The 72,089-nt window shown below is 49.1% G+C and overlaps 2 protein-coding genes and 2 long non-coding RNA genes across 4 annotated transcripts; all 4 read left to right on the top strand.

The window, feature by feature from the left end:
* Nucleotides 1–13,859: 13,859 nt before the first annotated feature.
* On the top strand, nucleotides 13,860–18,894 carry LOC142913289 (uncharacterized). Its single transcript, XR_012934599.1, has 3 exons — nucleotides 13,860–14,132; nucleotides 17,378–17,483; nucleotides 17,624–18,894. It is a non-coding gene; the product is annotated as an uncharacterized LOC142913289 (long non-coding RNA).
* A 14,235-nt stretch (nucleotides 18,895–33,129) lies between these two features.
* On the top strand, nucleotides 33,130–35,142 carry LOC142913305 (uncharacterized). Its single transcript, XM_076060838.1, has 2 exons — nucleotides 33,130–33,217; nucleotides 34,274–35,142. The coding sequence occupies exons 1-2, from the start codon at nucleotides 33,140–33,142 to the stop codon at nucleotides 35,138–35,140; spliced, it is 945 nt and encodes a 314-aa protein (XP_075916953.1). The 5' UTR covers nucleotides 33,130–33,139; the 3' UTR covers nucleotides 35,141–35,142.
* Nucleotides 35,143–40,508: 5,366 nt separating this feature from the next.
* Nucleotides 40,509–60,568, top strand: LOC142913319 (uncharacterized). The gene is made up of 6 exons (XM_076060852.1): nucleotides 40,509–41,166; nucleotides 50,237–50,364; nucleotides 55,118–55,342; nucleotides 57,190–57,215; nucleotides 58,557–59,153; nucleotides 60,239–60,568. Exons 1-6 carry the CDS (start codon nucleotides 40,925–40,927, stop codon nucleotides 60,311–60,313), a joined length of 1,293 nt encoding a protein of 430 aa, XP_075916967.1. The 5' UTR covers nucleotides 40,509–40,924; the 3' UTR covers nucleotides 60,314–60,568.
* A 10,824-nt stretch (nucleotides 60,569–71,392) lies between these two features.
* LOC142913320 (uncharacterized) lies at nucleotides 71,393–71,686 on the top strand. Its single transcript, XR_012934611.1, has 2 exons — nucleotides 71,393–71,447; nucleotides 71,618–71,686. It is a non-coding gene; the product is annotated as an uncharacterized LOC142913320 (long non-coding RNA).
* The last annotated feature ends 403 nt before the right edge of the window (nucleotides 71,687–72,089 follow it).

Raw genomic sequence — 72,089 nt, 5'->3', positions numbered from 1 at the left:
AATCATTGCTAGTCACGAAAGCTTTAAATCGAAATTTAACCGCCTCTACGGGGAGGGATTGCACACATCCTTAAGATCATTCAACAGACTTCGGGATAAGAAGGCTCGACTAATCGAGTCTCTCACCTTTCTGAAGAGATTGCCCGCGACTCTAAGGCTCTTTGTTCCTCTCACACAGCTTAAAAGCCGTGATCTGAACGTGGCTCTCTCACTCCAGCGCTGTCCTAACCAGACAAAGTCTCGCTCCCTTCACCTGATGAAGGCCGCTTGTGTTGTGGCCGAAACGTCGTTGTTAGAATATTATTATTGTGTTATTTTATTTTATCAATTTATTATTTTATTCTCATTCTACGTGCTGGTGACTTTACCGAAAGAACCAAAGAAGATGAATCATTGCAGTCACGAAAGCTTTAAATCGAAATTTAACCGCCTCTACGGGGAGGGATTCCACACATCCTTAAGATCATTCAACAGACTTCGGGATAAGAAGGCTCGACTAATCGAGTGACTTTACCGAAAGAACCAAAGAAGATGAATCATTGCTAGTCACGAAAGCTTTAAATCGAAATTTAACCGCCTCTACGGGGAGGGATTCCACACATCCTTAAGATCATTCAACAGACTTCGGGATAAGAAGGCTCAACTAATCGAGTCTCTCACCTTTCTGAAGAGATGCCGCGACTCTAAGGCTCTTTGTTCCTCTCACACAGCTTAAAAGCCGTGATCTGAACGTGGCTCTTTCACACTCCAGCGCTGTCCTAACCAGACAAGTCTCGCTCCCTTCACCTGATGAAGGCCGCTTGTGTTGTGGCTTGAAACGTCGTGTGAGAATATTATTATCGTGTTATTTTATTTTATCAATTTATTATTTTATTAATCTCATTCTACGTGGTGGTGGTGACTTTACCGAAAGAACCAAAGAAGATGAAAAGGGCCTCACAATAATGCACGTGCATAATGTACGTGGCCTCAGTAATCCCCCCCTCCTCCCTCTTCCCTCAATTGTGCAAGAGCCCAGCTGCGTGGTCAACACATCGACGCCTCTATATAAGGAACGGGACAACGGTTAAGACTTGTCCACGAATCTCTGGCTATTGCCTGATGGAGCTGGTTGTAATTACCGGCGAAACGTCACGGTACTCAGGACTGTGAATGTCGTGGCTTGGCTCTACCAAACGCACAACCGGCGTGCTGTACTGGTACACTAACACACTATACACTACATTATACACTACACTACACTATACACTACACTATACACTACACTATACACTACACTATACACTACTATACACTACTATACACTACACTATACACTACATTATACACTACACTACAATACATGACACTACTACACACTAGTGCTGTACTAGTGATGAATTGGCCACGTTCTGTTTACACTACACTATACACTACACTATACACTACTATATACACTACACTACTATACACTACACTATACACTACTATATACACTACTACACTATACACTACTATACACTACACTACTATACACTACACTATACACTACACTATACACTACACTATACACTACACTATACACTACACTATACACTACATTATACACTACACTACTATACATGACACTACACACTAGTGCTGTACTAGTGATGAATTGGCCACGTTCTGTTTACGTGACAATCCTTACTAGTTGGCCGGGTTTTGACGACACATTTATACATTCAAGCGATTTAACCCAAACACCTCTATCACGGATAAATATTGGCTCGCGAAAGCCTACGTTGACGTGTTAAAATGCATCGCGCACGTGTGGATTCTTGCATTCCACCACGGTGACCCCACAGAGCATTAAACCGTGTCCATAACTAAATAGCAAGGTTAGTGGAGGTGGTGTAACAACAGCACGCCCATTGGTGAAAATAACCAGGGAGCGACGGGCCAAAGTTGTGAAGCAACACACTTGGGAAGAATCAAAAAGAGCGGAACAAAACGTCTCCCACTACACTATACACTACTATATACACTACACTATACACTACTATATACACTACACTACTATGCACTACACTATACACTACATTATACACTACACCACTATACACTACACTATACACTACATTATACACTACACTACTATACACTACACTATACACTACATTATACACTACACTACTATACACTACACTATACACTACATTATACACTACACTATACACTACATTATACACTACACTACTATACACTACACTATACACTACATTATACACTACACCACTATACACTACACTATACACTACATTATACACTACTATACACTACACTATACACTACACTATACACTACACTATACACTACACTATACACTACATTATACACTACACTACTATACACTACACTATACACTACATTATACACTACACCACTATACACTACACTATACACTACACTATACACTACACTATACACTACACTACTATACACTACACTACTATACACTACACTACTATACACTACACTATACACTACTATATACACTACACTACTATACACTACACTACTATACACTACACTACTATACACTACACTACTATACACTACACTATACACACTACACTATACACTACATTATACACTACACTACTATGCACTACACTATACACTACATTATACACTACACCACTATACACTACACTATCCACTAAACTATACACTACACTATAAACTACATTATACACTACACTACTATACACTACACTATACACTACACTATACACTACACTACTATACACTACACTATACACTACATTATACACTACACTACTATACATGACACTACTATACACTACACTATACACTACACTACTATACATGACACTACTATACACTACATTATACACTACACTACTATACATGACACTACACACTACACTATACACTACATTATACACTACACTACTATACACTACACTACTATACACTACACTACTATACACTACTACACACTACACTATACACTACACTATACACTACATTATACACTACACTATACACTACACTATACACTACACTACTATACACTACACTATACACTACACTATACACTACACTACTATACACTACACTACTATACACTACACTACTATACACTACTATACACTACACTACACACTACATTATACACTACACTACTATACACTACACTATACACTACATTATACACTACACCACTATACACTACACTATACACTACACTATACACTACACTATACACTACACTACTATACACTACACTACTATACACTACACTACTATACACTACACTATACACTACTATATACACTACACTACTATACACTACACTACTATACACTACACTACTATACACTACACTACTATACACTACACTACTATACACTACTATACACTACACTATACACTACACTATACACTACACTATACACTACACTATACACTACACTATACACTACACTATACACTACATTATACACTACACTACTATACATGACACTACACACTACACTACTATACACTACACTACTATACACTACACTACTATACACTACACTACTATACACTACACTACTATATACTACACTATACACTACGGGCGAGACTTTAACCGGCGTAGTCGAGGGGTTTCCCCCCCCCCCACAAGGAAGAAGGAGACAAAGGGGGGCGGATGCAGACGGACCCACGGCGATCCGGAGGAAAGCGACGGGAGGACTCGGGGTGAGCCAGCGGTAGCTCCGCCGGAGCTACCGCGGACGCTCGCACTCGGGGTGAGCCAGCGGTAGCTCCGCCGGAGCTACCGCGGACGCTCGCACTCGGGGTGAGCCAGCGGTAGCTCCGCCGGAGCTACCGCGGACGCTCGCACTCAGGGTGAGCCAGCGGTAGCTCCGCCGGAGCTACCGCGGACGCTCGCACTCGGGGTGAGCCAGCGGTAGCTCCGCCGGAGCTACCGCGGACGCTCGCACTGGGAGTGAGCCAGCGGTAGCTCCGCCGGAGCTACTGCGGACGCTCGCACTCGGGGTGAGCCAGTGGTAGCTCCGCCGGAGCTACCGCGGACGCTCGCACTCAGGGTGAGCCAGCGGTAGCTCCGCCGGAGCTACCGCTCGCTCGCACTCGGGGTGAGCCAGCGGTAGCTCCGCCGGAGCTACCGCTCGCTCTCGCACTCGGGGTGAGCCAGCGGTAGCTCCGCCGGAGCTACCGCTCACTCGCACTCGGGGTGAGCCAGCGGTAGCTCCGCCGGAGCTACCGCTCGCTCTCGCACTCGGGGTGAGCCAGCGGTAGCTCCGCCGGAGCTACCGCTCGCTCTCGCACTCGGGGTGAGCCAGCGGTAGCTCCGCCGGAGCTACTGCGGACCCTCGCACTCGGGGTGAGCCAGCGGTAGCTCCGCCGGAGCTACCGCTCGCTCGCACTCGGGGTGAGCCAGCGGTAGCTCCGCCGGAGCTACCGCTCGCTCTCGCACTCGGGGTGAGCCAGCGGTAGCTCCGCCGGAGCTACCGCTCACTCTCACACTCGGAGTGAGCCAGCGGTAGCTCCGCCGGAGCTATTGCGGATGCTCGCACTCGGGGTGAGCCAGCGGTGGCTCCGCCGGAGCTACCGCGGACGCTCGCACTCAGGGTGAGCCAGCGGTAGCTCCGCCGGAGCTACCACGGACGCTCGCACTCGGGGTGAGCCAGCGGTAGCTCCGCCGGAGCTACCGCGGACGCTCTCGCACTCGGGGTGAGCCAGCGGTAGCTCCGCCGGAGCTACCGCGGACGCTCGCACTCAGGGTGAGCCAGCGGTAGCTCCGCCGGAGCTACCGCGGACGCTCGCACTCAGGGTGAGCCAGCGGTAGCTCCGCCGGAGCTACCGCGGACGCTCGCACTCGGGGTGAGCCAGCGGTAGCTCCGCCGGAGCTACCGCGGACGCTCGCACTCGGGGTGAGCCAGCGGTAGCTCCGCCGGAGCTACCGCGGACGCTCGCACTCGGGGTGAGCCAGCGGTAGCTCCGCCGGAGCTACCGCGGACGCTCGCACTCGGGGTGAGCCAGCGGTAGCTCCGCCGGAGCTACCGCGGACGCTCGCACTCGGGGTGAGCCAGCGGTAGCTCCGCCGGAGCTACCGCGGACGCTCGCACTCGGGGTGAGCCAGCGGTAGCTCCGCCGGAGCTACCGCGGACGCTCGCACTCGGGGTGAGCCAGCGGTAGCTCCGCCGGAGCTACCGCTCGCTCGCACTCGGGGTGAGCCAGCGGTAGATCCGCCGGAGCTACAGCGGACGCTCGCACTCGGGGTGAGCCAGCGGTAGCTCCGCCGGAGCTACCGCTCGCTCTCGCACTCGGGGTGAGCCAGCGGTAGCTCCGCCGGAGCTACCGCGGACGCTCGCACTCGGGGTGAGCCAGCGGTAGCTCCGCCGGAGCTACCGCGGACGCTCGCACTCGGGGTGAGCCAGCGATAGCTCCGCCGGAGCTACCGCGGACGCTCGCACTCAGGGTGAGCCAGCGGTAGCTCCGCCGGAGCTACCGCGGACGCTCGCACTCGGGGTGAGCCAGCGGTAGCTCCGCCGGAGCTACCGCGGACGCTCGCACTCAGGGTGAGCCAGCGGTAGCTCCGCCGCAGCTACCGCGGACGCTCGCACTCGGGGTGAGCCAGCGGTAGCTCCGCCGCAGCTACCGCGGACGCTCGCACTCGGGGTGAGCCAGCGGTAGCTCCGCCGGAGCTACCGCGGACGCTCGCACTCGGGGTGAGCCAGCGGTAGCTCCGCCGGAGCTACCGCGGACGCTCGCACTCGGGGTGAGCCAGCGGTAGCTCCGCCGGAGCTACCGCGGACGCTCGCACTCGGGGTGAGCCAGCGGTAGCTCCGCCGGAGCTACCGCTGGCTCACACTCGGGGTGAGCCAGCGGTAGCTCCGCCGGAGCTACCGCTGGCTCTCGCACTTGGGGTGAGCCAGCGGTAGCTCCGCCGGAGCTACCGCTCGCTCGCACTCGGGGTGAGCCAGCGGTAGCTCCGCCAGAGCTACCGCTCGCTCTCGCACTCGGGGTGAGCCAGCGGTAGCTCCGCCGGAGCTACCGCGGACGCTCGCACTCGGGGTGAGCCAGCGGTAGCTCCGCCGGAGCTAGCGGTAGCTCCGCCGGAGCTACCGCTCGCTCTCGCACTCGGGGTGAGCCAGCGGTAGCTCCGCCGGAGCTACCGCTCGCTCTCGCACTCGGGGTGAGCCAGCGGTAGCTCCGGCGGAGCTACCGCGGACGCTCGCACTCAGGGTGAGCCAGCGGTAGCTCCGCCGGACCTACCGCGGACGCTCGCACTCAGGGTGAGCCAGCGGTAGCTCCGCCGGAGCTACCGCGGACGCTCGCACTCGGGGTGAGCCAGCGGTAGCTCCGCCGGAGCTACCGCGGACGCTCGCACTCGGGGTGAGCCAGCGGTAGCTCCGCCGGAGCTACCGCGGACGCTCGCACTCGGGGTGAGCCAGCGGTAGCTCCGCCGGAGCTACCGCGGACGCTCGCACTCGGGGTGAGCCAGCGGTAGCTCCGCCGGAGCTACAGCGGACGCTCGCACTCGGGGTGAGCCAGCGGTAGTTCCGCCGGAGCTACCGCGGACGCTCGCACTCGGGGTGAGCCAGCGGTAGCTCCGCCGGAGCTACCGCGGACGCTCGCACTCGGGGTGAGCCAGCGGTAGCTCCGCCGGAGCTACCGCTCACTCGCACTCGGGGTGAGCCAGCGGTAGATCCGCCGGAGCTACCGCGGACGCTCGCACTCGGGGTGAGCCAGCGGTAGCTCCGCCGGAGCTACCGCTCGCTCTCGCACTCGGGGTGAGCCAGCGGTAGCTCCGCCGGAGCTACCGCGGACGCTCGCACTCGGGGTGAGCCAGCGGTAGCTCCGCCGGAGCTACCGCGGACGCTCGCACTCGGGGTGAGCCAGCGGTAGCTCCGCCGGAGCTACCGCGGACGCTCGCACTCAGGGTGATCCAGCGGTAGCTCCGCCGGAGCTACCGCGGACGCTCGCACTCGGGGTGAGCCAGCGGTAGCTCCGCCGGAGCTACCGCGGACGCTCGCACTCAGGGTGAGCCAGCGGTAGCTCCGCCGCAGCTACCGCGGACGCTCGCACTCGGGGTGAGCCAGCGGTAGCTCCACCGGAGCTACTGCGGACGCTCGCACTCGGGGTGAGCCAGCGGTAGCTCCGCCGGAGCTACCGCCGACGCTCGCACTCGGGGTGAGCCAGCGGTAGCTCCGCCGGAGCTACCGCGGACGCTCGCACTCGGGGTGAGCCAGCGGTAGCTCCGCCGGAGCTACCGCGGACGCTCGCACTCGGGGTGAGCCAGCGGTAGCTCCGCCGGAGCTACCGCGGACGCTCGCACTCGGGGTGAGCCAGCGGTAGCTCCGCCGGAGCTACCGCTCGCTCTCGCACTCGGGGTGAGCCAGCGGTAGCTCCGCCGGAGCTACCGCTCGTTCTCGCACTCGGGGTGAGCCAGCGGTAGCTCCGCCGGAGCTACCGCTCGCACTCGGGGTGAGCCAGCCGGAGCTACCGCTCGCACTCGGGGTGAGCCAGCGGTAGCTCCGCCGGAGCTACCGCGGACGCTCGCACTCGGGGTGAGCCAGCGGTAGCTCCGCCGGAGCTACCGCTCCGCCGGAGCTACCGCTGGCTCTCGCACTCGGGGTGAGCCAGCGGTAGCTCCGCCGGAGCTACCGCTGGCTCACGCACTCGGGGTGAGCCAGCGGTAGCTCCGCCGGAGCTACCGCTCGCTCTCGCACTCGGGGTGAGCCAGCGGTAGCTCCGCCGGAGCTACCGCTCGCTCGCACTCGGGGTGAGCCAGCGGTAGCTCCGCCGGAGCTACCGCGGACGCTCGCACTCGGGGTGAGCCAGCGGTAGCTCCGCCGGAGCTACCGCGGACGCTCGCACTCGGGGTGAGCCAGCGGTAGCTCCGCCGGAGCTACCGCTGGCTCTCGCACTCGGGGTGAGCCAGCGGTAGCTCCGCCGGAGCTACCGCGGACGCTCGCACTCGGGGTGAGCCAGCGGTAGCTCCGCGGGAGCTACCGCGGACGCTCGCACTCGGGGTGAGCCAGCGGTAGCTCCGCCGGAGCTACCGCTGGCTCTCGCACTCGGGGTGAGCCAGCGGTGGCTCCGCCGGAGCTACCGCTCGCTCGCACTCGGGGTGAGCCAGCGGTAGCTCCGCCGGAGCTACCGCTCGCTCGCACTCAGGGTGAGCCAGCCGCCCGCTGAACACGGCACCGAGGGGTCCCCGGGAGGGGGTTCTGCGGATGTCCCCCCCCCGGCAGCGAGGCGTTGGTGGGGGGAGGGGGGACGTCCGCCCCGCGGTTCGGCGACTCTCCTTGGCTTCCGGTTGGACTCGGGGCTCCGGTAACCGGCGTCTTTAATGAATCCGCCGTGGTTGATTTGGGGGGGGGGAAGGCCCCATTTTTTTTTGTTTTTGCCGTACACCGGTCGCCCCTTACCGGGAAACGCAGCCGGGGGAGCAAAAACTGGCCGGGCTCCTTGAACGGTGAAGCCTGCGGCAGATGGTTTCAACGTGGAGGCTTTTTCGCAACCGTTATTAGATTCGTCTTCTTTGGTTCTTTCGGTAAAGTCACCACCACCACGTAGAATGAGAATAAAATAATAAATTGATAAAATAAAATAACACCACAATAATATTCTCACAAGAGAATATGAGAATATTATTGTTGTGTTATTTTATTTTATCAATTTATTATTTTATTATCATTCTACGTGGTGGTGACTTTACCGAAAGAACCAAAGAAGATGAATCATTGCAGTCACGAAAGCTTTAAATAGAAATTTAATTTTATTGTTTTATATTTTTATTATTTTATTGTTTCCCTTCTACGTGGTGGTGGTGACTTTACCGAAAGAACCAAAGAAGATGAATCATCGCAGTCACGAAAGCTTTAAATCATTATTAGATTGCCGTCAATGTGAAAATGCGTCTTCTTTGGTTCTTTCGGTAAAGTCACCACCACGTAGAATGAGAATAAAATAATAAATTGATCAAATAAAATAACACAATAATAATATTCTAACACGATGTTTCGGCCACAACACAAGCGGCCTTCATCAGGTGAAGGGGACGAGACTTGTCTGGTTAGGACAGCGCTGGAGTGAAAAAGCCATGTTCCGATCACGACCTTTAAGCTGTGTGAGAGGAAAACAAAGAGCCTTGACATGAAAATGAAAATGCGTCATTAAACCCACCACCACCACCACCACCCAACGCAGCAAATTGGTAAGGTTTGTCACGTGATCAAAACGTGCCAATTAGTCGCTGCTGCTGCTGCTGCTGCTGCTGAGCATCGCCGGTTCTCCGTGACGCTGTTAAAAACGCGGACAACCTCGGCGCAAAGCCAAGCGGAGCCTTCTTCTCGGGCCCGGGTACCACGAGTTCAAACGCTCGGCCCGTTGACACGCGGCCCTGCACGCACGATTCCACCGCCTCATCCCCGCCACGTAACCACCGCCCGGTCCTTCCCTCTCCCACGTGGCCCCCTTCCGCGGGCCCAGGGCATCCCAGGCGTTCGCCTGCCAGCGTTCGTGGTCCTTGCCCCCCGGGCGCTTCTTCCCCGAGTCGCTGGACCGGCTGCCGCGGGGACCAGGGGGCTGTTGGAGGGGGAGGCCTCCGTTGCCCCGGGTCCCCGCTCCGACTCGTGCGGCTCCGAGGGGACCCGGCCATCCTGCTGCTGCGAGGCCACCAGCACCACCACCATCATCACCATCACCACCACCAGCACCACGTAGAAGGGAAACAATAAAATAATAAAAATATAAAACAATACAATTAAATTTCGATTTAAAGCTTTCGTGATTAGCAAGGATTCATCTTCTTTGGTTCTTTCGGTAAAGTCACCACCACCACCACGTAGAAGGGAAACAATAAAATAATAAATATATAAAACAATAAAATTAAATTTCTATTTAAAGCTTTCGTGACTAGCAAGGATTCATCTTCTTTGGTTCTTTCGGTAAAGTCACCACCACCACCACGTAGAATGAGAATAAAATAATAAATTGATAAAATAAAATAACACCACAATAATATTCTAACACGACGTTTCGACCACAACACAAGCGGCCTTCATCAGGTGAAGGGAGCGAGACTTTGTCTGGTAGGACAGCGCTAGCCGCAGTAACCTCGCTGATCTCGTCAAAGAGCAAAAAAACCACCGTCATCATCACTCAAACTCCGGTGGTCATCCTCACATCAGCGGCTTTTGGCAGGACCTTGCGGCCGTCTGGAACGCTCTGACTTCCGACATTAGCGAGCCACCGGAATCATCATGCACTTTTAAAAATAATCGCCCAACGTGCGTTACTTTTACACCTGGCGCACGTTATATAACATTGCAAATTACATCCATCGTGTAAAACACGATACCTAACAAACCTTTGCCTTCTTTGGTTCTTTCGGTAAAGTCACCACCACCACCACGTAGAATGAGAATAAAATAATAAATTGATAAAATAAAATAACACAGTAATATCAATTTATTTTTTACCAATTTATTATTTTATTCCCCTTCTACGTGGTGGTGGTGGTGACTTTACCGAAAGAACCAAAGAAGATGAATCCTTGCAGTCACGAAAGCTTTAAATAGAAATTTAATTTTATTGTTTCATATTTTTATTATTTTATTGTTTCCCTTCTACCTGGTGGTGGTGGTGGTGACTTTACCGAAAGAACCAAAGAAGATGAATCATCGCAGTCACGAAAGCTTTAAATCGAAATTTAATTTTATTGTTTTATATTTTTATTATTTTATTGTTTCCCTTCTACGTGGTGGTGGTGGTGGTGACTTTACCGAAAGAACCAAAGAAGATGAATCCTTGCTAGTCACGAAAGCTTTAAATAGAAATTTAATTTTATTGTTTTATATTTTTATTATTTTATTGTTTCCCTTCTACCTGGTGGTGGTGGTGACTTTATCGAAAGAACCAAAGAAGATGAATCATTGCTAGTCACGAAAGCTTTAAATAGAAATTTAATTGTATTGTTTTATATTTTTATTATTTTATTGTTTCCCTTCTATGTGGTGGTGGTGGTGGTGACTTTACCGAAAGAACCAAAGAAGATGAATCATTGCTAGTCACGAAAGCTCTAAATCAAAATTCAAACCTTTGCCTGTGCTCGCAGAAGGTATCCCACCGGTCTACTTTTTTTAAACAATTCTAGTTAAAGGTAAGGAGGGGGAGATTTTACAGGCAGGCGGTAGAGGCGGTCCAATTTGGCGTCGAGGTACCCCCAACAGTCGGTGTCCTGTGGACGGAACGGCTCTCATTGACACACACACACACACAAAAACCGATCGCCACAGCGTCGCTGCCGATGCCGTGAGCCCACCTCACGTGAAACAAGAAGCCGGATGGAAGACAACGACAACTTCGCTACGTGGGGGGCCCCCCGGAGCGATGGTGGAGCGTGAAGAAGGAGATAACGGTGGGCCACGCGAAGGTCAGGGTTCGACTCCCCGGTGACGGCGACCTCCCGGTGGATGGAGTCTCCGTTGGGCAGGACGGATGGGAGCTGAGAACCGTCGCTCGTGATCGCCCCGGTCAGCTTCTTAGCTCGGTCGGCTATTGCCGGGAAAAATTAAAGATTTGTTTCGTCTGGTGAACTGGGACAGGGACTTTGGCCACATTCTATGGATCATGGTTGGGAAGATGTTTTTTTTGTTTGTTATGGGGTTTGGGGGGGGAAGTTATTGATCGTGTAAATAAATATATATATACCCGGTGCGGTTTGTAAACATTGCCTCCTGGGGAGACAAAGGCGGTCAGCCGTATTGCTGGCCACCCACCCCCTCGAGTGTTACACAGTGTTACACAGTGTTACAGTGTTACACAGTGTTACACAGTGTGTCACACTGTGTAACACAGTGTTACAGTGTTAGAGTGTAACACAGTGTTACACTGTTACACAGTGTTAGTGTTACACAGTGTGACACACTGTGTTACATAGTGTTACATAGTGTGACACTGTGTTACATAGTGTGACACAGTGTTACACAGTGTGACACAGTGTTACACAGTGTTACAGTGTGTTACATAGTGTTACACAGTGTTACAGTGTGACACAGTGTTACAGTGTGACACAGTGTTACATAGTGTTACATAGTGTGACACAGTGTTAGTGTTACACAGTGTTACACAGTGTGACAGTGTTACACAGTGTTACAGTGTGACACAGTGTTACAGTGTTACACAGTGTTACACAGTGTTACAGTGTTACAGAGTGTTACACAGTGTGACACAGTGTGACACAGTGTTACAGTGTTACACAGTGTTACAGTGTTACACAGTGTTACACAGTGTGACACAGTGTTACAGTGTGACACAGTGTTACACAGTGTCACATTGTGTAACACAGTGTTATACAGTGTTACAGTGTTACACAGTGTGACACAGTGTGACACAGTATGACACAGTGTGACACAGTGTTACACAGTGTGACACAGTGTGACACAGTGTTACACAGTGTTACAGTGTGACACAGTGTTACAGTGTGACACAGTGTTACACAGTGTCACACAGTGTTACAGTGTGACACAGTGTTACACAGTGTAACACAGTGTTACAGTGTTACACAGTGTTACACAGTGTGACACAGTGTTACACAGTGTGACACAGTGTTACAGTGTGACACAGTGTTACAGTGTTACACAGTGTTACAGTGTGACACAATGTTACAGTGTGACACAGTGCTACAGTGTTACACAGTGTTACAGTGTGACACAGTGTTACAGTGTTACACAGTGTGACACAGTGTTACACAGTGTTACAGTGTGACAGTGTTACAGTGTGACACAGTGTTACAGAGTGTAACACAGTGTTACAGTGTTACAGAGTGTTACACAGTGTGACACAGTGTTACACAGTGTGACACATTGTTACAGTGTTACAGTGTTACACAGTGTTACACAGTGTGACAGTGTTACAGTGTGACACAGTGTTACACAGTGTTAGTGTTACACAGTGTGACACAGTGTGACACAATGTTACAGTGTTACACAGTGTGACACAGTGTTACACAGTGTTACACAGTGTTACAGTGTTACACAGTGTGACACAGTGTTACACAGTGTTACAGTGTGACACAGTGTTACAGTGTGTTACAGTGTGTCACACTGTGTAACACAGTGTTACAGTGTTAGAGTGTAACACAGTGTTACAGTGTTACACTGTGACACAGTGTTACACTGTGTGACACTAACACAGTGTTACAGTGTTACACAGTGTTACAGTGTTACACAGTGTGACACAGTGTTACACAATGTTACACAGTGTTACAGTGTGACACAGTGTGACACAGTGTTAGTGTTACACAGTGTGACACAGTGTTACACAGTGTTACACAGTGTGACACAGTGTTACACAGTGTTACACTGTGTTACACAGTGTTACATAGTGTTACAGTGTTAGTGTTACACAGTGTGACACAGTGTTACACAGTGTGACACAGTGTTACACAGTGTGACACAGTGTTACACAATGTTACACAGTGTTACAGTGCGTGACTTCCGACCACATTATTGACGGGCAGGTTGTCGTGTGAGTTGTGCAAATCGCGTCAACAAACAGAGATGACGCAATAAGCGAAGCGATTACGTCATCACCCCCCTCCCCCCCCCATTTCTCCTAATGGTATGACCCAACACGGACCGAGTTTCCCATCAGAAGCTCTTGCGTGGAAGAAACCAAAGTCAATTACAGGGGGGGTGGAGGTGGTAGGGGGTGGTGTTAAACGGGGCTCGCACTCTCCCACCACCACACGGAAGTGGGCTAAACCACTTCAGCCGTGTTGTGTGGAATCGGCGCTCCGGACTCACCACCCCCCCCCCATTTCTCCTAATGGTATGACCCAACACGGACCGAGTTCCCTATCAGAAGCTCTTGCGTGGAAGAAACCAAAGTCAATTACAGGGGGTGGAGATGGGGGGTGGTGTTAAACGGGGCTCTCCCACCACCACGGAAGCGGGAGAAACCATTTCAAGAGCTGTACAGTGATACATCGTTAACAGCTAAAACTCTCTGTTTAACGTCACGCTTTTTATATATATTATAAAAAGGTGATCAATCACACGCTGAAGGATTATTTTAATCGCTGGAGACGCCAACGTTTTGGTGATATGATGGACGATCTGCAGGTGAATGTAACCCCGTGAATTCGCCGTCAGTTTTGCATTCACCCATCGGCTATAATAATGATAATAATTATTATTATTGTGTTTACTCGCCCTTATCGCGGCCTCAAATGTCGAGTTACTTTTGTAAGTGAAGTGCACTGTGTGTGTGTGGGTGTGTGGGCAGTGTGCAATAAGTTCCCCTCATCACTTTGTAACATTTCTTAGAGTGTCGTTCCATGTCGATAATTCCCCTCATCATCACTTTGTAACATTTCTTAAAGTGTTGTTCCATGTCGATAATCCCCTCATCATCACTTTGTAACATTTCTTAAAGTGTCGTTCCACGTCGATAATCCCCTCATCATCACTTTGTAACATTTCTTAAAGTGTCGTTCCACGTCGATAATCCCCTCATCATCACTTTGTAACATTTCTTAAAGTGTCGTTCCACGTCGATAATCCCCTCATCACTTTGTAACATTTCTTAAAGTGTCGTTCCACGTCGATAATCCCCTCATCATCACTTTGTAACATTTCTTAAAGTGTCGTTCCACGTCGATAATCCCCTCATCACTTTGTAACATTTCTTAAAGTGTCGTTCCACGTCGATAATCCCCTCATCATCACTTTGTAACATTTCTTAAAATGTCGTTCCATGTCGATAATCCCCTCATCACTTTGTAACATTTCTTAAAGTGTCGTTCCATGTCGATAATCCCCTCATCACTTTGTAACATTTCTTAAAGTGTCGTTCCACGTCGATAATCCCCCCCTCATCACTTTGTAACATTTCTTAAAGTGTCGTTCCACGTCGATAATCCCCTCATCACTTTGTAACATTTCTTAAAGTGTCGTTCCATGTCGATAATCCCCTCATCATCACTTTGTAACATTTCTTAAAGTGTCGTTCCATGTCGATAATCCCCTCATCATCACTTTGTAACATTTCTTAAAGTGTCGTTCCATGTCGATAATCCCCTCATCATCACTTTGTAACATTTCTTAAAGTGTCATTCCATGTCGATAATCCCCCTCATCACTTTGTAACATTTCTTAAAGTGTTGTTCCATGTCGATAATCCCCTCATCACTTTGTAACATTTCTTAGAGTGTCGTTCCATGCCGATAAGTCCCCTCATCACTTTGTAACATTTCTTAAAGTGTCGTTCCACGTCGATAATCCCCTCATCACTTTGTAACATTTCTTAAAGTGTCGTTCCATGTCGATAATCCCCTCATCACTTTGTAACATTTCTTAAAGTGTCGTTCCACGTCGATAATCCCCTCATCACTTTGTAACATTTCTTAAAGTGTCGTTCCACGTCGATAATCCCCTCATCATCACTTTGTAACATTTCTTAAAGTGTCGTTCCATGTCGATAATCCCCCTCATCACTTTGTAACATTTCTTAAAGTGTCGTTCCACGTCGATAATCCCCTCATCACTTTGTAACATTTCTTAAAGTGTCGTTCCACGTCGATAATCCCCTCATCGCTTTGTAACATTTCTTAAAGTGTCGTTCCACGTCGATAATCCCCTCATCATCACTTTGTAACATTTCTTAAAGTGTCGTTCCATGTCGATAATCCCCTCATCATCACTTTGTAACATTTCTTAAAGTGTCGTTCCACGTCGATAATCCCCTCATCATCACTTTGTAACATTTCTTAAAGTGTCGTTCCATGTCGATAATCCCCTCATCATCGCTTTGTAACATTTCTTAAAGTGTCGTTCAATGTCAATAATCGCCCTCATCGCTTTGTAACATTTCTTAAAGTGTCGTTCAATGTCAATAATCGCCCTCATCGCTTTGTAACATTTCTTAAAGTGTCTTTCCATGTCGATAATCCCCTCATCACTTTGTAACATTTCTTAAAGTGTCGTTCCACGTCGATAATCCCCTCATCATCACTTTGTAACATTTCTTAAAGTGTCGTTCCATGTCGATAATCCCCTCATCATCACTTTGTAACATTTCTTAAAGTGTCGTTCCACGTCGATAATCCCCTCGTGCGTTTCTTAGACGATGGGCTGTATTGTTTCAAGTGTTTCCGGGACCTCACGAATCCCTTTGCAATCGTTGGAAAAGTCATAGAGTTCGATAAAGTAACGGAGTTAGAAACGTGTAAACTTATAAAACATTATCCTCTTTGGTTCTTTCTGTAAAGTCACGTTAGATAGAAGAACATTAATTGATCGCGACGTGCCCATCGCAACACAAAAGTGACCTTCGACTGATGTCGGCTGATTCATGGTGACGTTAAAACGTTAACAATTAAACCCAACGGCATCTCTTGTACGTGTTGTGTGTACGTCGCTTAGTGATTAGTGTAATTCACTTTTAAAAAAACACGTGCCACGTGGGATGTATGAACAAAAGGTAAATATTACCCACATAGATTAAAACCGGGGGTTTCTATACATCACTTGTACGCCTATGAGATTATATTAAATGCCATAAGGTACACACACGCTATATGCACGGCCAAAACGAGTGCCTTGATATATTTATCGAAACTGCATTATACTTCAACGCTTTGTCCTGCAAAAGTGACCTTCGACTAATGTCGGCTGATTCATGGTGACGTTAAAACGTTAACAATTAAACCAAACGGCATCGCTTGTACGTGTTGTGTGTACGTCGCTTAGTGATTACTGCAATTCACTTTAAAAAAAAACACGTGCCACGTGGGATGTATGAACAAAAGGTAAATATTACCCACATAGATTAAAACCGGGGGTTTCTATACATCACTTGTACGCCTATGAGATTATATTAAATGCCATAAGGTACACACACGCTATATGCATGGCCAAAACGAGTGCCTTGATATATTTCTCGAAACTGCATTATACTTCAACGCTTTGTCCTGCAAAAGTGACCTTCGACTGATGTCGGCTGATTCATGGTGACGTTAAAACGTTAACAATTAAACCCAACGGCATCTCTTGTACGTGTTGTGTGTACGTCGCTTAGTGATTAGTGTAATTCACTTTAAAAAAAAAAACACGTGCCACGTGGGATGTATGAACAAAAGGTAAATATTACCCACATAGATTAAAACCGGGGGTTTCTATACATCACTTGTACGCCTATGAGATTATATTAAATGCCATAAGGTACACACGCGCTATATGCACGGCCAAAACGAGTGCCTTGATATATTTCTCGAAACTGCATTATACTTCAACGCTTTGTCCTGCGAAAGTAACGCACTGAGGCGATGACATCTTGCGGCTTTTACATGATTCTGCTTGTTCTAAAGGAAAAGTATCTGCGGGCGATGGAGGAATTCAACCAGAGTCAGAAGGAATTGGAGGCTCTCAATCGGGAAATGGAGGAATTGAGTGACCAGCTCATCGCCTTCTCTGGTATGGCGCTGTTTTGATCGGCATCAACCGTACGTGGCTCACTAGCTCTGCTGTTTGAATAACAAGGTGGAATTGCTGATTTTTTTGTTTCGCAGACTGTTGTACTAATTATTATTTTTTTTCCCCCCCCCGCCAAACAGAGAAAGGCCACGTTCTATCATTACACGCAACGTTCAAGGATTGTGACCCAGCGGTTGGGAAGGACTTGGTCAACGAGGTTAGCAAATTGTGCAACGAGTGCGTGGAAAAGATGCGGCAGGGCTGGTTGGAGGTTATCCAAGCCTGCCATGCTGCCGAATCTATCATCCCACCACTGCCCGAGGAATGAATACAATTTTTCCCGTCGTACCCATTCGTGTGCTGTGTTTAAAACTTCTGGAGCTGTTTAAAACAAACAAAAAATGGTTGGAGGTTATCCAAGCCTGCCATGCTGCCGAATCTATCGTCCCACCACTGCCCGAGGAATGAATACAATTTTTCCCGTCGTACCCATTCGTGTGCTGTGTTTAAAACTTCTGGAGCTGTTTAAACAAACAAAAAATGGTTGGAGGTTATCCAAGCCTGCCATGCTGCCGAATCTATCATCCCACCACTGCCGGAGGAATGAATGAAATTTTTCCCGTCGTACCCATTCGTGTGCTGTGTTTAAAACTTCTGGAGCTGTTTAAACAAACAAAAAATGGTTGGAGGTTATCCAAGCCTGCCATGCTGCCGGAGCTATCATCCCACCACTGCCCGAGGAATGAATACAATTTTTCCCGTCGTACCCATTCGTGTGCTGTGTTTAAAACTTCTGTAGCTGTTTAAACAAACAAAAAATTGGTTGGAGGTTATCCAAGCCTGCCATGCTGCCGGAGCTATCATCCCACCACTGCCCGAGGAATGAATACAATTTTTCCCGTCGTACCCATTCGTGTGCTGTGTTTAAAACTTCTGGAGCTGTTTAAACAAAAAAAATGGTTGGTTGGTTGGTAACCAAAATGTTTATGGAAGAGATTATTCTGCACGTGGTATGGTGGAAGTGTTTCATTTTAATAAGCGCGGTATGTGATGTTTTTCCTTCTGACACCCCTAAAGCTCTGTTCACCCCTCATCAACTAATTTTTCTAGCAATTGACAAACACATTTCCAGTCATTTGGTGTCAACTAAAATATTTTTTCGTGGACATTTTATGTTAGATCAGTTTAAAAAATAACTTGGTTATTTTGGTCACCATAAAATATTTGCACTTAAAAATATCTTCAACCACAAACCAAAAAATATCCAAAGCCTCGAAATAATTTTTATTTACAGGTTTCACAAAAGGACATTGCTCTGGATTCAACCTATAACTCATAAAAAAACATTTACACTTAAAACTTTATATATGAAAGACAGAGACCAAAATACAAATAATTGATTTGAAACATCTGTTACAGCTTGTGCGCGTCAAACACTGCAACACTGTAAAATAAAATAAAAATGTAAATAGTTTTCGTTATATAATCTTAGTTCTTTCGGTAAAGTCACGTTGAAGGGAAGCAATAAAATAATAAAATATATATTTTGTCACGTTGAAGGGAAACAATAAAATTATAAAATATATATTTTATATATGTCACGTTGAAGGGAAACAATAAAATATAAATTTTATAAAAATTTTATTATAAATTTTTATTATTTTATTATTATTTTATTGTTTCCCTTTTATTATTTTATTGTTTCCCTTCAACGTGGTGACTTTACCGAAAGAACTAAGGATATGAATTACTGCAGTCACGAAAGCTTTAAATCAAAATGTAAATAGTTTTCGTGACTTTGTTGAAGACAAAGCCCCTTGTTCTTGCTTTCACAAATCATTTTTGTTCAAGTTATCACCCAGGCAAAGTTTCAACCACGTTTTGTTTCCTGGAGGATCCATCGCCTCACTCTTAGGCTTCGCTGTGCCATCTTCTTTGGTTCTTTCGGTAAAGTCACCACCACCACCACCACCACATAGAAGGGAAACAATAAAATAATAAAAATATAAAACAATAAAATTAAATTTCGATTTAAAGCTTTCGTGACTAGCAAGGATTCATCTTCTTTGGTTCTTTCGGTAAAGTCACCACCACCACCACGTAGAATGAGATTAATAAAAGAATAAATTTATAAAATAAAATAACACAATAATAATATTCTCACACGACGTTTCGGCCACAACACAAGCGGCCTTCATCAGGTGAAGGGAGCGAGACTGTCTGGTAGGACAGCGCTGGAGTGAAAGAGCCACGCTGAGATCACGACCTTTAAGCTGTGTGAGAGGAAACAAAGCGCCTTGACAAAGGAATTAGCATATAATTTAGCATTGAAATGGCTCATTGAAATAGCTAAGTTAAAGTATACACATCCGCAGAGGCACCCCTTGACAAAGGAATTAGCATAGAATTTAGCATTGAAATGGCTCATTGAAATAGCTAAGTTAAAGTATACACATCCGCAGAGGTACCCCTTGACAAAGGAATTAGCATAGAATTTAGCATTGAAATGGCTCATTGAAATAGCTAAGTTAAAGTATACACATCCGCAGAGGCACCCCTTGACAAAGGAATTAGCATAGAATTTAGCATTGAAATGGCTCATTGAAATAGCTAAGTTAAAGTATACACATCCGCAGAGGTACCCCTTGACAAAGGAATTAGCATAGAATTTAGCATTGAAATGGCTCATTGAAATAGCTAAGTTAAAGTATACACATCCGCAGAGGTACCCCTTGACAAAGGAATTAGCATAGAATTTAGCATTGAAATGGCTGAGTGATTAGCTTGTGACTGGTCACAGCTATTTCAATGCTAAATTCTATGCTAATTCCTTTGTCAAGGGGTGCCTCTGCAGATGTGTATACTTTAACTTAGCTATTTCAATGAGCCATTTCAATGCTAAATTCTATGCTAATTCCTTTGTCAAGGCGCTTTGTTTCCTCTCACACAGCTTAAAGGTCGTGATCTCAGGGTGGCTCTTTCACTCCAGCGCTGTCCTACCAGACAAAGTCTCGTCCCTTCACCTGATGAAGGCCGCTTGTGTTGTGGCCGAAACGTCGTGAGAATATTGTGTTATTTTATTTTATGAGAAAATAATAAATTGATAAATAATAAATTGATAAAATAAAATAACAATAATATTATTGTTATTTTATTAACAATAATAAATAACAATAATATTATTAACAATAATATTATTAAATAACAATAATATTATTAAAATAATATTATTAAAATAATATTATTGTTATTTTATTATTAAAATAACAATAATATTATTGTTATTTTATCAATTTATTATTTTATTCTCATTCTACGTGGTGGTGGTGACTTTACCGAAAGAACCAAAGAAGATGAATCCTTGCTAGTCACGAAAGCTTTAAATCGAAATGAGACCAACCTCGTCCACATTGCTCCTCACAAGAGGGTCAGGGACTTTAGGATTTACTGGTGGCAGAAATTGTCTGCAATGACAAGAAGGGACACGATTCAGTTCCCAACGTGCATACATATGGTTATTCAAAATTGACCGCATATGCACGTTGCAGTAGCCAGACTCCAGGACTCAGAGCAAGGACTGTGCATGCCCACTGCTCATTCTTGCGATCTCTGTGCGCCAAAAGGACACAGCAGCTCAAACAGAAATGAGGCCCACAGATAATACGTCCACCTTATGAGAAGATGATCTGCCCAGCAAGCTGTAACAAACACAATAAATATGAAATTGTTGATTTAAAGCTTTCGTGACTGCAGTAATTCATATTCTTAGTTTTTTTCGGTAAAGTCACCACCACGTTGAAGGGAAACAACAAAATAATAATAATAAAAATATATAAAACAATAAAAAAAATTCTCACGACGTTTCGACCATAACTCAAACTCAGACCGTTTGAGTTATGGTCGAAACGTCGTGAGAATTTTTTTTATTGTTTTATATTTATTTTGTTATTTTGTTGTTTCTCTTCAACGTGGTGGTGACTTTACCGAAAAAACTAAAAATAAATATCACTTTAAAGCATAACTCAAACGGTATGAACTGACAAAGACATCGAATACAAAACCCTGACGAATGGGGTTGGAGCCAAAACAAAGTTGTTCTGACGATGTTGCACACTTTATTTTGTTACATACGTTCAGAACTTTACATAAAAACAACAGCTCAAAAGGTGATGCGTGATTTGTGATGGCAAGTTTTATTTGTGATTTCTCCGTTTTCAAATAAACTCCATGTTGGTCGTGCTGTGTCTCTATAATACATTATAGTTTATATACTTTATAGACTGTTTATATACTGTATAGACTGTTTATATACATTATGGACTGTTTATATACATTATAGACTGTTTATATACTTTATAGACTGTTTATATACATTATAGACTGTTTATTTACATTATAGACTGTTTATATACATTATAGAATGTTTATATACTTTATAGACTGTTTATATACATTATAGACTGTTTATATGCATTATAGACTGTTTATATACATTATAGACTGTTTATATACTTTATAGACTGTTTATATACATTATAGACTGTTTATTTACATTATAGACTGTTTATATACATTATAGAATGTTTATATACTTTATAGACTGTTTATATACATTATAGACTGTTTATATGCATTATAGACTGTTTATATACTTTATAGACTGTTTATATACATTATAGACTGATTATATACTTTATAGACTGTTTATATACATTATAGACTGTTTATATACATTATAGACTGTTTATATACATTATAGACTGATTATATACTTTATAGACTGTTTATATACATTATAGACTGTTTATATACATTATAGACTGTTTATATACATTATAGACTGTCTATATACATTATAGACTGTTTATATACTTTATAGACTGTTTATATACATTATAGACTGTTTATATACATTATAGACTGTTTATATACATTATAGACTGTCTATATACATTATAGACTGTTTATATACTTTATAGACTGTTTATATACATTATGGACTGTTTATATACTTTATAGACTGTTTATATACATTATAGACTGTTTATATACATTATAGACTGTTTATATACATTATAGACTGTTTATATACTTTATAGACTGTTTATATACTTTATAGACTGTTTATATACATTATAGACTGTTTATATACTTTATAGACTGTTTATATACATTATAGACTGTTTATATACATTATAGACTGTTTATATACTTTATAGACTGTTTATATACATTATAGATTGTTTATATACATTATAGACTGTTTATATACTTTATAGACTGTTTATATACTTTATAGACTGTTTATATACATTAGAGACTGTTTATATACATTATAGACTGTTTATATTATAGACTGTTTATATACTTTATAGACTGTTTATATACATTATATACTGTTTATATACTTTATAGACTGTTTATATACATTATAGACTTTATATACATTATAGACTGTTTATATACTTTATAGACTGTTTATATACTTTATAGACTGTTTATATACATTATAGACTGTTTATATACTTTATAGACTGTTTATATACTTTATAGACTGTTTATATACATTATAGACTGTTTATATACATTATGGACTGTTTATATACATTATAGACTGTTTATATACTTTATAGACTGTTTATATACTTTATAGACTGTTTATATACATTATAGACTGTTTATATACATTATAGACTGTTTATATACATTATAGACTGTTGATATACATTATAGACTGTTGATATACATTATAGACTGTTGATATACATTATAGACTGTTGATATACATTATAGACTGTTTATATACTTTATAGACTGTTTATATACTTAATAGACTGTTTATATACTTTATAGACTGTTTATATACTTTATAGACTGTTTATATACATTATAGACTGATTATATACTTTATAGACTGTTTATATACATTATAGACTGTTTATATACATTATAGACTGTGTATATACTTTATAGACTGTTTATATACTTTTTAGACTGTTTATATACTTTTTAGACTGTTTATATACATTATAGACTGTTCATATACATTATAGACTGTTTATATACATTATAGACTGTTTATATACTTTATAGACTGTTTATATACTTTATAGACTGTTTATATACTTTATAAACTGTTTATATACTTTTTAGACTGTTTATATACATTATAGACTGTTTATATACATTATAGACTGTTTATATACATTATAGACTGTTTATATACATTATAGACTGTTTATATACTTTATAGACTGTTTATATACATTATAGACTTTATATACATTATAGACTGTTTATATACTTTATAGACTGTTTATATACATTATAGACTGTTTATATACATTATAGACTGTTTATATACTTTATAGACTGTTTATATACATTATATACTGTTTATATACATTATAGACTGTTTATATACTTTATAGACTGTTTATATACATTATAGACTGTTTATATACTTTATAGACTGTTTATATACATTATAGACTATTTATATACATTATAGACTGTTTATATACTTTATAGACTTTATAGACATTATAGACTGTTTATATACTTTATAGACTGTTTACATACTTTATAGACTGTTTATATACATTATAAACTGTTTATATACATTATAGACTGTTCATATACATTATAGACTGTCTATATACATTATAGACTGTTTATATACTTTATAGACTGTTTATATACATTATAGACTGTTTATATACATTATAGACTGTTTATATACTTAATAGACTGTTTATATACATTATAGACTGTTTATATACATTATAGACTGTTTATATACATTATAGACTCTATATACATTATAGACTGTTTATATACTTTATAGACTGTTTATATACTTTATAGACTGTTTATATACTTTATAGACTGTTTATATACATTATAGACTGTTTATATATATTATAGACTGTTTATATACATTATAGACAATCAAGATGGCGCCGATGATGGCAGCCTCGGCCGGTTGGTGTGCCCTGTTTTGTCCAGTTTTGTCTTGTTTTGTCTTGAGAGGGGCTTGCTGTTCAACACACTCGTGCTGGTGAGAGAGGCCTGCTGTTCATCACACCCGTGCTGGTGAGAGAGGCCTGCTGTTTTGGGGCCTGCTGTTCATCACACCCGTGCTGGTGAGAGAGGCCTGCTGTTCAGTACACCCGTGTTGAGGGGCCTGCTGTTCAGCACACCCTTGCTGGTGAGAGAGGCCTGCTGTTCAACACACCCGTGCTGGTGAGAGGGGCCTGCTGTTCAGCACACCCGTGCTGGTGAGAGGGGCCTGCTGTTCAGCACACCCGTGCTGGTGAGAGAGGCCTGCTGTTCAGCTCACACGTGTTGAGGGGCCTGCTGTTCAGCACACCCGTGCTGGTGAGAGGGGCCTGCTGTTCATCACATCCGTGTTGGTGAGAGGGGCCTGCTGTTCAGCACACCGGTGCTGGTGAGAGAGGCCTGCTGTTCAGCACACCCGTGTTGAGGGGCCTGCTGTTCAGCACACCCGTGCTGGTGAGAGGGGCCTGCTGTTGAGGGGCCTACTGTTCAGCACACCCGTGTTGGTGAGAGAGGCCTGCTGTTCAGCACACCCGTGTTGAGGGGCCTACTGTTCAGCACACCCGTGCTGGTGAGAGGGGCCTGCTGTTCAACAGACCCGTGCTGGTGAGAGGGGCCTACTGTTCAGCACACCCGTGCTGGTGAGAGGGGCCTGCTGTTCAACACACCCGTGCTGGTGAGAGGGGCCTGCTGTTCAACACACCCGTGCTGGTGAGAGGGGCCTGCTGTTCAACACACCCGTGCTGGTGAGAGGGGCCTGCTGTTCAACACACCCGTGCTGGTGAGAGGGGCCTGCTGTTCAACACACCCGTGCTGGTGAGAGAGGCCTACTATTCATCACACCCGTGCTGGTGAGAGGGGCGTGCTGTTCAGCACACCCGTGCTGGTGCGAAGATGGCGCTGATGATGGTAGCCTCAGCCGGTCGGTGCGCCCTGTTTTGTCTTGTCTTGTCTGTCAATTCAGTGTTTTGCCAAAATTTTCGGAGTTCTCTAACAAGAGACGAACTTTTAAATATCAGGGAAACAACTCCTGTGGATTTAATTCCTACTTTTCTGCTTCCAGCGGCAGAATTAGTAGGCATTCTAGTCAATGCCGCGCTAGGCTTTGCTCAAGCAACGAAACGCCGCCCAAGGGGTAAACGGTCGGGGGCTCTAGTACGGCTACGCAGACGCGGAATCCGAACAGTGCTGCCGAGCTTTTTCCTCTCCAATGTACGTTCACTGTACAACAAAATGGATGAATTTCAGCTACTGATGGTAAAAAACAAAGACTTTCTTTCAGCTTCTACATTGTGCTTCACGGAAACATGGCTGTGTGATTTGATTCCGGACACTTCGCTACAACTAGCAGGATTCCATCTTGTAAGATCGGATCGTGACATAGCACTCTCCGGCAAGACGAAAGGCGGTGGTATTTGTTTTTACATTAACAGTGGCTGGTGTGTAGATGTCACAGTGATTCTGCAACATTGTTCTCCACTCCTTGAATCAATTTTTATAACCTGTAAACCGTTTTACTCGCCTCGCGAGTTCGCGTCGCTCATTTTGGTCGGAGTTTATTTGCCGCCGTGTCCTCAGGTTAAAGAGGCCCAACGCATGCTCGCCGATCAGATTCTGAGTGTGGAGCGAGCAAATCCAGATTCGTTGGTTATCGTACTTGGCGACTTTAACAAAGGTAATCTCAGCCACGAACTCCCCAAATACATACAATTCATTAAATGCCCAACCAGAGAAGGGAACACTCTGGATCACTGCTACACTACAGTCAGTAGAGCCTACCACGCCGTCCCCCGAGCAGCACTAGGACACTCTGACCATGCCATGGTCCACCTGATTCCTGCATACAGGCAGAAACTAAAACTCTGTAAACCTGCTGTGAGGACATCTAAACAGTGGACCAGTGAGGCTGTGGAAGATTTGCGGGCGTGCTTAGATTGTACTGACTGGGATATGTTCACGACTGCTACCAATAGTCTGGATGAACTCACAGAGGCTGTGACGTCCTACATCAGCTTCTGTGAGGACTGCTGTATCCCAACACGTACCAGGGTGAACTTTAACAACAATAAGCCCTGGTTCTCAGCAAAGCTCAGAAGGTTGAGGTTGGAGAAGGAGGAAGCATTTAGGAGTGGAGATAGAGACAGATTCAAGGAGTCGAAGAACAGGTTTAGCAAAGCGGTGAGAGAGGCTAAACGACTGTACTCAGAGAGACTAAAACACCAGTTCTCTACAAAAGACGCTGCTTCTGTCTGGAGAGGGCTCAGGCAGATCACCAACTACACACCCAGAGCCCCCCACACCACTAACGACTCCCGCCTAGCCAACGACCTGAACGAGTTCTACTGTAGATTTGAAAGACAATTGGACTGTCCTGAACCACCCCTTCCGACCCAAGAGGCCCCATCCCCCACCAATACTACAGAGACGACTATCTCCCTTCAAGAGGGAGAAGTTAATAGACTTTTCAAGAGGCAGAATCCACGCAAAGCAGCCGGGCCAGACTCTGTCTCTCCAGCCACCCTCAGGCACTGCGCTGACCAGCTGTCTCCGGTGTTCACCAACATCTTTAACACCTCCCTGGAGACATGCCATGTACCAGCCTGTCTCAAGTCCTCCACCATCATCCCTGTGCCCAAAAAGCTAAGGCCAACAGGACTAAATGATTACAGACCGGTCGCCCTTACATCTCTGGTAATTAAGTCTTTTGAGCGCCTGGTCCTGGCACACCTCAAAGCCATCACAGACCCTCTCCTGGACCCCCTTCAGTTTGCCTACAGAGCCAACAGGTCTGTGGACGATACAGTTAACATGGCCCTCCACTTCACTCTACAGCATCTGGACGCCCCAGCATCCTACGCCAGGATCCTGTTTGTGGACTTCAGCTCTGCCTTCAACACCATCATCCCTGCCCTGCTTCAGGACAAGCTCTTCCAGCTGAACGTGCCATACACCACCTGTAAATGGATCACAGACTTCCTGTCTGACAGGAAGCAGTGTGTTAAGCTGGGAACACAAGTCTCTGACTCCAGGTCCATCAGCACTGGAACTCCTCAGGGCTGCGTCCTTTCCCCTCTGCTCTTCTCCCTGTATACCAACAGCTGCACCTCCAATCATTTGTCCGTCAAACTATTGAAGTTTGCGGATGACACCACCCTCATTGGGCTGATCTCTGGTGGGGATGAGTCTGACTATAGGTGGGAAGCTGACAATCTGGTGACCTGGTGTAGCCAGAACAACTTAGAGCTAAATGCTCTAAAGACAGTTGAGATGGTTGTGGACTTCAGGAAGAATACAGCACCACTCACCCCCATCACCCTGTTAAACTCCCCAGTCAAAATTGTAGAGTCCTTCCGCTTCTTGGGCACTATTCTCTCCCGGGACCTTAAGTGGGAATTGAACATCAGCTCCCTCACCAAGAAAGCTCAACAGAGGATGTACTTTCTACGGCAGCTGAAGAAATTCAACCTGCCAAAGACAATGATGGTGCAATTCTATACAGCGATCATTGAATCCATCCTCACCTCCTCCATAACCGTCTGGTATGCTGCTGCCACTGCCAAGGACAAGAGCAGACTGCAGCGTATCATCCACACTGCTGAGAAGGTAATTGCCTGCAATCTACCAACCCTCGAGGACCTGCACACGACAAGGTCCATGAGGCGAGCGAGGAAGATTATGGCCGATTTCTCCCACCCTGGACACTCTCTGTTTCAGCTACTCCCCTCCGGCAGAAGGCTTCGGTCCATCAGGACCAAAACCTCACGCCATAAAAACAGTTTCTTCCCATCTGCTGCTGGCCTGTTAAACAAGGCCAAGGGCTAACACTGTTTTTAACATTTGATCTACAGAACGGCACCTTACCGATATTAACTATGTTACCCTATTTGTATTTTTTATTTTTAAATTATATCTTAAAGCTATTTTATATTCGATATTTATTTAATTTTATATACTTCAGCCCCTTGGTGTTAGACTTTTAACCCTTATTATAGTAAGACTTGTTTAAAACTTATTTAAGATTTTAGATTCCTATATGTTGAATGTATGCACCATCCTGCCAAAGTAAATTCCGTGTCGGTGTGAACTTACATGGCGAATAAAACCCTTTCTGATTCAAAACGCTCATCCTTACTGACGTTGCTGGCTGGCATCTTAGCGCTCTTGAGGGTTGCAGCGATCTCAGATCTTGTCGCGTCTGCAGCCACGTGTCCCCAAACCCTTAAGAGCGACATGGACCTGGGCAACGATATCATCCGCTGGTTTGTGTTTGTGGTGACTACAAAGTTTAACCGTTAGCCAAAGCCAGCTTCAGACCGTTGCAAATAGGGCTATTACTCAAGATTAATAACAACCTCGTCAACGTCAAACTTTTTAACGTGTTGATCTGACTTCTTCTTGGAAAGGAGGTTGAACTTGGAAATCAGGTTATCTTTACATTCAGCTGACACGTTATCTACACGTTCCCAATCAGACGTAGACATTTTATTTCCCCCCCGTCATTGTTAAGTGCGATTTCCAGAGTGTCTCGTCCGCGTGATCTAGTTCAGCGCGTAGCAGTCTAATTCTCTCTTAGATCAGGGGCCAAGCTATAGGCCCCTGAACAAGATTCGTTTGGCATTGGAAGACGTGATGTGTGGTGCCACCGGAGCGGGGCAGCTCGGCCTCCCCCCCACACTAAACACTCGCATGCACCCCCCTAGGGTCTCGAGGAGGGATCACTTGGTACGATGGGTTTTCACCCGAAGACCCCACTAGCAGGGATCACGTGGTACGATGGGTTTTCACCCGAGGACTCCGCTAGCAGGGATCACGTGGTACGATGGGTTTTCACCCGAGGACCCCGCTAGCAGGGATCATGTGGTACGATGGGCTTTCACCCGAGGACCCCACTAGCAGGGATCACGTGGTATGATGGGTTTTCACCCGAGGACTCCACTAGTAGGGATCACGTGGTACGATGGGTTTTCACCCGAAGACCCCACTAGCAGGGATCACGTGGTACGATGGGTTTTCATCCGAGGACCCCACTAGCGGGGACGTTCCACGGCTTCCCCGGACCAGGAAATTTTCCGAGCCCCCCCAGACAGGATTATGTGGCGCCCTCCCCCCACAAAAAAGGGGGGCATAGAGCTTAGAGCTTTACAGGCCGGCCGCGATGAAGCATACACAACACGTGGGGGGTGGTGGGAACTTCATCCAGCACCCAGCGTCAGAGTAAACAGCGGGCTGGGAGGGTTAAAGCAACAGGCCGATAATAAGTAGACACACAGAGAGAGAGACAATGGGGAGGGGGGTGGATGACGCGACCACCCCCTCCCCCCATCCCCAACGGCCAGAGCGCTCCTAACGGCCAAAAAGAGGATTCGATTGGATGCGCAGGATGACGTCACATGACCCGGGGGAGGGGGTGGGGGGGATTCGATTAGATGCACAGGATGACGTCATATGACCCGGGGGGTGGGGGGCGGAGTTAAGGGGCTTGGGACATATATAAAGGTGGTGCAGGAGGGAGAATTTGTGGCAGAGTCCTTCTGGAGCGGCGGCGGTGGCGGGAGACAAGTTAGCCGTCCTCAGGGTCCGCGCTCGGGACGCCCGCAGGGTGGAGCTGAGAGCGATCGACGAGACAAAGTTCCCCAAGGAGAGAGAGAGAAACATCTCCCTCGGCCCCGTTGGGCAGCGGCGGCAGCGGCCGCAGAGGTGAGCGGCGGACACGGACAAAGGAGGTCAGTTCGGTCGGCTCGGGCTCAGGCGGTGGACGCACTCTGAGACGGGTAGGTGAGAGAGGAGGAAGGGCTGCTGCTGGCTGGAGGGGGACATACACGGGAAAAAAATCTTAGCGCAGACTACTGACTTTGTGACGCATGTGTGTGCGTGTGTGTGTGAAAAGCGGTGGGACAGCGATCGGCGTACGACGGTGTGCGTGTGTGTGCATGTGTGAAGAGCGGTTACGGCCTTCATAGGTGCTGCTCGCTAACAGCACTTGCCCCTACAGTCTGTTAAGGCTATATGGGGGATCTTTGTGAAGAGCGGTGGGACAGCGATCGGCGTACCACGCTGTGCGTGTGTGTGGGTGGCTTTAATCAGCATAGGCACCCGTAAATAAATAATTAAACAGAGGGACGTTTGACTTTCACCGCGAGCGCGCAGAGATTAATTAATTAAGTGCTTACCGAGCGCGTGCAGAGATTAATTAATTAATTGCTTACCCAGCGCGTGCATATTAAACTACCCTACTACGGCTGCCCGCACCCACGCGCGTGGGTGGTCGCGCGCGTGGGTGGGGGGGTCACGTGGGTGGGGGAGGGCCGTCCAGCGCCCGTTGGCTGTTGACACAACGGCTTAGTATAAATAAATAATTAACTCTGAGCAGCCGCCAGCGGCGAGTGGGGGGGGGTGGAGGGGTGCTGATGTCACCCCACCCGCTCGCGGGGGAGGGGGGAGGGGAAGATCAGCCCCCCCCCCACCTAGTGGGGAGTGGGGAGGGGGAGATCAGTCCCCCCCCACCTAATGGGGAGTGTGGAGGGGGGCATTAGCCCCCCACAGATGGAACCAGGGGGGTCGGTGTGTAAATGAGACCGGCGTTCCCTTTGAGAGTGGCTCACATCTCTTCAGGACACGTGAGCGACTCGATTGGGATGAGCTTTCTTGTGCTCGGGAGTTTGTTAAAAGATCTTCACGGCGACGTGGAAACGCTCCCCGTAGAGGCTTCACAGCTCTTGGGATTCTCCTCCTGCAAGCTGAACACAACAGCAGCCTCCATCTGTCACGCACCGGGGCTGTGGGCGGGGCTGTGGGTGGGGCTGTGGGCGGGGCTGTGGGCGGGGGCGGAGCCTTGAGGGGCGGGGCTTTGTGGGGTAGTGAGTGTGTGTGGAGTGTGACCTCTGTGGAGGAGGAGGCTCGTGAAGGACGCTGCTGCTGCTGGGTAGTTGGAGGCAGTCGCCCTCCAACAACAACGAAGGGTGGAGAAGCGACGCTCAGAACAACGAGCGGAGCGCCGGGTGGCTAAAGCACAGCAGGTTGGCACAGTAGGGGGCACAGGTGGTGCATCAGCCACTCATCTCGGTCACCCGTGGCACCTGCTGGGTCTGCCCCGTGACCTCCTGCCAGCGGGCGTTCGACACACCACGTGACTGCCTCAATGTGCACCTAGCCTGGCACAAGCGTCGTGGTGACGTCACGTTGTGTAGTGTGAGGCTGTGTGTGTGGTGTGAGGCTGTGTGTGTGTAGTGTGAGGCTGTGTGTGGTGTGAGGCTGTGTGTAGTGTGAGGCTGTGTGTGTGTGGTGTGAGGCTGTGTGTAGTGTGAGGCTGTGTGTGTGTAGTGTGAGGCTGTGTGTGGTGTGGGCTGTGTAGTGTGAGGCTGTGTGTGTAGTGTGAGGCTGTGTGTGTGGTGTGAGGCTGTGTGTAGTGTGAGGCTGTGTGTGTGTAGTGTGAGGCTGTGTGTGTACTGTGAGGCTGTGTGTAGTGTGAGGCTGTGTGTGTGGTGTGAGGCGTGTGTTGCCCTGGCTTGCCCTGGCTTGCCCCGGCAACGTCACGGGGTGTGTCTCGTGACTGCTGCTGCTGCCACCACAACACGCTTAGGGCTTTAAGGCTTTTCTGTTTATTATTAATCTGTCATTTTCCATGATTAGTCTGTGGTTTTCATTATTAATCTGTCATTGTTCATTATGAGTCTGTCATTAATCTGTCATTTTTCATTATTAACCTAATTTGTGTTTATTATTAATCTGTCATTTTTCATTATTAACCTAATTTTTGTTTATTATTAATCTGTCATCTTACGATGGCAAAAACGTGGTAGTCACGGAGACATTTGTCATCAGTGTTGTGAGTAGCCCGCAGTGAGAGCACGACTACACACACACAGACATACACACACACAGACACACAGGTTGTGTGTGTGTGTGTGGTGAGGTTGCACAAGAGACACACACACAGACAGACACAGACACACAGAGACACACACACAGGTTGTGTGTGTCTGTGTGTGTGTGTCTCTTGTGCAACCTCACCCCACACACACAGGTTGTGTGTGTGGGGTGAGGTTGCACCACAGACACACACACACAGAGACACAGACACACACAGACACACACACACAGACACAGAGGTGGTTGTGTGTGTGGGGTGAGGTTGCACCAGAGACACACACACACAGACACACACACAGCCACACAGAGAGACACACACACAGACACACAGAGGTTGTGTGTGTGTGGGGGGTGAGGTTGCACCAGAGACACACACACAGACACACACAGACACACACAGAGACACACAGACACACACAGACTCACAGAGACACACACACAAACACACACACAGACACACACAGGTTATTGTGTGTGTATGTGTGGGGTAAGGTTGCACCAGAGACACACACAGACACACACACACAGAGACACAGGTTGTTGTGTGTGTGTTTGTGTGTGTGTGTCTGTGTGTATCTGTGTTTGTGTGTCTGTGTGTGTGTCTGTGTGTGTGTGTCTGTGTGTGTGTCTGTGTGTGTGTCTCTGTGTGTGTGTCTGTGTGTGTGTGTATGTGTGTGTGTCTCTGTGTGTCTGTATGTGTCTGTGTGTGTGTGTGTTAAGGTTGCACCATGTCGAGCCCATTGAAGCTGATCGTGAGCGCCGATTCCAACCGTGGGGGGCGGCGCTACATGGAGGACATCACAGAGGTGGGCGGAGTCTCTGTGTGTGTGTGTCTGTGTGTGTGTGTCTGTGTGTCTCTGTGTGTGTCTGTGTGTGTCTCTGTGTGTGTGTCTCTGTGTGTGTGTCTCTGTGTGTGTGTGTCTCTGTGTGTGTGTCTGTGTGTGTCTCTGTGTGTCTCTGTGTTTGTCTGTGTGTGTGTCTCTGTGTGTGTGTCTGTGTGTGTGTGTCTCTGTGTGTGTCTCTGTGTGTGTGTCTCTGTGTGTGTGTCTCTGTGTGTGTCTGTGTGTGTGTCTGTGTGTGTATCTGTGTGTGTTTCTGTGTGTGTGTCTGTGTGTGTCTGTGTGTGTGTGTCTGTGTGTGTGTCTGTGTGTGTGTCTCTGTGTGTGTGTCTGTGTGTGTCTCTGTGTTTCTCTGTGTGTGTCTGTGTGTGTCTGTGTGTCTCTGTGTGTCTCTGTGTGTGTCTGCGTGTATGTGTGTCTCTCTGTGTCTGTGTGTGTCTCTGTGTGTGTCTCTGTGTGTGTCTGTGTGTGTGTCTGTGTGTGTGTCTGTGTGTGTCTGTGTGTGTGTCTGTGTGTGTGTCTGTGTGTGTGTCTGTGTGTGTCTGTGTGTCTGTGTGTGTGTCTGTGTGTGTCTGTGTGTGTGTGTCTCTGTGTGTGTCTGTGTGTGTGTGTCTCTGTGTGTTTGGGGAGCGATAGTGTAGCGGTTAGCGCGCTGCACTATGAACCTGGCGACCCCGAGTTCGATTCCCGCTCACGGCCAACGCCCAGTGGCGATTATCTGAACCGGTCCTGGGCCTCCCCCTAGGTCGATTCGGCCTCAAACGAGTACCCGGTGCGGTGCGTGAACATCGCCACCGGGGAGACAAAGGCGGCCGGGCGTGGTGCCGGCCACCCACCCCCTCGTGTGCCCTCGCGGCCATCGCTGGCGCCGCTCGCTAACGGCACTCGCCTCTACGGTCCGCCAAGGCTGCACGGGGGATCTTTGTCCTCTTTGTCCGCCGGGTCGCCGGTCGAGGCCTAGGACCGACCCACAATGCACCGCTCGCGTCACGTGACGTTCCCCTCGCCGCCCCGTGCCCGCAGGTCTCCACCGAGGGCGACGGGGACGCCATCTTCCTGGCCGTGTTCGACGGCCACGGCGGCCCCCAGGCCGCTCGATTCGCCCGCCGCTGCCTCTGGCCCTCGATCCGCGCCCAGCCCGGGCTGTGGGGCGCCGCCGACCCCGTGGGAGTTTGCCACGCCATCCGTGACGGCTTTCTGGCGTGCCAGCGCGCCATGGGGGAGGAGCTGGGTGGGTCTCACGCGTGCTGCGCTATACACTACACTATACACTACTATACTATACTATACACTACACTATACACTACTATACACTACTATATACACTACTATACTATACACTACTATACTATACACTACACTACTATACACTACTATATACACTACACTATACACTACACTACTATACACTACACTATACACTACACTATACACTACACTACTATACACTACACTATATACTACACTATACACTACACTATACACTACACTACTATACATTACTATACACTACACTATACACTACACTACTATACACTACTATACACTACACTATACACTACTATACACTACTATGCACTACACTACTATACACTACACTATACACTACACTATACACTACTATACACTACTATACACTACACTATACACTACACTATACACTACTATACACTACTATGCACTACACTACTATACACTATACTATACACTACACTACTATACACTACTATACACTACACTATACACTACACTATACACTACTATACACTACTATACACTACACTATACACTACACTATACACTACTATACACTACACTACACTATATACTACACACTACACTACACACTACATTACACTATACACTACACTATACACTACACTAAATTAACGTTTTGTTCCACCATTTGAACCTCGTTTGCCTGTAGCACAATATGATAAAAAAAATTAACCCTTTCATCTGGCAACAAAACTGACACCATTTTTTTCGTGTACAAGGAGTCATTGTTTGTGCATTGAGCACAATACCTGCGGTCGGAATGCAAACACAAAACACACAGCTCTGATAATGCATTGGCGGTGGAATTGATAAGTCCACACCCGAGACAGCTTCCCTTAGAGCCTCGTCTCACACATGACGTCTCACACGCGGTGTTAGACCAGATGATGATGATGACGTCTCACACTTGCGGTGTTAGACCAGGTGATGATGACGTCTCACATGCGGTGTTAGACCAGATGATGATGACGTCTCACACTTGCGGTGTTAGACCAGGTGATGATGACGTCTCACACTTGCGGTGTTAGACCAGGTGATGATGACGTCTCACACTTGCGGTGTTAGACCAGGTGATGATGACGTCTCACACACGCGGTGTTAGACCAGATGATGATGTCTCACACGCTGTGTTAGACCAGGTGATGACGACGTCTCACACTTGCGGTGTTAGACCAGGTGATGATGACGTCTCACACTTGCGGTGTTAGACCAGATGATGATGACGTCTCACACGTGGTGTTAGACCAGATGATGATGATGACGTCTCACACTTGCGGTGTTAGACCAGATGATGATGACGTCTCACACTTGCGGCGTTAGACCAGATGATGATGATGACGTCACACACTTGCGGCGTTAGACCAGGTGATGATGACGTCTCACACTTGCGGTGTTAGACCAGGTGATGATGACGTCCTCCACACGCAGTGTTAGATCAGATGATGATGATGTCTCACACTTGCGGTGTTAGACCAGGTGATGATGACGTCTCACACACGCAGTGTTAGACCAGGTGATGATGACGTCTCACACAGGCGGTGTTAGACCAGGTGATGATGACGTCTCACGCTTGCGGTGTTAGACCAGATGATGATGATGACGTCTCACACTTGCGGTGTTAGACCAGGTGATGATGACGTCTCACACTTGCGGTGTTAGACCAGGTGATGATGTCATACACACGGTGTTAGACCATATGATGATGACGTCTCACACTTGCGGTGTTAGACCAGGTGATGATGACGTCTCACACTTGCGGTGTTAGACCAGGTGATGATGACGTCTCACACACGCGGTGTTAGACCAGATGATGATGACGTCTCACACGCTGTGTTAGACCAGGTGATGACGACGTCTCACACTTGCAGTGTTAGACCAGGTGATGATGACGTCCTCCACACGCAGTGTTAGATCAGATGATGATGATGTCTCACACTTGCGGTGTTAGACCAGGTGATGATGACGTCTCACACTTGCGGTGTTAGACCAGGTGATGATGACGTCTCACACACGCGGTGTTAGACCAGATGATGATGACGTCTCACACGCTGTGTTAGACCAGGTGATGATGACGTCTCACACTTGCGGTGTTAGACCAGGTGATGATGACGTCCTCCACACGCAGTGTTAGATCAGATGATGATGATGTCTCACACTTGCGGTGTTAGACCAGGTGATGATGACGTCTCACACACGCAGTGTTAGACCAGGTGATGATGACGTCTCACACAGGCGGTGTTAGACCAGGTGATGATGACGTCTCACGCTTGCGGTGTTAGACCAGATGATGATGATGACGTCTCACACTTGCGGTGTTAGACCAGGTGATGATGACGTCTCACACTTGCGGTGTTAGACCAGGTGATGATGTCATACACACGGTGTTAGACCATATGATGATGACGTCTCACACTTGCGGTGTTAGACCAGGTGATGATGACGTCTCACACTTGCGGTGTTAGACCAGGTGATGATGACGTCTCACACACGCGGTGTTAGACCAGATGATGATGACGTCTCACACGCTGTGTTAGACCAGGTGATGACGACGTCTCACACTTGCAGTGTTAGACCAGGTGATGATGACGTCTCACACTTGCGGTGTTAGACCAGATGATGATGACGTCTCACACGCGGTGTTAGACCAGATGATGATGATGACGTCTCACACTTGCGGTGTTAGACCAGGTGATGATGACGTCTCACACTTGCGGTGTTAGACCAGATGATGATGACGTCTCACACTTGCGGTGTTAGACCAGGTGATGATGACGTCTCACACTTGCGGTGTTAGACCAGGTGACAATGACGTCTCACACTTGCGGTGTTAGACCAGGTGATGATGACGTCACACACTTGCGGTGTTAGACCAGGTGATGATGACGTCTCACACTTGCGGTGTTAGACCAGGTGATGATGACGTCTCACACTTGCGGTGTTAAAGCAGATGATGATGACGTCTCACACTTGCGGTGTTAGACCAGATGATGATGACGTCTCACACGCGGTGTTAGACCAGATGATGATGATGACGTCTCACACTTGCGGTGTTAGACCAGATGATGATGACGTCTCACACTTGCGGCGTTAGACCAGATGATGATGATGACGTCACACACTTGCGGCGTTAGACCAGGTGATGATGACGTCTCACACTTGCGGTGTTAGACCAGGTGATGATGACGTCTCACAAACGCAGTGTTAGACCAGATGATGATGATGTCTCACACTTGCGGTGTTAGACCAGGTGATGATGACGTCTCACACACGCAGTGTTAGACCAGGTGATGATGACGTCTCACACAGGCGGTGTTAGACCAGGTGATGATGTCTCACGCTTGCGGTGTTAGACCAGATGATGATGATGTCTCACACTTGCGGTGTTAGACCAGGTGATGATGACGTCTCACACTTGCGGTGTTAGACCAGGTGATGACGTCACACACACGGTGTTAGACCATATGATGATGACGTCTCACACTTGCGGTGTTAGACCAGGTGATGATGACGTCTCACACTTGCGGTGTTAGACCAGATGATGATGACGTCTCACACTTGCGGTGTTAGACCAGGTGATGATTACGCCAAAAGGCGCAACGTTTTGTTGTGTGATTGGGGCCAAATGTAGCTGATAGAGGCAAAATAAACATTGAAATTGGTTTAATTTGTGGATCAGGGAAGGCTCTAAGAAAAGCCGTCTCGGGTGTGGACCAATCAAATTCAAGGACAGTCCCAATATTATTATCAGAGTTGTCTCTTTTGTTTGCATTTTGACTGCTTGTATTGTGGTTATTGCAAACATGATGCCTTGAATAAAGGTGTCAGTTTTTCTGCCAGTAAAAAGGGTAAAACCTATTACTATATCTTGTTACTGGCAAAGGAGGTCTCATAATGAATTTGATCTTCTCCGATGGATGCTGCTTGATAGCGGAGAGTGAAGAAACGTGAGTGTGGCTGATGCTGTCTGAAGTTACTTAGGAAATAACGAAGAGCAAAGAGAAGTGGTAGAGTTACCAATAAATTGATCAGAGTCTAATTTTATTTTGTCTCAATGTAATGGCAGGGAATATTGACAGAAATAATGTCATCAAACACTTTGCTGCATTTCACTGTAGCACTGCATTAATGGCAGTGAATGTTGCACAATAAATTTATTTCACCCATGGCTAATGTGTAAGAGATTCTCGCAACATTTTTCATATTTGATATATTTTTGTTCAATAACATTGAAAATTGTAAAACGTTTCAAAATACCAAAAAACTTTTACAATTTAATTTTTGTTATAACAAATTTAATAACATAAAATTCCGAGCAACAATTGTCCATCTTACCTTCCAGAGGTTTTTTTTGGCACACCACCCACCCACTCAATCACTCACCCACCCACCCACTCACACAGTCACTCACCCACTCAGTCACTAACCCACCCACACAGTCACTCACCCACCCACTCACACAGTCACTCACCCACCCACACAGTCACTCACCCACTCAGTCACTAATCCACCCACACAGTCACTCACCCACCCACTCAATCACTCACCCACCCACCCACTCACATAGTCACTCACCCACTCAGTCACTCACCCACCCACACAGTCACTCACCCACTCAGTCACTCACCCACCCACTCAGTCACTCACCCATCCACCCACCCACTCACACAGTCACTCACCCACTAATTCACCCACCCACTCAATCACTCACCCACCCACTCACTCACACAGTCACTCACCCACTCAGTCACTCACTCACCCACCCACCCACCCACACAGTCACTAACCCACTCAGTCACTCACCCACCCACTCAATCACTCACCCACCCACCCACTCACACAGTCACTCACCCACCCACCCACTCAATCACTCACCCACCCACTCAGTCACTAACCCACTCAGTCACTCACCCACCTACTCAGTCACTCACCCACCCACCCACTCACACAGTCACTCACCCACTCAGTCACTCACCCACCCACTCAATTACTCACCCACCCACTCACACAGTTACTCAATCACCCACCTACCCACCCACTCAGTCACTCACCCACACCTCTGTCTAACCCCCCCCCCCCTACAGTTAACTGGCCGCGCACACCGCAGGGCCATCCCAGCACCGCAGGCACCACGGCTTGCTGCTGCCTCATCAGGGGCGGTGACGAGCTCTACGTCGCCCACGTGGGAGACTCGCGAGCCGTCATCGCCCAGCGGCACCCCCGGGGGGGGGGCACCCCCGCCGACGGACCCCCCCCCCTTCAATGCACCCCGTCTATTCATTGGCCCCCCCTTCCTCACTGCGACCCATTTATTCAGCGGACCCCCCTTCTTCCTTGCGCCCCATTTATTCAGCGGACCCCCCTTCGGACATGGGCCCCCCTTCTGTGAAGGCCCACCTAGCCTGGGACGGAACCCCACCTACGCATGGCCAAGTTGTGGCGGACTTCATAGCGCCCATCGGCCAAGCCGTGGCAACACTGCAACCACCGCCACTGTCACAACCACCACAACTACAACCACAACCACCACTGTCACAACCACCACAACCACCACCACCACTGTCACAACCACCACCACCACTGTCACAACCACCACCACTGTCACAACCACCACCACCACCACGGCCACCACTGTCACAACCACCACCACCACCACCACTGTCACAACCACCACCACCACGGCCACCACCACTGTCACAACCACCACCACCACTCTCACAACCACCACCACCCCTGTCACAACCACCACCACTGTCACAACCACCACCACCACGGCCACCACCACTGTCACAACCACCACTGTCACAACCACCACTGTCACAACCACCACCACTGTCACAACCACCACCACCACCACGGCCGCCACCACTGTCACAACCACCACCACCACGGCCACCACCACTGTCACAACCACCACCACCACGGCCACCACTGTCACAACCACCACCACCACGGCCACCACCACTGTCACAACCACCACCACCACCACGGCCACCACCTCTGTCACAACCACCACCACCACTGTCACAACCACCACCACTGTCACAACCACCATCACCACCGCCACCACTGTCACAACCACCACCACCACTGTCACAACCACCACCACCACCGCTGTCACAACCACCACCACCACTGTCACAACCACCGCCACCACCACGGCCACCACTGTCACAACCACCACCACTACAACCACCGCCACGGCCACCACTGTCACAACCACCACCACCACTGTCACAACCACCACCACTGTCACAACCACCACCACCACTGTCACAACCACCGCCACCACCACGGCCACCACTGTCACAACCACCACCACCACCGCCCCGGCAGGAGGTGGACAAGGAGGAGGTGGTGGACGAGGTGGAGGAGGAGGTGGACGAGGTGGTGGACGAGATGGAAGAGGAGGAGGTGGACAAGGAGGTGGTGGTGGACAAGGAGGTGGACAAGGTGGTGGAGGTGGACGAGGTGGTGGAGGAGGTGGACGAGGTGGTGGATGAGGAGGTGGACGAGGTGGAGGAGGAGGTGGTGGACGAGGTGGTGGACGAGGTGGTGCCGCTACTTGCCGTGGCGTTGACGCGCGACCACAAGCCGAAGGATCCAGTGGAGAGGGAACGCATCGAGAGGCTGGGCGGGCGGTAAGACATTCGTGTGTATGTGTGTGTGTGCCTATGATACCATCCGGCAAAACAACCCCCTACCTCCTCGCGGTGCCGGACGGGCAACTCTGTCGTGGACAGTGCTGTGGGGGGAGTTCCAATTTTGATTGGCTCCTCCCCTCATGGCATATGTGTCCACCACAGGGGCTAAACGGGGGCTCTGGACGGGTGCGAGGGGCTGGTAACCCCTCCACCTTCAATTAATTACCACAAAACCACGAATTAAAGTGAAATATGTAACAACTAAGCTTGTGCCGGAGGCCCCGGGGGGCCAGGCGTCTATGACGTCTCCTGGCCAAACCCCAATTGGCGGAGCCAGGAGATTGAATACCTACCCTCGGGGCTACTCCAGAAACAACGAAAAGCCACTACGGGTGGCCACGTGGAATGTTCGAACGCTCACTGCAGAGGAGAGGCTACCACTCCTCTGTCGGGAGCTGGACCGGTACCGCCTGGATCTATGCGGCATTCAGGAGGTCCGGTGGACCGGCTCTGGCTCCTGCCACCATGAGGGGTGGACAGTCCTCTACTCGGGGCAGCAGACTGCCAAACAACAGGGTGTGGGTCTTCTTTTGAATAAAAGAATGAAGGGGGCGTGGGAGCGTGGCGGTGAGGTGTGGGAAGCTGTAAGCCCCAGGCTACTTTGGGCTCGCCTTCCCATCAACCGGAGGCGAGGAATGGTGGTCGTGGTTACTTATGCCCCCACCGAAGATGAACATCCGTGGAGGGATGCAGGCAAAGCCGATGAGTCAGATGCCTTCTATGACCTCCTGTCACAGGTGCTGGCTAAAGTGGCCCCTCGGGATAGAGTCATCATGTTGGGTGACTTCAATGCCCGAGTTGGTCATGATACTGGCACCTGGTCTGGAGTGATTGGAGGGCATGGGCCAGATCAGCTCAATAACAACGGTAGGAGGCTGCTAGATTTTTGTGCAGCCCATGGGCTTGTAATTACCAACACGCTGTTCCGGCATCGGCGCATCCACACAACATCATGGATGCATGCCGGGTCCAAGCAAGAACATCTGCTGGACTACATAGTGACGGACCAGCGAATGCGAGCCCATGTCCTTGACACCAGGACCTACCGTGGAGCTGATCTGCCCTCTGACCATCGACTAGTCATCTGTAAGATGCGCCTGCCATTCTTCCACTCCGGTGGTGGGTGTACACCCAGGACCCCATTCCAACCTAAAGTGGCCTGGTCTCAGTTATCTGATGAAAGTTGCAAGCGAGAATTTCATCATCGCTTGCGGCTGGGATTGGCATCGTCCCCGACTCCTCCTGATGTCGAGGGTAAATGGGCGAGGTTTAGGACTGTGACTCATGCAGCTGCATTGGCTGCTTTGGGTACGCGGTCCAGACCTCCCCAGACACCCTGGATGACAGAGGAGTTGTTCAGGATGGTTGAGAAAAAGCGACAGGCCCACTGTCATCGGCTACAGAATCCCACGTCAGAGAATGAGGAGGCTTACCGCAGCCTTCGCTCGGAGGTTCGGAGAGCCGTGAGGCGCTGCAAGGATGGGTGGTGGTCGCGGGTTGCTGAGGAGATGGAGTCTGCCTCAGTGGCCCGTGATCACAAATCGCTATTTAACTCCATCAAAAGAGTAACCTGCAGCGCCACACCTATTACCATCATTAGGGGAAAAAACGGTGATCCAATTTCCGACCCCCAGGAACAGGTTCGCAGATTTGCTGAGCATTTCTGTGAGGTCCTGGGGGAGGGAAAATCCCACAGCCAGGAAAACATCGTGGCACAGGGTGAGGATGACCCTGCTGAGGCTGCGGTGCCTCAAATATTGGATGAAGTCACCCCCTGTGAGTGGCTGGCTGAGGTGCCATCTGCTGAGGAAGTATTGAAGGTGATCCGGAGTCTGAGACCAGGAAAGGCAGCGGGCAGAGATGATCTCCCAAGCGAAATGCTGAGGGAGGGTGGCGTTTGTGCACAGACTGCCCTATATGACATCATAACAACAGTCTGGACCACTGGACGGGTTCCGCAGGATTGGAAGGATGCCCTGGTGGTCCCCCTTTTTAAGAAGGGGGACCGCACAGACTGTAACAACTACAGGGGCATCTCACTCCTCAGTGTGCCGGGAAAGGTCCTGGCAAGGATTATTCAGCATCGCCTTGCCAGGCACGCTGAGGAGAGGCTTGCGGAGCCCCAATGCGGTTTCAGGAAAGGGCGGTCCTGCACAGATGCCATATTTTCTGTCCGTCTGCTACAGCAGAGGTGTAGGGAATTCCAACAAGACCTACATCTCTGCTTTATTGACCTGGTCAAGGCCTATGATACCATCAGTAGGCCTGGGCTCTGGGTCGTTCTTCGTGCTTTTGGAGTACCTGACCCTCTGCTCACGATCATTAAGGACCTTCATGATGGTGAGCGGGCCCGGGTAAAACTACGTGGCCGGGAGTCAGAGCCATTCCCTGTACACCTTGGGGTGCGACAGGGATGTCCTCTGGCTCCCACATTATTTAACATCTATTTTGACCACGTAGTTCGTGAAGCCTTCAATAGCTGTACCGGGGGAATCTCCATATGGTACAGATATAATGGGAGGCTAATCGATGCCCGGGTGCGGTCAAGGGATGGCTCCCTATTGCTCAACCACGTTATGTATGCTGATGACTTGGTAATAGCTGCTCAGTCAGAGGAGGAGTTGGAGACGCTGCTGCTGAGACTGGAGCGTGCCACTAAGAGGTGGGGCCTTACCATCAGCCCCACCAAAACTAAGCACCTGCCTGGGTATTTTGTACCATCGGACACTCCACCCCCACAACTCCCAATCGGTGATGGGGCAGTTGTGGAGAGAGTGGAGAGTTTCCCATACCTGGGCAGTGTGCTTATGACTGGCTCCAGTTTAACAGCAGAGGTCTCACTCCGAATCAGTCGAGCGGCAATATCTTTTCATCGGTTGCGTAACGCTGTGTGGAAGCTACCTGGTCTGTCGCTCCGCACTAAGCTTCAGGTCTTCTCGGCCACGGTCATTCCCTCCCTTCTCTACGCTTGCGAAACGTGGACCCCCCTAATGGAACATCTTCGCCGGTTAGAAACATTTAGGCTGACCTGCCTACGATCCATCCTGGGTTTAACCAGACTGGATTGTGTGAGGAGCTCACAAATCCTTGAAAGATCTGGGCAGGGTCCCATCGGTGAGCTCCTCCGGCAGGCAAGGCTGCGATGGCTGGGTCATGTAGCCCGCATGCCCAGCCACCGCATGCCGAAACAGCTTTTGTTTGGCCGGATTGAGGGGGCTAAGCGGGCGCGGCACGGGCTAGAGAAGAGATGGAGTGATGTGGTACAGGAGGACGTGGAGCTGAGTGGACTTGCCGATGACTGGTACCAGCGGTGTCAAGATCGGCCTCTGTGGAGGAGGCTCGTGAAGGATGCTACTGGGCAGTTGGAGGCAGTCGCCCTCCAACAACAACGGAGGGCGGAGGAGCGACGCTCACAACAGCGAGCGGAGCGCCGGGTGGCTAAAGCACAGCAGGTTGGCACAGTAGGGGGCACAGGTGGTGCATCAGCCAGTCATCTCAGTCAGTCGACCCGTGGCACCTGGGTCTGCCCCGTGACCTCCTGCCAGCGGGCGTTCGACACTTCACGTGGCCTCAGGGTGCACATAGCCTGGCACAAGCGTCGTGGTGACGTCACCGCCACTTAGTGGCGAATGGCGGTTGTTGTTGTTGTTGTTGTTATGATACCATCAGTAGGCCTGGGCTCTGGGTCGTTCTTCGTGCTTTTGGAGTACCTGACCCTCTGCTCACGATCATTAAGGACCTTCATGATGGTGAGCGGGCCCGGGTAAAACTACGTGGCCGGGAGTCAGAGCCATTCCCTGTACACCTTGGGGTGCGACAGGGATGTCCTCTGGCTCCCACATTATTTAACATCTATTTTGACCGCGTAGTTCGTGAAGCCTTCAGTAGCTGTACCGGGGGAATCTTCATATGGTACAGATATAATGGGAGGCTGATCGATGCCCGGGTGCAGTCAAAGGATGGCTCCCTATTGCTCAACCACGTTATGTATGCTGATGATTTGGTAATAGCTGCTCATTCAGAGGAGGAATTGGAGACGCTGCTGCTGAGACTGGAGCGTGCCACTAAGAGGTGGGGCCTTACCATCAGCCCCACCAAAACTAAGCACCTGCCTGGGTATTTTGTACCATCGGACACTCCACCCCCACAACTCCCAATTGGTGATGGGGCAGTTGTGGAGAGAGTGGAGAGTTTCCCATACCTGGGCAGTGTGCTTATGACTGGCTCCAGTTTAACAGCAGAGGTCTCACTCCGAATCAGTCGAGCGGCAATATCTTTTCATCAGTTGCGTAACGTGTGGAAGCTACCTGGTCTGTCGCTCCACACTAAGCTTCAGGTCTTCTCGGCCACGGTCATTCCCTCCCTTCTCTACGCTTGCGAAACGTGGACCCCCCTAATGAAACATATTCGCCGGTTAGAAACATTTAGGCTGGCCTGCCTACGATCCATCCTGGGTTTAACCAGACTGGATTGTGTGAGGAGCTCACAAATCCTTGAAAGATCTGGGCAAGGTCCCATCGGTGAGCTCCTCCGGCGGGCAAGGCTGCGATGGCTGGGTCATGTAGCCCGCATGCCCAGCCAACGCATGCCGAAACAGCTTTTGTTCAGCCGGATTGAGGGGGCTAAGTGGGCACGGCACGGGCTAGAGAAGAGATGGAGTGATGTGGTACAGGAGGACGTGGAGCTGAGTGGACTTGCCGATGACTGGTACCAGCGGTGTCAAGATCGGCCTCTGTGGAGGAGGCTCGTGAAGGATGCTACTGGGCAGTTGGAGGCAGTCGCCCTCCAACAACAACGGAGGGCGGAGGAGCGACGCTCAGAACAACGAGCGGAGCGCCGGGTGGCTAAAGCACAGCAGGTTGGCACAGTAGGGGGCACAGGTGGTGCATCAGCCAGTCATCTCAGTCAGTCGACCCGTGGCACCTGGGTCTGCCCCGTGACCTCCTGCCAGCGGGCGTTCGACACTTCACGTGGCCTCAGGGTGCACATAGCCTGGCACAAGCGTCGTGGTGACGTCACCGCCACTTAGTGGCGAATGGCGGTTGTTGTTGTTGTTGTGTGTATGTGGAGCCAGGAGATTGAATATCTACCCTCGGGGCTCCTCCAGAAACAACGAAAAACCACTACGGGTGGCCACGTGGAATGTTCGAACGCTCACTGCGGAGGAGAGGCTGCCACTCCTCTGTCGGGAGCTGGACCGGTACCGCCTGGATCTATGTGGCATTCAGGAGATCCGGTGGACCGGCTCTGGCTCCTGCCACCATGAGGGGTGGACAGTCCTATACTCGGGGCAGCAGACTGCTAAACAACAGGGTGTGGCTCTTCTTTTGAACAAAATAATGAAGGGGGCGTGGGAGCGTGGCGGTGAGGTGTGAGAAGCTGTAAGTCCCAGGCTACTTTGGGCTCGCCTTCCCATCAACCGGAGGCGAGGAATGGTGGTCGTGGTTACTTATGCCCCCACCGAAGATGAACATCCGTGGAGGGATGCAGGCAAAGCCGATGAGTCAGATGCCTTCTATGACCTGTCACAGGTGCTGGCTAAAGTGGGCCCTCGGGATAGAGTCATCATGTTGGGTGACTTCAATGCCCGAGTTGGTCATGATACTGGCACCTGGTCTGGAGTGATTGGAGAGCATGGGCCAGATCAGCTCAATAACAACGGTAGGAGGCTACTAGATTTTTGTGCAGCCCATGGGCTTGTAATTTCCAACACGCTGTTCCAGCATCGGCGCATCCACACAACATCATGGATGCATGCCGGGTCCAAGCAAGAACATCTGCTGGACTACCTAGTGACGGACCAGCGGATGCGAGCCCATGTCCTTGACACCAGGACCTACCATGGAGCTGATCTGCCCTCTGACCATCGACTAGTCATCTGTAAGATGCGCCTGCCATTCTTCCACTCTGGTGGTGGGTGTACACCCAGGACCCCATTACAACCTAAAGTGGCCTGGTCTCAGTTATTTGATGAAAGTTGCAAGCGAGAATTTCATCATCGCTTGCGGCTGGGATTGGCATCGTCCCCGACTCCTCCTGATGTCGAGGGTAAATGGGCGAGGTTTAGGACTGTGGCTCATGTAGCTGCAATGGCTGCTTTGGGTACGCGGTCCAGACCTCCCCAGAGACCCTGGCTGACAGAGGAGGTGTTCAGGATGGTTGAGAAAAAGCGACAGGCCCACTGTCATCGGCTACAGAATCCCACGTCAGAGAATGAGGAGGCTTACCGCAGCCTTCGCTCGGAAGTTCGGAGAGCCGTGAGGCGCTGCAAGGATGGGTGGTGGTCGCGGGTTGCTGAGGAGATGGAGTCTGCCTCAGTGGCCCGTGATCACAAATCTCTATTTAACTCCATCAAAAAAGTAACCTGCAGCGCCACACCTATTACCATCATTAGGGGAAAAAACAATGATCCAATCTCCGACCCCCAGGAACAGGTTTACAGATTTGCTGAGCATTTCTGTGAGGTCTTGGGGGAGGGAAAATCCCTCAGCCAGGAAAACATCGTGGCACAAAGGGAGGATGACCCTGCTGAGGCTGCGGTGCCTCAAATATTGGAAGAAGTCACCCCCTGTGAGTGGCTGGCTGAGGTGCCATCTGTTGAGGAAGTACTGAAGGCGATCCGGAGTCTGAGATCAGAAAAGGCAGCGGGCAGAGATGATCTCCCAAGCGAAATGCTGAGGGAGGGCGGCGTTTGTGCACAGACTGCCCTATATGACATCATAACAACAGTCTGGACCACTGGACGGGTTCCGCAGGATTGGAAGGATGCCCTGGTGGTCCCCCTTTTTAAGAAGGGGGACCGCACAGACTGTAACAACTAACGAGGCATCTCACTCCTCAGTGTGCCGGGAAAGGTCCTGGCAAGGATTATTCAACATCGCCTTGCCAGGCACGCTGAGGAGTGGCTTGCGGAGCCCCAATGCGGTTTCAGGAAAGGGCGGTCCTGCACAGATGCCATATTTTCTGTCCGTCTGCTACAGCAGAGGTGTAGGGAATTCCAAAAAGACCTACTTTTCTGCTTTCTTGACCTGGTCAAGGCCTATGATACCATCAGTAGGCCTGGGCTCTGGGTTGTTCTTCGTGCTTTTGGAGTACCTGACCCTCTGCTCAAGATCATTAAGGACCTTCATGATGATGAGCGGGCCCGGGTAAAACTACGTGGCTGGGAGTCAGAGCCATTCCCTGTACACCTTGGGGTGCGACAGGGATGTCCTCTGGCTCCCACATTATTTAACATCTATTTTGACCACGTAGTTCATGAAGCCTTCAATAGCTGTACCGGGGGAATCTCCATATGGTACAGATATAATGGGAGGCTGATCGATGCCCGGGTGCGGTCAAGGGATGGCTCCCTATTGCTCAACCACGTTATGTCTGCTGATTTGGTAATAGCTGCTCATTCAGAGGAGGAGTTGGAGACGCTGCTGCTGAGACTGGAGCGTGCCACTAAGAGGTGGGGCCTTACCATCAGCCGCACCAAAACTAAGCACCTGCCTGGGTATTTTGTACCATCGGACACTCCACCCCCACAACTCCCAATCGGTGATGCGGCAGTTATGGAGATTGTGGAGAGTTTCCCATACCTGGGCAGTGTGCTTATGACTGGCTCCAGTTTAACAGCAGAGGTCTCACTCCGAATCAGTCGAGCGGCAATATCTTTTCATCAGTTGCGTAACGTGTGGAAGCTACCTGGTCTGTCGCTCCACACTAAGCTTCAGGTCTTCTCGGCCACGGTCATTCCCTCCCTTCTCTACGCTTGCGAAACGTGGACCCCCCTAATGGAACATCTTCGCCGGTGTGAAACATTTAGGCTGGCCTGCCTACGATCCATCCTGGGTTTAACCAGGCTGGATTGTGTGAGGAGCTCACAAATCCTTGAAAGATCTGGGCAAGGCACCATCGGTGAGCTCCTCCGGCAGGCAAGGCTGCGATGGCTGGGTCATGTAGCCCGCATGCCCAGCCACCGCATGCCAAAACAGCTTTTGTTCGGCCGGATTGAGGGGGCTAAACGAGCGCGGCACGGGCTAGAGAAGAGATGGAGTGATGTGGTACAGGAGGACGTGGAGCTGAGTGGACTTGCCGATGACTGGTGCCAGCGGTGTCAAGATCGGCCTCTGTGGAGGAGGCTTGTGAAGGACGCTTCTGGGCAGTTGGAGGCAGTCGCCCTCCAACAACAACGGAAGGCGGAGGAGCGACGCTCACAACAATGAGCGGAACGCCGGGTGGCTAAAGCACAGCAGGTTGCCACAGTAGGGGGCACAGGTGGTGCATCAGCCAGTCGTCTCAATCAGTCGACCCGTGGCACCTGGGTCTGCCCCGTGACCTCCTGCCCGCGGGCGTTCGAGACTTCACGTGGCCTCAGGGTGCACATAGCCTGGCACAAGCGTCGTGGTGACGTCACCGCCACTTAGTGGCGAATGGCGGTTGTTGTTGTGTGTGTGTATATATGTGTGTGTATGTGTGTGTGTATGTGTGTATGGGTGTATGGGGAGGAGTAGTGTAGTGGTTTGCGCGCTGTGCTACGAACCTGATGACCCGGGTTCGATTCCCGCTCACAGCCAACACCAGTCACGATTATCTGAACCGGTCCAGGGCCTCCCCTAGGTCGACTAAGCCTCAAATGAATACCTGGTGCGGTGTGTAAACATCGCAACTAGGGATACAAAGGCGGCCGGGCGTGGTGCTGGGCACCCACCCCCTCGTGTACCTTTCCGGCATTCGTAGGTGCTGCTCGCTAACAGCACTTGCCCCTACAGTCTGTTACAGGCTACACGGGGGATCTTTGTCTTTGTGTGTGCTCGCTAACGGCACTTGCCCCTACAGTCTGTTACAGGCTACACAGAGGATCTTTGTCTTTGTGTGTGCTCGCTAACAGCACTTGCCCCTACAGTCTGTTACAGGCTACACGGGGGATCTTTGTCTTTGTGTGTGCTCGCTAACAGCACTTGCCCGTACAGTCTGTTAAGGCTACACGGGGGATCTTTGTCTTTGTGTGTCTGCCCACCAGGGTGATGAGGAAGCCAGGGGGGCCTTGCCGTGTGGCCTGGAGGAGGCCCCTTGTGGCTCACTGCGGCCCTGGGCAGCAAAGCTCAGCCACGGAGGACATCCCCTTCCTGGCCGTGTCACGCTCCCTCGGTACACACACACACACCTACACACACACCTACACACACACCTACACACACACACACACCTACACACACACACAGCTACACACACACCTACACAACAACAACAACAACCGCCATTCGCCACTAAGTGGCGGTGACGTCACCACGACGCTTGTGCCAGGCTATGTGCACCCTGAGGCCACGTGAAGTGTCGAACGCCCGCTGGCAGGAGGTCACGGGGCAGACCCAGGTGCCACGGGTCGACTGACTGAGATGACTGGCTGATGCACCACCTGTGCCCCCTACTGTGCCAACCTGCTGTGCTTTAGCCACCCGGCGCTCCGCTCGTTGTTCTGAGCGTCGCTCCTCCGCCCTCCGTTGTTGTTGGAGGGCGACTACCTCCAACTGCCCAGTAGCATCCTTCACGAGTCTCCTCCACAGAGGCCGATCTTGACACCGCTGGTACCAGTAATCGGCAAGTCCACTCAGCTCCACGTCCTCCTGTACCACATCACTCTATCTCTTCTCTAGCCCATGCCGCGCTCGTTTAGCCCCCTCAATCCGGCCGAACAAAAGCTGTTTCGGCATGCGGTGGCTAGGCATGCGGGCTACATGACCCAGCCATCACAGCCTTGCCCGCCGGAAGAGCTCACCGATGGTGCCTTGCCCAGATCTTTCAAGGATTTGTGAGCTCCTCACACAATCCAGCCTGGTTAAACCCAGGATGGATCGTAGGCAGGCCAGCCTAAATGTTTCACACCGGCGAAGATGTTCCATTAGGGGGGTCCACGTTTCGCAAGCGTAGAGATGGGAGGGAATGACCGTGGCCGAGAAGACTTGACGCTTAGTGCGGAGCGACAGACTAGGTAGCTTCCACACAGCGTTACGCAACCAATCAAAAGATATTGCCGCTCGACTGATTCGGAGTGAGACCTCTGCTGTTAAACTGGAGCCGGTCATAAGCACACTGCCCAGGTATGGGAAACTCTCCACTCTCTCCACAACTGCCCCATCACCGATTGGGAGTTGTGGGGGTGGAGTGTCCGATGGTACAAAATACCCAGGCAGGTGCTTAGTTTTGGTGGGGCTGATGGTAAAGCCCCACCTCTTAGTGGCACGCTCCAGTCTCAGCAGCAGCGTCTCCAACTCCTCCTCTGAATGAGCAGCTATTACCAAATCATCAGCATACATGACGTGGTTGAGCAATAGGGAGCCATCCCTTGACCGCACCCGGGCATCGATCAGCCTACCATTATATATGTACCATATGGAGAGTCCCCCGGTACAGCTATTGAAGGCTTCACGAACTACATGGTCAAAATAGATGTTAAATAATGTGGGAGCCAGAGGACATCCCTGTCGCACCCCAAGGTGTACAGGGAATGGCTCTGACTCCCGGCCACGTAGTTTTACCCGGGCCCGCTCACCATCATGAAGGTCCTTAATGATCGTGAGCAGAGGGTCAGGTACTCCAAAAGCACGAAGAACAACCCAGAGCCCAGGTCTACTGATGGTATCATAGGCCTTGACCAGGTCAAGAAAGCAGATATGTAGGTCTTTTTGGAATTCCCTACAACTCTGCTGTAGCAGACGGACAGAAAATATGGCATCTTTGCAGGACCGCCCTTTCCTGAAACCGCATTGGGGCTCCGCAAGCCTCTCCTCAGCGTGCCTGGCAAGGCGATGTTGAATAATCCTTGCCAGGACCTTTCCCGGCACACTGAGGAGTGAGATGCCCCTGTAGTTGTTACAGTCCTGCGGAACCCGTTTAGTGGTCCAGACTGTTGTTATGATGTCATATAGGGCAGTCTGTGCACAAACGCCGTCCTCCCTCAGCATTTCGCTTGGGAGATCATCTCTGCCCGCTGCCTTTCCTGGTCTCAGACTCCGGATCGCCTTCAGTACTTCCTCAACAGATGGCACTTCAGCCAGCCACTCACAGGGGGTGACTTCTTCCAATATTTGAGGCACCGCAGCCTCAGCAGGGTCATCCTCACTTTGTGCCACGATATTTTCCCGGCTGAGGGATTTTCCCTCCCCCAGGACCTCACAGAAATGCTCAGCAAATCTGCAAACCTGTTCCTGGGGGTCGAAGATTGGGTCACCGTTTTTTCCCCTAATGATGGTAATAGGTGTTGCGCTGCAAATTACTTTTTGGATGGAGTTAAATAGAGATTTGTGATCACGGGCCACTGAGGCAGACTCCATCTCCTCAGCAACCCGCGACCACCACCCATCCTTGCAGCACCTCATGGCTCTCCGAACCTCCGAGCGAAGGCTGCGGTAAGCCTCCTCATTCTCTGACGTGGGATTCTGTAACCGATGACAGTGGGCCTGTCGTTTTTTCTCAACCATCCTGAACACCTCCTCTGTCAGCCAGGGTCTCTGGGGAGGTCTGGACCGCGTACCCAAAGCAGCCATTGCAGCTGCATGAGTCACAGTCTTAAACCTCGCCCATTTACCCTCGACATCAGGAGGAGTCGGGGACGATGCCAATCCCAGCCGCAAGCGATGATGAAATTCTCGCTTGCAACTTTCATCAGATAACTGAGACCAGGCCACTTTAGGTTGGAATGGGGTCCTGGGTGTACACCCACCACCGGAGTTGAAGAATAGCAGGCACATCTTACAGATGACTAGTCGGATGGTCAGAAGGCAGATCAGCTCCACGGTAGGTCCTGGTGTCAAGGACATGGGCTAGCATCCGCTGGTCCGTCACTATGTAGTCCAGCAGATGTTCTTGCTTGGACCCGGCATGCATCCATGATGTTGTGTGGATGCGCCGATGCCGGAACAGCGTGTTGGTAATTACTAGCCCATGGGTTGCACAAAAATCTAGCAGCCTTCTACCGTTGTTATTGAGCTGATCTGGCCCATGCCCTCCAATCACTCCAGACCAGGTGCCAGTATCATGACCAACTCGGGCATTTAAGTCACCCAACATGATGACTCTATCCCGAGGGGCCACTTTAGCCAGCACCTGTGACAGGAGGTCATAGAAGGCATCTGACTCATCGGCTTTGCCTGCATCCCTCCACGGATGTTCATCTTCGGTGGGGGCATAAGTAACCACGACCACCATTCCTCGCCTCCAGTTGATGGGAAGGCGAGCCCAAAGTAGCCTGGGACTTACAGCTTCCCACACCTCACCGCCATGTTCCCACGCCCCATTATTCTTTTGTTCAAAAGAAGAGCCACACCCTGTTGTTTGGCAGTCTGCTGCCCCGAGTAGAGGACTGTCCACCCCTCATAGTGGCAGGAGCCAGAGCCGGTCCACCGGACCTCCTGAATGTCACATAGATCCAGGCGGTACCGGTCCAGCTCCCGACAGAGGAGTGGCAGCCTCTCCTCCGCAGTGAGTGTTCGAACATTCCACGTGGCCACCCGTAGTGGTTTTTCGTTGTTTCTGGAGGAGCCCCGAGGGTAGATATTCAATCTCCTGGCTCCGCCAATTGGGGTTTGGCCAGGAGACGTCATAGACGCCTGGCCTCCTGGGGCCTCCGGCACAAGCTTATTAGTTATATATTCTTAATTCGTGGTTTAGTGGTAATTAATTGAAGGTGGAGGGGTTACCAGCCCCTCACATCCATCCAGAGCCCCCGTTTAGCCCCTGTGGTGGACACATATGCCATGAGGGGAGGAGCCAATCAAAATTGGACCTCCCCCCACAGCACTGTCCACGACAGAGTTGCCCGTCCGGCACACACACCTACACACACACCTACACACACCTACACACACACCTATACACACACCTACACACACCTACACACACCTACACACACACCTACACACACACCTACACACACACCTACACACACACCCCTACACACACACACCTACACACACACCTACACACACACCTACACACACCTACACACACACCTACACACACACCTATACACACCCGTGGCACCTCCTGGCGACCTCCTGCCAGCGGGCATTCGACACTTCATCTGGCGTTAAAAGTGCACGTAGCCTGGCACAGGCGCCCTGGTTATGTCATCGCCACCTAGTGGCGAATGGCGGTTGTTGTGAAACGTGTGTTCATGTATATGTGTGTGTACGCGTAGGTGTGTTTACGTGTGTGTTTACGAGTGTGTGTACGCGTGTGTACGTGTGTGTGTGTACGTGTGTGTGTGTGTACGTGTGTGTGTACGTGTGTGTACGTGTGTGTGTACGTGTGTGTACGTGTGTGTGTACATGTGTGTGTACGTGTGTGCGTGTGTACGTGTGTGTGTACGTGTGTCCGTGTGTGTACGTGTCCGTGTGTGTGTGTACGTGTGTGTGTGTGTATGTGTGTGTACGTGTGTGTACGTGTGTGTGTGTGTACGTGTGTAAGTGTGTGTGTACGTGTGTGTGTGTACATGTGTGTGTGTACGTGTGTGTGTGTACGTGTGTGCGTACGTGTGTACGTGTGTGTGTGTGTACGTGTGTACGTGTGTGTGTGTACGTGTGTGTGTGTACGTGTGTGTGTGTGTACGTGTGTGTGTACGTGTGTGTGTGTACGTGTGTGTGTGTACGTGTGTGTGTACGTGTGTGTACGTGTGTGTGTGTGTACGTGTGTGAGTGTGTACGTGTGTGAGTGTGTACGTGTGTGTGTGTACGTGTGTGTGTACGTGTGTGTGTGTGTACGTGTGTGTGTACGTGTGTGTGAGTGTGTACGTGTGTGAGTGTGTACGTGTGTGAGTACGTGTGTGTGTGTACGTGTGTGTGTGTGGTACGTGTGTGTGTGTACGTGTGTACGTGTGTGTGTGTGTGTTGGCGATATCCCACAGGGGACCTCTGGAGCTACGACTTTGCGAGCGCCCAGTTTGTGGTCTCCCCCGAGCCGGACGTCAGCGCCTACAGGCTGGACCCAGGGCACCACCGCTACCTGGTGCTGGCCACCGACGGAGTCTGGGATGTCCTCACGCCCACAGAGGCCGTGGCGCTCTGTCATCGTGCGGACGCACAGCAGCAGCAGCGAGCACGGGCACGTCTACATACACACACACACACACGTCTACATACACACAAACGTCTACATACACACACACACGTCTACATACATACACACACACACGTCTACATACACACAAACGTCTACATACACACACACACGTCTACATACATACACACACACACGTCTACATACACACACACACACACGTCTACATACACACACACACACGTCTACATACACACACACACACGTCTACATACACACACACACGTCTACATACACACACACACGTCTACATACACACACGTCTACATACACACACACACGTTTACACACACACTATACACACACACACGTCTACATACACTCACACACGTCTACATACACGCACACACGTCTACATACACACACACGTCTACATACACACACACGTCTACATACACACACGTCTACACACACACACACGTCTACATACACACAACAACAACCGCCATTCGCCACTAAGTGGCGGTGACGTCACCACGACGCTTGTGCCACGCTATGTGCACCCTGAGGCCACGTGAAGTGTCGAACGCCCGCTGGCAGGAGGTCACGGGGCAGACCCAGGTGCCACAGGTCGACTGACTGAGATGACTGGCTGATGCACCACCTGTGCCCCCTACTGTGCCAACCTGCTGTGCTTTAGCCACCCGGCGCTCCGCTCGTTGTTCTGAGCGTCGCTCCTCCGCCCTCCGTTGTTGTTGGAGGGCGACTGCCTCCAACTGCCCAGTAGCATCCTTCACGAGCCTCCTCCACAGAGGCCGATCTTGACACCGCTGGTACCAGTCATCGGCAAGTCCACTCAGCTCCACGTCCTCCTGTACCACATCACTCCATCTCTTCTCTAGCCCGTGCCGCGCCCGCTTAGCCCGCTCAATCTGGCCAAACAAAAGCTGTTTCGGCATGCGGTGGCTGGGCATGCGGGCTACATGACCCAGCCATCGCAGCCTTGCCTGCCGGAGGAGCTCACCGATGGGACCCTGCCCAGATCTTTCAAGGATTTGTGAGCACCTCACACAATCCAGTCTGGTTAAACCCAGGATGGATCGTAGGCAGGCCAGCCTAAATGTTTCCAACCGGCGAGAGAAGGGAGGGAATGACCGTGGCCGAGAAGACCTGAAGCTTAGTGCGGAGCGAGAGACCATGTAGCTTCCACACAGCGTTACGCAACCGATGAAAAGATATTGCCGCTCGACTGATTCGGAGTGAGACCTCTGCTGTTAAACTGGAGCCAGTCATAAGCACACTGCCCAGGTATGGGAAACTCTCCACTCTCTCCACAACTGCCCCATCACCGATTGGGAGTTGTGGGGGTGGAGTGTCCGATGGTACAAAATACCCAGGCAGGTGCTTAGTTTTGGTGGGGCTGATGGTAAGGCCCCACCTCTTAGTGGCACGCTCCAGTCTCAGCAGCAGCGTCTCCAACTCCTCCTCTGACTGAGCAGCTATTACCAAATCATCAGCATACATAACGTGGTTGAGCAATAGGGAGCCATCCCTTGACCGCACCCGGGCATCGATTAGCCTCCCATTATATCTGTACCATATGGAGATTCCCCCGGTAAAGCTATTGAAGGCTTCACGAACTACGTGGTCAAAATATATGTTAAATAATGTGGGAGCCAGAGGACATCCCTGCCGTACCCCAAGGTGTGCAGGGAATGGCTCTGACTCCCGGCCACGTAGTTTTACCCGGGCCCGCTCACTATCATGAAGGTCCTTAATGATCGTGAGCAGAGGGTCAGGTACTCCAAAAGCACGAAGAACGACCCAGAGCCCAGGCCTACTGATGGTATCATAGGCCTTGACCAGGTCAATAAAGCAGAGATGTAGGTCTTGTTGGAATTCCCTACACCTCTGCTGTAGCAGACGGACAGAAAAATGGCATCTGCGCAGGACCGCCCTTTCCTGAAACCGCATTGGGGTTCCGCAAGCCTCTCCTCAGCGTGCCTGGCAAGGCGATGTTGAATAATCCTTGCCAGGACCTTTCCCGGCACACTGAGGAGTGAGATGCCCCTGTAGTTGTTACAGTCTGTGCGGTCCCCCTTCTTAAAAAGGGGGACCACCAGGGCATACTTCCAATCCTGCGGAACCCGTCCAGTGGTCCAGACACACACACACATATACACACACACGTCTACATACACACACACACGTCTACATACACACACACGTCAACATACACACACACACGTCTACATACACACACACACGTCTACATACACACACACACGTCTACATACACACACACGTCTACATACACACACACACGTCTACATACACACACACACGTTTACATACACACACACGTCTACATACACACACACACTATATACACACACACACATGTCTACATACACACACACACACGTCTACATACACACACACACGTCTACACACACACACACACGTCTACACACACACACACGTCTACATACACGCACACACGTCTGCATACACACACACATATACACACGTCTACATACACACACACACGTCTACATACACACACGTCTACATACACACACACACACACGTATATATACACACACACGTCTACACACACACACACACGTCTACATACACACACACACGTCTACATACACACACACACACGTCTACACACACACACGTCTACATGCACACACACACACTATACATACACACACTATACACACACACACGTCTACACACACACACACGTCTACATGCACACACACGTCTACATACACACACACACGTCTGCATACACACACACGTCTACATACACACACACACACATATACACACACACGTCTACATACACACACACACGTCTACATACACACACACACACGTCTACACACACACACGTCTACATACACACACACACGTCTACATACACACAAACACGTCTACACACACACACACGTCTACATACACACACACACGTCTACATACACACACACACATATACACACACGTCTACATACACACACGTCTACATACACACACAATATACACACACACACACACGTCTACATACACACACACACGTCTACATACACACACACACACGTCTACATACACACACACACGTCTACATGCACACACACACACTATGTCTACACACACACGTCTACATATACACACACGTCTACACACACACGTCTACGCACACACACGTCTACGCACACACACTATATACATACACACACACACGTCTACATGCACTTACACGTCTCATCCTGCAGGCCAGCGGCGGTGGTGCCGGTGGTTGTGCTGCTGGTGGTGCCGGTGGTTGTGCTGGTGGTGGTGCCGGTGGTTGTGCTGGTGGTGCTGCCGGTGGTTGTGCTGCTGGTGGTTCCGGTGGTTGTGCTGGTGGTGCTGCCGGTGGTTGTGCCGGTGGTTGTGCTGCTGGTGGTGCTGGTTGTTGTGCCGGTGGTGCCAGCAGCAGCAAGAGCAGCAGCAGCAGCGGTGTAGACCTGACGCTGGCGCAGGCGCTGGTGGCGGAGGCGCTGTCCCGCTGGCACCGGCTCGGCACCAAGGCCGACAACGTGAGCGCCGTGGTGGCGCGGCTGTGCCCGTCGGCGGCGTCGCCGGCGCCCCGGCTCGGTGCCGACGGCGCCGCCGGCGCCGAGCTCGTTGCCGGCGGAGGAGGAATGGTCGCTGGTGGTGGTGGTGGTGGTGGCGCTGTCCGTGCGTCAGCCCTGGCCAGGAGTGGAACCGAGGTTCTACGAGGGCCGGGCACCGAGGAGCTACCCAGCAACAACAGCAGCAGCAGCAACAACAACAGCAGCAGCAGCGGCAACAGCAGCAGTGGGAAGTTCACTCCACTGCTGGCTGACCTGGTGAGGGCACCGTCACGATGCGTGGTGTGTGTGTGTGTACGTGTGTATGTGTGTGCGTGTGTACGTGTGTTTGTGTGTATGTGTATTTGTGTGCGTGTGTGTGTGTTTGTGTGTATGTGTGCGTGTTTGTGTGTGTGTACGTGTGTACGTGTGCGTGCGTGTGCGTGTGTGTGTGCGTGTACGTGTGTTTGTGTGTATGTGTGTACGTGTGTGTGTTTGTGTGTATGTGTGCGTGTTTGTGTGTGTACGTGTGTGTGTATATGTGTTTATGTGTGTTTGTGTGTATGTGTGCGTGTTTGTGTGTGTACGTGTGTGTGTGTGTATATGTGTTTGTGTGTGTATGTGTGTTTGTGTGTATGTGTGTGTGTTTGTGTGTACGTGTGTGTGTGCGTGTGTGTGTGGATGTGTACGTGTGTGTGTACGTGTGTTTGTGTGTATGTGTGTTTGTGTGTAAGTGTGCGTGTGTTTGTCTGTCCAGCGAAACGATCCCCTACCTCATTGGTGTCGGACGGTAATGCTGTGACTCTGTGTGTGGTGAGTCTATGGGTCTCTGTGTGTGGTGAGTCTATGGGTCTCTGTGTGTGGTGAGTCTATGGGTCTCTGTGTGTGGTGAGTCTATGAGTCTCTGTGTGTGGTGAATCTATGGGTCTCTGTGTGTGGTGAGTCTATGGGTCTCTGTGTGTGGTGAGTCTATGGGTCTCTGTGTGTGGTGAGTCTATGAGTCTCTGTGTGTGGTGAGTCTGTGGGTCTGTGTGTGTGGTGAGTCTATGGGTCTCTGTGTATGGTGAGTCTATGGGTCTCTGTGTGTGGTGAGTCTATGGGTATCTGTGTGTGGTGAGTATATGGGTCTCTATGTGTGGTGAGTCTATGGGTCTCTGTGTGTGGTGAGTCTATGGGTCTCTGTGTGGTGAGTCTATGGGTCTCTGTGTGTGGTGAGTCTATGGGTCTCTGTGTGTGGTGAGTCTATGGGTCTCTGTGTGTGGTGAGTCTATGGGTCTCTGTGTGTGGTGAGTCTATGGGTCTCTATGTGTGGTGAGTCTATGGGTCTCTGTGTGTGGGTAACTCCCCACCCCCTCCCTTTCCAGGGCTGCAGCCAGGAGGAGATTCCCAGCAAGCGCAGCCGCAGGAGCGGCCCTCACGAGGGCACCGCCTCAGACTAGCACCTCAGACTAGCGCCTCAGACTAGTACCTCAGACTAGCGCCTCAGACTAGCACCTCAGACTAGCGCCTCAGACTAGCGCCTCAGACTGGCGCCTCAGACTAGCACCTCAGACTGGCGCCTCAGACTAGCGCCTCAGACTAGCGCCTCAGACTAGTGCCTCAGACTAGTGCCTCAGACTAGCGCCTCAGACTGGTGCCTCAGACTAGCACCTCAGACTAGCGCCTCAGACTAGCGCCTCAGACTGGCGCCTCAGACTAGCGCCTCAGACTAGCGCCTCAGACTGGCGCCTCAGACTAGCGCCTCAGACTAGCGCCTCAGACTAGCGGGGACCCTGGTAGAGGGACCCCGGTAGAGGGACCCTGGTAGAGGGACCCCGGTAGAGGGACCCCGGTAGAGGGACCCCGGTAGTGGGACCCTGGTAGAGGGACCCCGGTAGAGAGACCCCGGTAGAGGGACCCCGGTAGAGGGACCCTGGTAGAGGGACCCCGGTAGAGGGACCCCGGTAGTGGGACCCTGGTAGAGGGACCCCAGTAGAGGGACCCTGGTAGAGGGACCCCGGTAGAGGGACCCTGGTAGAGGGACCCTGGTAGTGGGACCCTGGTAGAGGGACCCTGGTAGGGGGACCCCGGTAGAGGGACCCTGGTAGTGGGTCCCCCTCGTCCGCGTGCCGCTCTAGTCACGTCCCGGTCGTTGGCGGCGATGGCGACGACGTCGCGAGTGAAGGTTTTGTTTTTGGCGTGAGGGAGAGCTTCCCAGGTCCTGGGGGGCTGTCCCCCGCCCTCCTCCCCCCCCCCCCTCCGGTTGCCGTAGCCCCCCACGAAACTCTTTAGTCAGACGCGGCGGCGGTGTGGACGACGACGGTGGCGAAGGTGGCGAAGGTGGCGAAGGTGATTCACGCGAACACGGAGGAGGGCGATGATGGGTGGTGGCGGCGTCTCTCTCCAGGGCGATGTCTCGTCTCTCTCTGGGCGTGCGATCCGCACGGCTAGCGCATCGATGTTAGGGGGTTTGATCGGCGTGTGTGTCTGTGTGTCTGTGTCACTGTGTGTGTGTCTATGTGTCTGTGTGTGTCTGTGTGTGTGTCTGTGTGTGTGTCTGTGTGTGTGTCTGTGTGTGTCTGTGTGTATGTCTGTGTGTGTCTGTGTGTGTGTCTGTGTGTCTGTGTGTGTGTCTGTGTGTCTGTGTGTGTGTCTGTCTGTGTGTATGTGTCTGTCTGTGTGTGTGTCTGTCTGTGTGTCTGTGTGTGTGTCTGTGTGTGTGTCTGTGTGTGTGTGTCACTGTGTCTGTGTGTGTGTCTGTGTGTGTGTCTGTGTGTGTCTGTGCGTACGCTTGTTTGTTAATTGTTTTAAATAAGTATTAAATAGTTGTTGACGATTTTGCGGCGTTTGAAATTGTTCTATTGTTTGGGCTGCCAGAATTGAGGCCCATTTTGCTTAGTCGTAACGTGTATAAGTTAGACCTTACGTATCGCTTAATTGATGAATGATTGTGAGCGTTATCGGTTCTAGTTAACGTAAGCTCTGCAGTGATTCTCATAGTGCTAAGATATTCGTATTGTCCATCTCAGTCACGGCGGGGCTGTTTAATGCTTATCATAGACGTGATAAGTCCGGCAATACAAATGATAGCCAGGATAAGATTTAGACTTTGAATCCTAGTCTGGATAGGTTGTATAATGAATATCGTAGATAGGATGAGTATAGTAATACAAATGATAGCTGAAACGTGTGTTAAGGGGCCGTCCATAAATGACGGAGCACAGCTGGGGGGGGTGGGGGAGGGGTCAGACATTTGTGACGATGTGTGACGAGGTGGGGGGGGGGTGTTTGAGAAATGTGACGTCACGTCAAAATGCGCAACTTTAAATAAACACGTCCTGCTGAATTAAAGAGTAAATAGACTTCTTAATAAACGTTTCCTGATGACAGTGAGCACACACCCGGCATGCACGTGACTTGACACGCACGACAGTCAGTGTGTCTGTACGTGTGTGTGTACGTGTGTGTGTGTACGTGTGTGTGTGCGGGTGTGTACGTGTGTGTGTGCGTGTGTACGTGTGTGTGTATGTGTGTGCGTGTGTGTGTACGCATGATGATGCGTAGGCCAATGTACCTGGGGAGCGGTGGCGCAGTGGTTAGCGCACTGCCCATACGAACCCGGTGCCACCGAATCCCGCTTCCCAATTCACGACGGACTCGCGCATCGGTGGCGATCGTGCGGACCGGCGGTAAACTCCCCTAGGTCGGCTCAGACTTAAACGAGCACCTGGGGTAGCGATCTGTGAACAACATCATCATCATCAGCAGCATTCGTGGGAGAGACAAAAATGGCCGCTGAGGAAGCTGCCACCTCACCCATCCCCCTCGTGTGTCGTCACGACCTTGGTAGCACTTGCCCCAAGGGTCTGTGCGAGCTATACGGGAACATTTGTCTTTGTGTGTGCTGCTACGTGAGATTAAAGTTATTATTATAATGAGATGTCTGTGTGTGTGTGTGTGACTATAACCTTTGTGTGTGCTGCTACGTGAGATGTATTATTATAATGAGATCTCTGTGTGTGTGTGTGACTATAACCTTTGTCTTTGTGTGTGCTGCTACGTGAGATGAAAGTATTATTATTATAATGACATGTCTGTGTCTGTGTGTGACTATTACCTTTGTCTTTGTGTGTGCTGCTACGTGAGATGTATTATTATTATGAGATGTCTATGTCTGTGTGTCTGTGACTATAACCTTTGTCTTTGTGTGTGCTGCTACGTGAGATGAAAGTATTATAATGAGATGTCTGTGTGTGTGTGTGACTGTAACGAACCAGGAGGCAGGTTCCATGATGAGATGCGTCTCACTGAAAAGGAGCCACTTGTGTCCACCAGGTTCGTAGCGCGGTGCGCTAACCACTGCGCCACCGCTCCCCACCAGCGGATGTTCGCTGTCGATTGCGTTCCGTGCAATGCCTCGTCCCCACCACGGCAGCAGCAGCAGCAGCAACAACAAAGGAAAAGATCTCCCGGATAGCCGATACAGACACTTGGGGCAATATCAAAGCATTTTTGTTTCCAAGTGTGGTTAATGCAGAGTTGATGCCTTGTGATGGGGTGTCTGTTGTTTGAACAACGTAACACCGGTATTCTTGCCGGAAAGGGTAAAACCTCTCATTTTTTTGCATAGTGTCGTGCAGAGGGAAACCAGAAAACAAAAACCCACATCATGATGAACACGAATTCCCAATAGAAAGAAATGTGTCGCCATTTCCTGAAGGAGTGCATTATGGTTATCTTGTCTTCGATCACCACCGAAGACAAATGTGACATTCCGAAAGCAGAAGTGATGCAGCTGTTGTCAATTGGTCATTTTTATTTGCATAGCGTGCAATGGCCGTGTGCTGTTTACAACACATTTCTGCCTTTTCCAGCCTGCACTGTTATTCTGTTATGTTTTCATTGTTGTTAAAAAAAAAATTCTTGAAGCATTATTTTTGCCTGCACCTCTTGGCACATTCCTATTTCCCGGTACGGATCTTCTTGTTCTGTGCTCGTGCAACACGAATCTCAACTGCATACTAGCTGGGTGACTGGCTAAACAGGACTTTCTGTGTAACAAACATTGATATTTCCCATTATTAACAGGTTTGTATGTATGTATGTTGAACTTCTTTGGTACCGTACGTAGCCAACCATGCTAATGGTCGGTGCAGGGGATGGACAACAAACTAAACACAACAAGTAGTTGTATTAAAGGTTTGATGAGTGGAAAGACACGATATAGAATGCTGACATTTTAGCCAATCCCCACCCATCATTAGAACAGAGATATTTGATTACTTACAGTTGCAAGTCGTCATCTGGACGTGCATTGAGCATCCCCGACGTCATCTCGGCATTAAATAAGCACCTGATGGAATTTCGATTTAAAGCTTTCGTGACTGCAAGGATTCATCTTTGGTTCTATTCGGTAAAGTCACGTAGGTAAATAATAAAACAACAATAATCACGACGTTTCGGCCACAACACAAGCGGCCTTCATGAGGTGAAGGGACGAGCCTGTCTGGAGGACAGCGCTGGAGTGGAAGAAGCCACGCTTAGATCACGACATTTAAGCTGTGTGAGAAGAAGAAGAAGACCACGGGCTTTGACAAAGGAATTAGCATATAATTTAGCATTGAAATGGCTCATTGAAATAGCTAAGTTAAAGTATACACATCCGCATAGGTGCCCCTTGACAAATGAATTAGCATAGAATTTTGCATTGAAATAGCTGAGTGATTAGCTAGTAACTGGTCACAGAAATAGCTATGTTAAAGTCAGAGTATATACATTCACCGAGGCACCTAGTACTCATCAAACAGGAGAATTTAGCGAAAGACGACCACGATCAGACATCGGACCTGTGTGCAAGCAAAGAGGTGGTGTAAGTGCCGGTGGGCTTGCAGTTTGGCGAGGGGGGGGGGAGAAAGGGGGGAGGGGGATTTTACCTATTGATGGTGTGAAAATGGGAATTTATAAGAGCTGCGAAAGTTTGGGGTACCACTACTCGAAAAATATACTGTACCATTGAAATTAGTTTAATGTTTAGTTCGATTTAGAACATCTTTCCAATGGTTGCTTAATTTGAAACCATCCTCTCGGTTGAAATTGTGTCTGTGTTTGTAGATCTGAATTGCTTCATGAACAAATCTCTGATAAAAGCCCGTGGGTTTGCAAAGAACCTTGGTATCGGAGAAAATTAGATCGTGATCCCCCACAGCGTTGTAACAGTGATCAGCTACGGCAGAAGAATTCGTTTTGCCGTGTTTCAAATCTGATTTGTGCTCGCGAATTCGGTCAGAGACATGTCGCTTTGTCTCACCGATGTAGCAATAACCGCAGGTACAACTCAATTTGTAAACCCCGGGGTACTGTAAATCAGGAATGACATCCTTCACGGATGGGATCAGATCACGAATTTTGTGTACTGTATTGAACCGGACCTGGATCTTGTGTTTGTTTAGAATTTTGGAAATATTTTTAGTAACGCCTGCTATATATGGAAGTGTGATGGTTTTGACCGGAGTATCATGTGGTTGTTTCTGTATGGAGGGAGAGACAGCTTGGCGGATGGTACGGTCAGAGTAACCATTCCTTTTGAGGGCCAGGTGTACATGTTTTAATTCACTGGTCAGGTGGTGTTGGTCCGAAATGCAATGAGCCCTATGGTATAAAGTTTTGATGAGAGAATTCTTTTGGGCTGGGTGGTGGTGGGAATCAGGTTTCAAGTAGGAATCTGTGTGGGTGGGTTTCCTGTAGACAGAATGCCCCAATGAGCCATCAGGTCTCCTCTCAAACAGAACGTCTAAGAATGGTAGCTTGCCATCTTTCTCCACTTCCATGGTGAATTTGATGGCGGGATGTCTGGAATTGATGTGGTGTAGGAAAAGGTTCAGAGCTGTCTGGAGGACAGCGCTGGAGTGGAAGAAACCACGCTTAGATCACGACATTTAAGCTGTGTGAGAAGAAGACCACGGGATCTTTGACAAAGGAATTAGCATATAATTTAGCATTGAAATGGCTCATTGAAATAGCTAAGTTAAAGTATACACATCCGCAGAGGTGCCCCTTGACAAAGGAATTAGCATAGAATTTAGCATTGAAATAGCTGAGTGATTAGCTTGTAACTGGTCACAGAAATAGCTATGTTAAAGTCAGAGCATACACATTCACAGAGGCATCTAGTACAAATCAAACAGGATAATTTAGCATTGAAATAACTGAGTGATTAGCTTGTGACTGGTCACAGAAATGGCTATGTTGAAGTCAAGGCCTACACATCTGAGCTATTCACAGCAACTGGGTATACACTACAATATATAATGAATACTATATAGTGAATTTTGATTTAAAGCTTTCGTGACTGCAGTAATTCATATTCTTAGTTCTTTCGGTAAAGTCACGTTGAAGGGAAACAATAAAATAATAAAATATATATAAAACAATAAAAATTCTCACGACGTTTCGACCATAACACAAACGGTCGTCATCAGGTGTGTCGGTTTGCATACATTTATTTATTTTTAAACGGTGTATTTATTTATTTATAAAAAAAAACGTTAGCGCCACGCGCAGCGATTTGGCAGTTTATTTAGAAGGACGAGTCCATCTATGTTCTGAAAAGAGGAGGGGGGAGACGAAAAATTTAAAGTATGCTGTCTGAAAGTCACTGTAAGCGTGAACAATCAATTAAGACCTGAAATGGTTTATCAAATCTTTCCAATGATTGCTAAGCCAGAATCCATCTTCTCGGTTGAAATTGTCTCTGTGCTTGTATATGTGTATAGCCTCATGAACGAATCTCTCATGGTAGCCAGATGGCTTACAAAGAACCTCTGTCTTGGAAAAGTCAATGTCATGTGAGCCTACTGAATTATAATGATCTGCCACAGCCGAGTTGTTGGTCCTACCGTGTTTAAGGTCTGCTTTGTGTTGACGAATGCGGTCCGAGACATGGCGTTTGGTTTCTCCAATGTAACTACTACCACAGAGGCAACTTAGTTTGTAGACGCCAGGGTACTGTATGTCCGGAATCACATCTTTTACAGACGGAACCAGATCACGGATTTTATGTAATGTGTTGAAACGGACCTGGATCTTGTGTTTATTGTTTCCATTCAACGTGACTTTACCGAAAGAGTTAAGAATACAGGGACCACGTAATTGTTTAAAAATGTCTTTGATTATAACTATAATTGCCTACAATTCGTCATTTGTAGCTTATTTAGACTATAATTTATTCACTACCCAAAATGTATTTACTTGAAAACATAGAGCTGATATTTATTCTTGTTCTTTCGGTAAAGTCACGTAGAAGGGAAACAATAAAATAACAAAAATATAAAACAATTACATTCTCACGACGTTTCGACTGCAACACAAGCAATCATCATCAGGTGTCACACACAGGCACACACACAGAGACACAGGCACACACAGAGAAACAGGCGCACACACACAGTGTGTACACACACACTGTACACACACACACTGTACACACACATTGTACACACACACAGTGTAGACACAGTGTATACACACTGTACACACACACACTGTACACACACACACACAGTGTACACACACACAGTCTGTACACACAGTGTACACACGCACAGTGTGTACACACACAGTGTGTACGTACACACACAGTGTGTACACACACACAGTGTGCACATACACAGTGTACACACACACATAGTCTGTACACACAGTGTACACACAGAAACAGTGTGTACACACAGAAACAGTGTGTACACACAGAAACATTGTGTACACACAATAATGTCCACGTTGTAGTTGCTGAGCTCACGCACGCAAGGGGTCTCTGTTCAAGAGATGGAGCAATGGAAAATGAATCTAAATCAGTGGTTCTTAACCTGGGTTCGATCGAACCCCAGGGGTTCGGTGAGTCGATCTCAGGGGTTCGGCAGAGCCCCCGCCACGGAGGTCCGGACACACTTGAATTATTGTGTAAATTTGTGATGACACACATGGCCCGCTTGGCCATCACTGGCTGCAGATGATCATGCTACACTGCTTGGCCAATCAGCGCTGCGGGGAATTTAGTGCGTACTCAGTAGTCAACGTGTGACTGTTGTTGTCGTACGTCGTGTGATTTCTTTAATATTTTATCCATTCTAACTATGTCGGGCAAAAGAAGAAAGTGGTCGGACGAATATGTACAACATGGATTCTCATGTATCACGGAACGTGATGGGAGTGAGCGTCCTATCTGCATGATTTGCAACGCCAAGTTGAGCAACTCTAGTCTTGCACCGGCAAAACTAAAGGAACACTTCTTGAAGCTGCATGGAGACGAGGAATACAAGAACACAACACTTGCTGAATTCAGGGTGAAGAGAGCCAGATTCAATGAAAGGGCCACTCTGCCTGCTCTTGGATTTGTACCTGTTAACAAACCGATCCTGACAGCATCGTACGAAGTTGCTTACCTGATCGCAAAGCAGGGCAAGCCACACACCATTGGTGAAACACTTGTGAAACCAGCTGCATTAAAGATGGCGAATCTGATACTCGGAACAGCGGCCGAAGGTAAATTATCCCAAATTCCCCTTTCAAATGACACCGTCAGTGACAGAATAGAAGACATGAGTAAAGACATCTTGGCTCAAGTAGTCGCGGATCTGATTTCAAGCCCGGCAAAATTCAGCCTTCAACTCGACGAAACCACAGACGTTTCTGATCTAAGCCAGCTTGCTGTTTTTGTACGCTATGTGTAAGACGACATGATAAAAGAAGAGTTTTTATTTTGTAAGCCTCTTACAACAACAACGAAAGCAGCCGATGTGAAGAAGCTTGTGGATGACTTCTTCAGAGACAACAATCTTTCATGGGATATGGTTTCTGCAGTTTGTACAGACGGAGCTCCAGTCATGCTGGGAAGAAAGTCTGGTTTTGGTGCGCTAGTAAAGGCCGATGCACCACACATCATTGTGACGCATTGTATTCTGCACAGGCATGCGTTGGCAACAAAAACCTTACCTCCAAAAATGGCAGAAGTATTAAAAACTGTGGTGGAATGTGTGAACTATGTGCGAAAAAGTGCTCTGAGGCACCGCATCTTCAGTGAGCTGTGTAAAGAAATGGGCTCTGAATTTGAGGTACTTCTGCTCCATTCTAATATTCGGTGGTTATCCCAGGGACAGGTGCTGAATCGTGTTTTTGCCATGCGTGTGGAATTAGCCCTGTTTTTGCAAGAGCACCAACACTGCCATGCAGATTGCTTCAAAAATCCTGAGTTCATTCTCATTTTAGCGTACATGGCTGATATATTCGCAGCTCTCAATCATCTCAATCAGCAGATGCAGGGTGGTGGAGTCAATATCATGGAAGCGGAAGAACACCTGAAGGCTTTTCAAAAAAAGCTACCGTTATGGAAACGACGAACAGAGAACAATAACTTCGCAAACTTCCCGCTTCTGGACGACTGTGCAAGTAAGATCGAAGATGTGTCTGGAATCGGAGATATTTCTGTATCCACGGAACTGAAGCAAACAATTGCCACGCACTTAGATGAGCTTGCAAAGTCTCTCGACGGATATTTCCCTACAAGAGAGTCATATCCAGCATGGGTGAGACAGCCGTTCACGTTTGCTGTTGAAACAGCAGATGTCAATGATGAATTCCTCGACGAAATCATTGAAATTCAGCAGAGCCAGGTTCAACAGCAACTCTTCAGAACAACAACGCTCTCAACGTTTTGGTGTCGACAAATGAACAAGTATCCAGTTATTGCTAAGAAAGCCCTGGATTTTTTTATACCATTTGTTACAACATATCTTTGTGAGCAATCCTTTTCGAGGATGCTGGACATAAAAACGAAGAAAAGGAACAGACTTTGCTGTGAAAATGACATGAGAGTGGCACTTGCCAAGGTGAAGCCACGCATATCTGAACTGATCTCTCAAAGGCAACAGCAGAAGTCACATTGATTTCCAGGTATGTAATTTGTTGTGAGTTTATGCATTGTGTTGGTTTTATTCTTTGAACAAGGTAATGTTCATGCACGGCTCATTTTGTGTACCAGTAAAAAACATATCTACGTCTTGAATTTGAAAAAAATCACATTTTATTTTTCACTAAAGAGGGGTTCGGTGAATGCGCATATGAAACTGGTGGGGTTCGGTACCTCCAACAAGGTTAAGAACCACTGGTCTAAATCAACTTAAACTCCATTCCCGCTCTGTGACGTCACCACTCAGCATGACCTCATCGGTGTGAAACGCCAGGGGGAGGTGTGCCTCACTAGCGATGTCATGTCACCAAGGTACTCACCCCACACCCGTCCACCGCACCCTTGAGCGTGACGTCACCTCTGCTTGGTCACTGCCGATATCTGTTCCGGTACAATCCTTATTTGGGCAAAGCTACGCCCAGTCACTGGCGGGTCATTAACATAATGAGTTCGTGAAAGCCGTCACGAGTTTATTGGGACGGGTTCAGCACCCACGCCCCCATCCCTCGACATATGGCCCGGGCTCATTAACATAATTTATTCAATTTTGATTTAAAGCTTTCGTGACTGCAGTAATTCATATTCTTAGTTTTTTCGGTAAAGTCACGTTGAAGAGAAACAACAAAATAACAAAAAATATATATAAAACAATAAAAAATTCTCACGACGTTTCGACCATAACTCAAACGGTCATCATCAGGTGTGTCGGTTTGCATAAATTTATTTTGAAAACGTCATATTTATTTATTTATATAAAAAATAACGTTTGCGTCACGCGCAACGATTGGCAGTTTGCCCAGGACTAGTCCATCTATTTTTTGAAAAGAGGAGGGGGGAGACGAAATTTGTTTTTATGTATGCTGTCTGAAAGCCACTGTAAGCGTGAACAATCAATCAAGAACTGAAATGATTTATCAAATCTTTCCAATGATTGCTAAGATAGAATCCATCTTCTCGGTTGAAATTGTCTCTGTGCTTGTATATGTGGATAGCCTCATGAACGAATCTCTCATGGAAGCCAGATGGCTTACAAAGAACCTCCGTCTTGGAAAAGTCAATGGCATGTGAGCCTACTGAATTAGAACAATGATCTGCTACGGCCGAGGTGTTGGTCCTACCGTGTTTAAGGTCTGCTTTATGTTCACGAATGCGGTCCGAGATATGGCAAACGTTATTTTTTAATATATAAATAAATAAATATGACGTTTTCAAAATAAATTTATGCGAACCGACACACCTGATGATGACCGTTTGAGTTACGGTCGAAACGTCGTGAGAATTTTTTATTGTTTTATATATATATTTTGTTATTTTGTTGTTTCTCTTCAACGTGACTTTACCGAAAAAACCAAGAATATAATTTATTCAGTTACGGAGCCCCTCGTGGGAGGGGAGTGTCTTATACCCCGGACGTGACGTCATGCCACCTTCTGCTGCTGCGTGACGTCACGAGGTAACAGGAAGCGATCGCTTCGCTCTTGCACTGAAATCTGAGGTGAGAAGTTATTATCGTGTTGGTGGTCGTGGTTGTTGTGGTGGTCGTGGTTGTTGTTGTTGTTTACCAAGGTAGAGCCTCTCTCTCTCTTAGGGATGTCAGTTGAGTAGCAGCGAGCATGGGAATCGATGTCCAGGTTGGAACTTTACAACGCGGGGCCTAGCCACGCGGGGCCTTGCCTCCTGCCCTCGCCTGATTGCGTTCACTTTAATTATCTCGCTTAAGTTTAATTTGTCTTCACCCGGCTCGCCACTTTATAACTTTGTTTTATTGTAAATATTCACGCAGTTTTTATTTTTTTTTCAGCAGGCCAAGCCCGCTTGAGCTGCTATACCGCTCTTGTTATCAGAAGCGACCTGCCCACAACAACACAAGGTGGGGCTTTGTCAACGTGTGTGAATGTTTTGACTTAAAACTTTGGTGACTGCAGGAATTAATATTCTTGGTTCTTTTGGTAAAGTAACATAGGTAGAAAATAAAATTTAAATAAATAAAAATAAATTGTAAGTAAAGCAAAAAAACTCACGTTTTGAATACAAGCAGTCTTTATTTAATGTAATTGTATTATCAGTTATTGTTATTTTCTATCTACGTAACTTTACCGAAATCAACAAGAATACGTGTGTCAATGTCTTATCGGTCAAAGACGCTAAACGGAGTGACGCGCAAACTCCAAATATACAGCAGGCATCAGGGTCGGGATCGAACCCACGACTTCCTGTATACCAGGTGAGGTAGTTAACATCTCACCACGGAGAGACACACGCAAACTCCAGTT

This window comes from Petromyzon marinus, unplaced genomic scaffold (genome assembly GCF_048934315.1).
Source record: "Petromyzon marinus isolate PM22_M1 ecotype Great Lakes invasive population unplaced genomic scaffold, UKy_Petmar_22M1.pri1.0 PM_G_Scaffold_24, whole genome shotgun sequence".
Classification (NCBI taxonomy): domain Eukaryota; kingdom Metazoa; phylum Chordata; class Hyperoartia; order Petromyzontiformes; family Petromyzontidae; genus Petromyzon; species Petromyzon marinus.
This window is presented reverse-complemented; position numbering and strand designations above follow the sequence as displayed.

Coding starts and splice junctions, on each gene's coding strand:
- LOC142913305 (XM_076060838.1), top strand. CDS start 33,140: ATGTCGAGCCCATTGAAGCTGATCGTGAGCGCCGATTCCAACCGTGGG. Junction 33,218..34,273: donor ACATGGAGGACATCACAGAG/GTGGGCGGAGTC, acceptor CCGTGCCCGCAG/GTCTCCACCGAGGGCGACGG.
- LOC142913319 (XM_076060852.1), top strand. CDS start 40,925: ATGGAAGAGGAGGAGGTGGACAAGGAGGTGGTGGTGGACAAGGAGGTG. Junction 50,365..55,117: donor GGCCGTGTCACGCTCCCTCG/GTACACACACAC, acceptor GATATCCCACAG/GGGACCTCTGGAGCTACGAC. Junction 59,154..60,238: donor CTCCACTGCTGGCTGACCTG/GTGAGGGCACCG, acceptor CTCCCTTTCCAG/GGCTGCAGCCAGGAGGAGAT.